This window comes from Alligator mississippiensis, chromosome 15 (genome assembly GCF_030867095.1).
Source record: "Alligator mississippiensis isolate rAllMis1 chromosome 15, rAllMis1, whole genome shotgun sequence".
Lineage (NCBI taxonomy): Eukaryota > Metazoa > Chordata > Crocodylia > Alligatoridae > Alligator > Alligator mississippiensis.
The window spans coordinates 25,418,462-25,478,567 of NC_081838.1; the positions used below are offsets into that span (position 1 = coordinate 25,418,462).

Genomic DNA, 60,106 nt, shown 5'->3' on the forward strand with positions numbered 1-60,106 from the left:
TATACAATGTCTGTTCAAAAAGTATCAAGACTAAATGTGTTTTGTTTCCTACAGCATCAATCTTGATACTTTCTGAACAGCCCTCGTGTGTGTGTGTGTGTGTGTGTGCACGTGTACACACATGCACACTAGGCATGTGTGAAGCAGCTGGTATTCACTTCGGGTTTGGATTCGGCTGATTCGGGGGGCAGTGATTTGATTCAGTGATTTGAATTACTGCCCCGAATCGATTCAGCTGAATCTCCAAATCACCCAGGTCCATCCCCCGCCCACTCTCCCAGCATGGCAATGGCCACCCTGCCCGCCCCAGCTCCCGGCACTTTGAAAAAACCCCACAACTCACTGGGTGCTGCCCCACACTGCCCAACACCATGTGGAGGGCTCTGCAGGAGCCCCCGAAGCTCTGAGGCTGCTGCAGGAATGGTGAGTCTAGGGTTTTTCTTGGGTTTTTTTCTTAAAGGGCTGGAGCTGGGGTGGGCAGAGCAGCCATGGGGGGAGCTGGGGGAGCGAGGGGGGGTCAAGAGGCTCATGCAGAGTCCCCCATGCAGTGTGGTAGCAGTGGGGAGCGGTGAGGATCACCCCCAACCCCCGCCCGACAGTACCTGGTGAGTGGGGACTTTTTTTTTAAAGCACTGGGAGCTGGGGCAGGCGGAGTAGCCATGGGGGGGAGGGGGGCTGGGAGAGTGGGTGGGGGTCGGGAGGGGCTGGGGCAGTGGGCAGGGGCTGGGGGCTGGCAGGGGTCCCCCCATGGTCCCCTCCCCCAGCCCCCCCTTCTCCGCCCCTAGTACTTACCTCCCTGCAGAAGCCACCAGGGACTGCCTGAATCATCAAAGCTCTCCAAATCTTTTTCTGAAGATTCGGAGAGCTTGGAGTTGATTCGGATTTTTTAACTGGTCCCCTGATTTGATTGAGATTCAGAGATTTGGCCATCAAATCGGGCCAAATCTCCTCCAAATCAAATCACCACCTGAAGCTTTGCACCGCCCTAATGCACACAGACACACACACACAAGTTAAATAAATTTCACTTCTATAGTTTTTCATTTATTTTTGTGGTGACTTACTTGGAAATCTAGATCACTGTCCTTTCCAAAAGTACATACATTTTCAGCTGAGTTTCTGATATTTACTTGCAATCTGATCTCACTCACACATGTGCTAATCTGGTCTTAATTCACGGCCATCACCAGAGTTTCTGTGAATTTCTCTGTGGTCAGAATTGAATGGCTGTGGTGGTACAATGCTATAATGGTGGTGTGAATGGCTAAGGATTCAGGAGATAAGATGAATGCTGAAAGGGTTTGCAATGGAATCTGCAAAGTGAAAATAGTTCAACAGACTTGTTCTAGGAAGATCTACTGAAGATTTAGAAATGGTGGCCATGGGGGTCTTGCTACTTTCACCATTTTTATACCACACTCCTTTTGGCACTCCATTTTACACAGTGGAGACACTTTAGCCTCACTCCAGATGGTGGGAGATCATATTCAGTAGAGGCCATATAGCGGCATTAAGAGGAAAGGACTGTGAAGATAATGAGGAGAGAGACAATAATATCTGTACTAGACAAGGGTGTATTCAAATAAACCTGAAATTCCTTCTATGTATGAAAATACAGAAGCACCAACTTGTATACCATCTTAATCAACAAACAAACAAAATAAGAATCAAATTATGTGGCGTCTTCTCTCCTGTCATTTAAAAGATTCACATGAATACAGCTTTAATGAAGGGCGCATTTGGCTATGTCATTTCAGAAGAATGATTCCTGGTTTACAGGAAAGTAGAGACATTTCTTTGTATGTCCTGTTTCCCCCTAAATATAGATACTGTTACAGTATGTATAGCTGCTCAGCTGGAAGAGCTCAGACATTTTAAACTACTATAGATGGTGGAGTGCATATTTTGACTGAGCTGTGATTGTATGAACAACGTTCCAGATTGTATGGTATGCCTAGCTCAGGTGGATGAGCCCATACTCCTGTAACTCATCTGCTATAACACGGTTTCAGCTGAGACTATCCAGATTTTTATTACCCTCCTCATCACTGAACATTTGGAGGAAAGTGGCTTCAGAAAGTGACATAGAGGATTTTCTTTTTTCTTAATCCTACATGTTTTTATATTGTTCAGTCTTGGTATAGACTGTAGAACATCTTAGAAGGGTGGACTGTCACCACCTCCAGCCACCAATCACCTCCTCAGTGCCTTACCCCTCCCTGCTCTGTACTTAGGACTCCTCTTGCACCTCCCCACTGCAGTCTTTGATTACTCTCTCTAAGTTCCACCACTTCGTCTCATCAGAGGTGATGGGACATATTGAATTTGATGGTGAGAGACCAGCCCTGGGCACAAAGCACAGATGGCTGGAGTGGCAGTAGAGAAGATGGGCAATATAGAAGCGTTTGACAGTTTGTAGCACAAAACGGGATGATGTAGGGTGGATGAGGTGCCCCTGTCATTGTGTGCCTCCATTCCTCACAATGTATGGTGCCGCAGGCTGTACCAGTCTCCTTGTGGGCTAGATCTGGGTTGTGAGGTATTGGTTTCTAACTCTGGATCTTAAATGTCCTAAGACAGGGGTATCAAAGTCATCTGGGCCTCTGGGCCAGATGAGAAGTAAAGGAATGGTCCATGAGTTACATTCACAGAACTCAACCTCCTGCATGTAGATGCAATGCTTGGGATCCCCTTTCTGGCCAGTCACGGATGCAAGTTAAATGCAGAACCTGCTCCAGCCAATCTGGAACAGGTGCTGTCTGCAGGTCTGCTCCCAGAGTGCATGTACCAGGTACTGGATGTGATGCAGCCCCAGACCAGCCAGAGTGGATGTTAGATCTGGCATATGGGTGGGGGCAATCCATGGGTCCCCCACATTCTGGATCCAAATCCAGCTGGGCAGTCCAGGATTGTGCCTCATGCAGTGCCTACTCCAATACCTAGGATGGTGTGGGGGCGTCTCGTCCCCACAGGCTCCCAAAGGGGAGAGGGTAATCCCCGTGGGCCCCAAACCCTGGAAACAGACCCTCCACAGGGATAACTTACCTCCTGCCAGACAGCTAGAGCAGGAGCCAGGACTGCGGCCACAGCCGCGCAAGCTGGCATTATACCAGCATTACGCTGGCTGTTTAATCAGCTGTTTCCCATGTGGGGAACAGCTGGACCAATCACGGCAGCCGTACCAGCCACAGCAGGAAAGTTTAAAAGCCCTGCCAGAACCCAGGAGGGAGAGAAGCCAGAGAGAGAGAGAGCGCTGGTGGGCAGCATGCCAGACATGCTGAGGCTCCTGCACTGGAGAGGAGTGGCACAGCCGGCACAGCACCAGCAGGCAGAGCAGGGGAAACCTTTGAACCCCCTGCTGGAGGCAGAGCAGGGGAAGCAGGTCGGCCCCCTGTAGCAGGCAGAGCAGGGGAAGCCCTTCAGCTCCCTGTGGAAGGCAGACAGGGAGAAGTGTTTAAGCTCCCTGTAGGAGGCAGAGCAGGGGAGGCATTTGAGCCCCCTGTAGGAGGCTGCAGGAAAGGAGGCAGATCCACATCTCTCTCCTCCCCGGGAGAATATTTCTTTTGAAAAAAAAAAAAAGGAAAAAAAATCAAAGAGATAGAGAGGGAAGGCATCGAGGCCGGAGGGACAAGAGCCAACTGAGCCCACGCAGATGTGGGACCCCACCCAGATCAAGTTGTGGGCAAGCCCGCAGGGCTGAAACCACCATTGTACAGACACCATTCTGGTTGGTGAGTGGATGGGGTGCAGGGGAGGCGGACCCCCGTGGAACATTGCGTCGGAAAAAATCATGAGTACTGCTGTTTGCCGGGAGGCCCTCCTAAGAAGATCTTCATTAAGCCCCCTCTCTTGATATCATAACATCAAAGTTGTGGCAGGTGAGTTGAGGGGAGGGGCTACTCACCTGGCAGGCAGTACAACACACAAGGCCCCAACGATCACAGTGGTGCATTGGCTGGGAAGGTTTTCAGCATCAGCGCGACAGAAATCCTGACCTGGGGGTAAGCAGAGATGCAACAGCCAGTGATAGCTCATCCTGAGTTACTCACACAGGCTATTCAGGCCATAGGGCAAGTGCTGGAGGTGCAACAGTTGCAAGGAGCACACCGGCAAGAATGGATGCAGTGTAATGCTGCTCTATTCAAGATGCCCCGAATGACAAGGGAAGATGATCCCGAAGCTTACTTAGAAGCCTTTGAGAGGACCGCTATCCAGACGGGGCTAGACCGTAGTCAGTGGGGCCACCAGCTAGGTGCATTGGTGATTGACCAGGCCTAAGCCACCTACCGGGCCCTGTCAAGGGAGGAAGCCCGAGATTATGAGGCTGTCAAGGCAGCAATCCTCTATAAACTGGAAATCTCCCCGGAAAGTTACAGGTGGGCATTTCAGGCCCAAAAACCAAGAGAAGCTAAGCAACCCCGTGGCTTGTTGCAACCTTTACAGGACTCGCTTAATAAATGGTTACCGGCTGGCAAGTTTGACTGGGAGGGGGTGATGGACCAGATCCTATTAGAGCAGTTTTCTCTGGGACTTGGAAGAAGACACCCAGAGATGGGTACAGAGGCACCAACCGTGGACCAGTAAGGAGGCCCTCTGCTTGGCTGAGGCCTTCGCTAACTCAGAAACTGAAAGAGGATATGGGCGAGGCTCACAGGCCTCGAAGGAGAGCCTGATGAATGAAGGGGAGAGGGGGACTGGCCCGAGAAGAGGACCATCGAGAAGTGTGGTGTGTTATCACTGTGGATGAATAGGACACATCTCCCACGAATGCGGTATGGGCCTAAGCGAGTTGAGCCATGGGCCAGCGGGATATACTCTGCCTCATGAGAAAGGCAAGGAGATGGAGAAGGGAGAGCCCATGGATTGCAGTTTTGGGTTTGCCGCTCAAGAAGGAGGGTGGAACCACCCTATAGTGACCGCCTGGATCAGGGGCAAGGCAGTCAGGGCAACTCTGGATATGGGGTATTCCCAGTCCCTACTCCGCACAGACCTTGCCCTGCAGATGGGGGGTAAGGACGCCAGAGCCATAACAATGACCTATATACTAGATGGAGAAATGCGGTTTCGGAGTTGTTATCTGCCATTCAGGGTGATGGAGTTCTGTGGTGAGCTGAGGGTCAGACTGGCACTGGCTTTAGCCTGTGAGATGATCCACGGGAGAGAATGGGGGCCATTCTACACAGTGCTTGAATGGGTACGAGCTACAGAAGAAGAAAGGAAGCAGCTCCGGAGGGGAGAAGGCTGGGCGGGAGAAAGCCCATCTCACCCAAGCAAAGTGGCATTGGGCAGTATTAACCTGAAGCAGCTAGTAAGTGCAACCCAGTTCTGTCGGGCCCAGCAAGAAGACCCAGAACTCCAGTGGCTACGGGCCGAAAACTCCGGGGAAGGAACGTCACGGAGTCATTCTGGTTTCAAGATAATCGGGGGGTTATTGTATTGGGTCCAACAGGGTGAGGAAGGCACCTCAAAAGGGAGACAGTTAATGGTCCCATCCTCACTCCACCTCACCATGTGGAGATTGGCTCATGACTCCCCAATGGGAGGTCATTTGGGACGCACCAAGACCCGGGCTAGGCTGGTCTAAGAATTCTTTTGGCCACGTCTGCAAGAGGATGTGGAAAGTTGGGAGGCTGCTTGCCCTGAGTGCCAAAGGGCTCAAGAGTGGAGGCCACCCAGGGCACCGTTGCACCCCATGCCGATAATAGAGACACCGTTCTCCCGAATCGCGCTGGACATAGTGGGCCCCCTCCCAAAGTCACATAATGGTTATCAATATATTTTGGTTTTGGTGGATTATGCCACCCGGTTCCCGAAGGATGTTCCTCTGAGGTCTATTATAGCAACGTGAGTAGCAGAAGAATTACTCAAATGGATAGCACGGGTGGGCATGCTGCGGGAAATACTCACGGACCAGGGGACGAATTTTATGTCTGGTGTGGTGAAAACCCTGTGTAAAACCCTCAGCATCGCCCAGTTGAAGACATCGGTGTACCATCCCCAGATGAACAGTCTAGTGGAGAGATTAAATGGGACGATAAAGCAGTTGCTCAGACACTGCTTGCAGGAAGACCCCTGGAGGTGGGATACCATCTTAACGCCCTTGTTGTTTGCCCTGAGGGATGCCCCCCCAAGAATTGACGCAGTACTCACCATTCCAGTTGGTGTATAGCCACAGCACCAGGGGGCTGCTACAGGTCATCAGGGAAGAATGGGAACGGCTCATAGGGTTAGGAGTATCTGCGGAGAGATATCGCCAAGAATTGCAGGACCAGATCACCAAGGCCCAACGGATCGCCGGCCAAAATTTGAGGATCGCCTAAGAGCAACAGGAAACCCACTATAAAGAAGACAAGAACCTGAACCTTCCAGCCCGGAGACATGGTTTTGGTGTCATTTCTGACCTCCTCAAGCAAACAGCTTGCAATGTGGCAAGGCCCGTTTACAGTAGTTCGACAAGTGGGGCCGGTCGATTATGAATTGCTCAAGTTGGGCCACCGGTGGGAATGCCAAATTTACCATGTGAACCTTCTTAAGGAGTGGAAAACCTCACAGGGCTGGATGGCACAAGAAGAGGAGACAGGGGAGGACCTGGGACCACTCTGCCCTGGGTTAAGCAAATCCACAGGGGAAGAATCAGTGCAAATGGGCAAAGAACTGGATAGCCAGCAACGACAGGAGCTGTTGGCCTTGATAGAGGATTTCCAGGCAGTGTTCCAAGAAGCCCCAGGACGAGTGACAGGAATCGAACATGAGATCAGAACACCTCCTGGTGCACTGGTTAGGGAAAGATGGAGGCCGATACCCCAGCATTGGCAGCAGGAAATACGTCAGGAGATAAAGAAGATGCAGGGGCAGGGAATCATACGACCATCCTGTAGCCCTTGGTGTAGCCCCATTCTGCCAGTGGCCAAACACAACCGGTCACTGCATCTGTGTATAGATTTTAGGAAGCTAAAGGCCCTGATGACCTTCGACGCATTCCCTATGCCACATATTACCCACCTCATCGAGAGGATCGTTGAAGTGCAGTACATATCTTCTCTCAACCTGGCCAAAGGGTACTGGCAGATCCCTATGCGCCCTGCAGATTGTGCCAAGTCCACTTTTGGAACCCCTTGGGGCTTATTTGAGCTCATATGGATGCCCTTTGGCCTCAACGGCGCAGCCGCCACCTTCCAGAGGCTGATGGATACCTTGCTGGCACCGCACGTGTCATATGCGGCAGCATACATTGATAATATCATTATATTTACTCCCAGTTGGCACCAACACCTTGAAGCCCTGAGAGCCATCCTGGGAGAACTCCAAGCAGTGTGTCTGACCACCAACCCCAAGAAATGCAAGTTAGCGGGATGAGTAACGGCATACCTAGGGTTTCATACGTCCCCTGACCGACAAGATCGAAGCCATAAGATGATTTCAGGAACCGCGTACCTGCAAACAGCTACGTTCCTTCTTGGGGCCCATTAATTATTATCGACGGTTTATACCGTATTTTACAAGTCACTCCCCACCCCTCATGGATGCGTTGGCCAGAGGGCCTGCAGCACCGTTGAAATGGACACCAGACATGAGAAGGAGCTTCAAAGACTTGAAGGAGGCAATGCACCATGATGTCATTGTGCACACCCCTAATTTTGATGCCCCTTTTATTTTGCAGACAGATGCGTCAGGCCATGTCCTGGGGGTGGTATTAGTTCAGAGATGTGGGGAAGAAGAGCTCCCGATCGCCTTTGCCAGTAGGAAGCTCAGCTGTACTGAGACCAGATATGCCACGGTCGAGAGGGAGTGCCTGGCAATACTCTGAGCAATAGAGTACTTTAAGTATTACCTAATGGGGAAAGAACTTGTGGTCGTGATGGATCACACTCCATTGCAATGGTTGACTTGAAAACAAAGCGCAAACACCCGAATCACTTGCTGGGCCTCGGTGTTGCAGCCTTTCAAGTTTACAGTTATACACCGCCCTGGCAAAGATAATTTTGTGGCTGATTTTCTGTCCAGATGGGGAAGCCCAGACAAGTCAGAAGAGGGATCGGGCCACATTCATGAAGAGGAACATCAGCCTGTAGAAGACGCCGCAGGCGGAGTCCAGACACCACAAGGCAACTTAAGGGGGGAGGTCTGTGACGGCGAGATGCCCCCAAAGGCTCCCGAAGGGGAGAAGGTAATTCCTACAGGCCCCAAACCCCGGAAACAGACCCTCCGCAGGGATAACTTACCTCCTGCCGGGCAGCCAGAGCAGGAGCTGGGACCACGGCCACAGCCACACGAGCCAGCATTACGCCGGCTGTTTAATCAGTTGTTTCCTGTGCGGGGAACAGCTGGACCAATTGCGGTGGCCGTACCAGCCACCGTGGGAAAGTTTAAAGGCCCCGCCAGAGCCCAGGAGGGAGAGAAGCCAGAGAGAGAGAGAGTGCTGGTGGGCAGCACGCCAGACGTGCTGAGGCTCCTGCATGGGAGAGGAGTGGCACAGCCAGCACAGCACCAGCAGGCAGAGCAGGGGAAACCTTTGAGCCTCCTGCCAGAGGCAGAGCAGGGGAAGCACGTTGGCTCCCTGTAGCAGGCAGAGCAGGGGAAGCCCTTCAGCTCCCTGCGGAAGGCAGAAAGGGAGAAGCTTTAAGCTCCCTGTAGGAGGTAGAGCAGGGGAGGCATTTGAGCCCCCTGTAGGAGTCTGGGGGAAAGGAGGCAGCTCCACATCCCTCTCCTCCCCAGGAGAATATTTCTTTTGAGAAAAAAAAAAAGGAAAAAAAATAAAAAAGATAGAGAGGGAAGGCTGTGCATCGAGGCCGGAGGGACAAGAGCCAACTGAGCCCATGCAGATGTGGGACCCCACCCAGATCAAGCTGTGGGCAAGCCCGGAGGGCCGAAATCACCATTGTACAGACACCATTACGGTTGGTGAGTTGACGGGGTGTAGGGGAGGCGGAGCCCCGTGGAACATCATGCCAAAAAAATCATGAGTACTGCCGTTTGCCAGGAGGCCCTCCCAGGAAGATCTCCATTGAACCCCCTCTCTTGAGAGCATAACATCAAAGTCGTGGCAGGCGAGTTGAGGGGAGGGGCTACTTACCCGGCAGGCAGTGCAACACATAAGGCCACAGTGATCGCAGATAGACTTAGTGCCTACGCTGGCATGGCTGAAGCAGGAACTGTGGCCCTGTATTTGGCATGCAAGGGGATCCCAGACTGGCCCTCCATGGGGGGTGCATGCAGTGCAGATCCGGGACTGGATGTTGCCTTTGTTTTGTTTCCTGTACCTCGTACATGGGGTCACTCCTACGTGCACAGCATGTGGCATGTGAGTCAATTTGAGTCGCAGAGGCAACACTGACGCCTGAATGATGTGGTTTTACAGACTGGATCCAGCTTATGAGCCATATCATAGACACCACCGTCTGAGAGAGTGGGCTGAATAGCTAGATATTTGGAAATATTTCCATCCACTGTTCTCTATTTATCCAACAATCCAAACATTCATTCATAGCTCTTGGCCTGCCCATAATTTTGATGGACTGCATAGCTGTTTTTCTTCTCAGTTGGCTGCAATCATTTACATATCCATTTTCATTCTTTCAGAAGAAATGCCCAAGTAAATGGAAGCCAGGAACCACACAAGGGTGTCTGAATTCATCATGGAGAGGCTCTTTGAATTTCCCAACCTACTGGGTCTGTTCTTTGGAATCATCCTGTGCTCTTCATGGCTTTGATTATGGGCAACTCCATGATCATCCTGACAATTGCCCTCCATCCACATCTGCACAAACCCATGTACTTCTTCATTGCTAACCTGGCTCTAGTAGACATTTTCTGTACCTCTTGTGTTCTGCCCAAAATGATGCATAACCTGATACTTGGGAAGAAAATCATTTCATTTCATGGCTGCATGGCTCAGCTCTTTACCTTCTTGCTCTCAACAGCAACAGCGCTTGTGCTCATCACTGCCATGACCTTTGGCCAGTACATGGTCATCTGTCATCCCTTATACTATGTAACCATCATGACCAAGAGAGTCTGTATCACATTAGCAGGCTGCATCTGGTCAATGGCAGCTATCAATACCTTAGGGAACACATTGTTCATTGTTCATCTAGATTTCTGTGGATCTAACCTCATCAAGCACTTCTTCTGTGAGATCTCACCTCTGCTGGCATTGTCCTGCAGCTCAACTTACCTCAACCAATTCATGGACTTTGTGGCTGATATTTGCCTAGCCATGGGAAACTTCTTGCTGATCACTGTATCTTATGGCTTCATCATCAGAAGCATCCTGAACATTCAGGGCTCAGAAGGGCAGCAAAGAGCATTCTCCACATGTTCCTCACATCTTGTTGTGGTTGGCCTCTACTACTCCACTATCATCTACACCTACATCCAGCCACCCTCTAGCTATTCCCTGGATAAGGACAAGATGGTGGCTATGCTCCATACACTGGTGATTCATGGTGAGTCCTCTAATCTACAGCCTGTGCAACAAGGAAGTCAAAGTGGCCTTCAGTAAAATCTTTCCAGTGTGCAAGAGAGAATGAATATCCATGAATATCTTGGCAATAATGGACCTGATTCCTTGTAACCTTGTGATGCCTATTGTGGGTCCACATCTGATTTGGCAAATTACGACATCCTGGTTTTCAGTGCACAACAGTTGATACACATCTTAAAAACAGTTGAGTTTCTAGTCTTTCACTACAATTTAACAACAGCAACTTTTGTCTCCTGCTCACAATGAAGGAAGAGTTTTTGTACGTATCAGCCAACACTTTTTGCACTCCTATTTACTTTAATAATTCATGATGACTCACACTACATAAAGGAAGGCACATAGAAGCATCATTTTTTTTCAATGAATATGAAGAAAAACACACTAACTAGAGCAAGTCAAAGGAAACCAAACCAAATCAAACCAAATCTGCCCCCAGCACTCTTTTTTGCCTAGGCACGGGGTCAGACTCGATGATCTGTTGAGGTCCCTTCCGACCCTAGCATTTATGAATCTATGAATCAAATCAAGTCAAAGCAACTGATCCCACTCTCCCTTGTTTCCCTTTTATCTCTATTTTCTGTAAAAGATGATGTGTCAAAGTTTTATATCCATATGTGTGCCTTTTTTATGACTTACTTTCATTAGTATATTTTAACCCCTTCACTTAAGGCTCAGGAAAGGAAGGAATGAGGGACAAATGGAAGCAAGCCAGAAAGAGAGCATTTGAATTAGCAAGTAACAAGAAAGGATTTTTTATATATAATTTTCCTTTGTTCCAGTCTATTGGATTGTACATAGTTCTTAAATGGTAAATGCCAATAATATTTTAAGAGGATAAAAGTTAGTGTTAGGTTCCTTTAATTAGAAGAAGAGTAAGGAACAGAGGAAATAATAGCTTAAATCCTTTAGAGTTGTTGTTCTTTGGGTGAGTCCACACATGCAGGCAGCAGCTTAGATATGAGAGGCACAAATTTGTGCCAGGGATTTTTACCTGAGCACACATGCCTGAACATGCACTTTGGTGTGGGGCAAGTTGTGCCACTTGGAGCTACCCAACTCCTCCCGGACCTGCAGCCAGGGGGAGCTGGAGGCTGCAGCCAGCCCCTGTATAAAAAGTTGCAACAAGCTCGGGAGCTTCTGGGGCCCAGCCAATTAGTATCTGTGGACACTACCCCTTGTACCAGCTGGACTGCTGAAGCAGCCCTAATCTAGAGTTCCCAGCACCTTCTATGCACTGCAGCTGTCTGGCAGTGGGGGCTGCTGCCTGGCTATGACCTGCTGCCACCTGCGACAACATATGGACCCAAGGCTGCACACCTGCCAAACATGGATGGGGACCGCATGACCACAGCAGAGGCATCTGCACTTCTGGGCCAGCTGCCAGTGGGCTGTGGCTGCACAGTTGATCTTTGTGTGGCACTGCTGCCATTTGAGCAGCTATCACCTGGAAGATATTCTCAGTGTTGTGGCCTGCTTTGAACTCTCAAAGCATGTCCTCCTGGCCCCAAAAGGCCAGGAGGACAGTCACCACACTTGCCATCCAGTTGAGTACTGGGTGCCAGCCCTGAGCAGGCTCCTCTGCCTGGGTCCCACCACTTGCCTCATTAACAGGAATCCAGGTGTTCCCTGTTTAAAACTGCAAATTTTCTGCTAAAAACAATCCCAAATTCACTCTTTAAAATACCCCAAAATACCCCATGTTCTTCCACAATTGAAACAAAAGACTACCAGAGAGCAAGCGAGCAAGAGAGAGAGAGATCAGTTGGGTAATGTTTTATTGATATATTTACAATTTGAAAGCAATTTGGAAGCCTACCAGTGTCTCTATCATCATAACAAAATTAATTCTAAATATATGCTTTGATGTTTGCTTTTGGTTTTCTTATCATAGAAAAATTAGAGCTCCCCCTTACCCCTTCACTAACCAGGATGTGGGGACAGCTGCCCCTGCAGCCATAGCTCCTGCCATCAGGTCTCATCCTGTGTGGCAGCTGGGCACACTGGGTGTGTGATGAGGGGATTTGAGGTTTGCAGGAACGGGGTGGGAAGGGGGTGGTGTGGGGGAACATGGGGTGTGTGGGTGGGTGGGTGTGGGGGGGGTTGTGGGATTTGAGGGGGGAGCTGCCAAGCCCCTACCCACTCTGCCTCCTGTGGTGCATAGCCCCTGGTGCTGGCAGGAGCAGCCAGCTGTGCCATGCCTGCTCTAGTGCTGCCTGACCCACTATCTATGTGGGGAGAATGGGCCTAGCACAGACTGCTAGCGTGCCTTTGTGACCTCACTGAATTATAGTTAGGTCTGAAGGTTCACCACACCCTCATTTTTCTGGGCAGTCACCCCAAGGACTCAGCGGCACCTCTTATGTAACAGGGTCAAGGACCCTTTGAAGTATGGTAGAAGTGGCCTGCCTCCAGAATGCAAGCACCACCATCCTCAAGGCAGTCAAGCTAACCAGCAGTGGAAAGAGACAATGACCACCTTGCAGTCAGGGGATGAAGTACACCCAATGCTCCCTGAGGATGAGCCACTGCTCACACAACAGTGCTTGACAAGAATACTGAGCTGAGGCTAAGGTACTGAATGCGTGCGACGGGGTGCAGACAATTTTTGCCCAATCTGGCTACAGAAAGCAGTTTATAGCTGTGACCAAACACAAATGCATAGCTGTAGACAGCTTCAAAAATGGCCAACCAGTTGAAAATCTCACCCCTTATTGCATGAGGTATCAGATGATGTTTCAAAATGTAGTGTCTTCTGTAACTTGTGTCTGCAGAGCTCCGAGCCTGTCCCTGTTTTCAGAATAGGAAGGGGAAAGGGAGCAGATGAAGTTTAGTCTGGTGTTTTATCAGCCCCTCCCCAGATGATTGGGTGAGGTGTATTGTAGCCCCACAGCCTCCAAGCTAACTTTCTTCTTCACAGAACCCAGAACTGTGCCCTGAAGAAATACAAACAACACCCAACCACCTGGTAGGTGTCAGTGCCCCAACATGGTCTCAGTGAGGGTGTTCTTTCACCATATCCTCACACAGAGGGGAGCAAGATTGCCCTACATTGTCACTTAATGAGTACATCTGCAATCCTAAATGCCTATAGTTCTAGGGAGACATGTTTTCAAGGTGTGTGAGCTGGGTAGGAGAAATGTTTGCTTTGAATCACTCGGGGTTCCAGGACAAAGCTCCAGTTTCTACCTGCTGATGGTGGACCCGAGTACAAGCTGGGATGGGGGAGATATCCCAGCAATGAGAGGGGGTAGCAATAGACAACATTATGTTCCTCTTTGTTGGGGCTTGACACATCTGCATAGGGTTGTTACCAGGGTGATTGGCATACCAATCTCCCACTTTCCCCCATGATAATTGCATTAACAAAATGTGATATAATAAGGAATGATTATATCAGGCTTTTAGGACAATGGGCAACTTTGTGAAAGTTATACTGCTCATTCCAGAGCATTGTTTGTGGATTTAAATGGCAGTTGTCCAATAAATCACCATTAGGCTGCTGAGTCCTATACTGTTGGTCCATGAAGTAGGGCTGTGCAAAGCTTCAGGTGCTGATTCAGTTTGGAGGACATTCAGCCCAATTTGGTGGCCAAATCTCCAAATCCAAATTGAATCAGGGGACCAATAATCATAGAATCATAGAAGTTGGGTTGGAAGGGACCTTGTAGATCTTCAAGTCCGACCCCCTGCCTGGGCAGGATGGAAACTGGGCTCAAGTGACCCCAGCCAGGTAGGCAATGAGCCGCTTCTTAAAGACCCCCAGGGTAGGAGCCAGCACCACTTCCCTTGGAAGTTGGTTCCAGATCCTAGCCGCCCTGACTGTGAAGTAGTTCCTACAGATGTCTAATCTAAACCTACTCTCCAACAACTTGTGGCAGTTATTCTTTGTTATCCCAGGGGGTGCTAGGGGAAACAAGGTCTCCCCCAAACCCTTCTGGTCCCCCCTAGTGAGTTTATAGACGGTCACAAGGTCCTCCCTCGTCCTTCTCTTGTGAAGTCTGAACAGGTTCAGGTCCCGTAGCCTCTCATTGTAGGGTCTGCCCTGCAGTCCCCGGATCATGCGGGTGGCCCTCCTCTGGACCCTCTCAATGTTGTCCACATCCCTCTTGAAGTGGGGCGCCCAGAACTGGACACAGTGCTCCAGCTGTGGCCTGACCAGTGTTGCATAGAGGGGGAGGATCACCTCCTTTGCCGTACTTGAGATGCACCTGTGGATGCACGATAGGGTCCGGTTAGGCCTGCCGACCGTGACCTCGCATTGTCGGCCCATGTTCATCTTGGAGTTAATGATGACTCCGAGATCCCTTTCTGCCCCCGTGCTCTCAAGAAGGGAGTTTCCCATCTTACAAGTGTGCTGCTGGTTACTACTGCCCGAGTGCAGCACCCTGTTTTTGTTAGCCCACCCCTGCAACCTATCCAGGTCTTTCTGCAGTCTTTCCCTTCCTACTAGCGTGCCCACCTCACCCCAAATTTTGGTATCATCAGCAAATTTGAACAGGTTGCTTTTCACCCCGTCATCCAAATTCACTGATAAAGAAATTGAACAGTGCGGGCCCAAGGACCGAGCCCTGGGGGACTCTGCTGCCCACTTCCCCAGGTCGAATATGACCCATCTACCACCACCCTCTGAGTACGACCCTTCAGCCAATTCGCAATCCATCTGACTGTGTAGGCATTGATGCCACAGTCACCTAGTTTTTTAATGAGGATGGCATGGGAGACAGTGTCAAAGGCCTTGCTGAAGTCCAGAAAGACTACATCCACGGCGACACCTGCATCCAATGCTTTTGTGACCTGATTGTAAAAGGCAATCAGGTTGGTCTGACATGACCTGCCCTTAATGAAACCGTGCTGGTTGCCCTTGAGCATCATCCCCGATGCCGGCACATCACAGATGTGCTCCTTGATGATCTTCTCAAAGAGTTTCCCCAGGATTGAGGTAAGACTGACGGGCCTATACTTGCCCAGGTCCTCCCTCCTCCCTTTCTTAAAGATGGGGACCACATTGGCTATCTTCCAATCATCTGGCACCTGGCCCGAGCACCACGAGTGCTCGTAAAGCTGTGCCAAAGGCCAAGCAATAACCCCTGCTAACTCTCTCAACACCCTGGGGTGGAGAGCATCTGGACCTGCTCATTTGAACATGTCCAGTCCCTCCAGAAGCACTCTAACCCGGTCCTCCTCAATCTTAGGACTTGAGGTGTTCCCCTCGAGTCTGTCTTGAAACACGGTGGGGGAGTCCCGGTCCCTGCCCAAGAAAACGGAGGTGAAGAATTTGTTAAAGATGTCTGCCTTCTCCTCTGGCTCAACCACTAGATTACCCAGCGCATCTTGCAGGGCCCCCACATTTCCCAATAAAAAGGTCTGAATCAATTCAAAGCTCTCCAAATCTTTGGAAAAGATTTGGAGAGCATTGATGATTTGGGCAGTCCCCAGTTGCTGCAGCCGGGAGCTGGAACCAGACTTGGAGCTGGTAAGTAGAGGGCGGGGGAGGGGTGGCTGGAGGAGGGGGGAGGGTACCTCTGCCAGACTCCATCCCCTGCCTGCTCCCCCAACCCCCTCGACCCCCACCTGCTCCTCCAGCCCCTCCCATGGCTGCCCCACATGCCCCAGCTCCTGGTGCTTTAAAAAAAAGCCCCCACTCACCAGGTGTTGCTGGGTGTGGGGGGGCAATCTCCGCTGCTCCCCACTGCCACAGACTGCATGGGGGGTTCTGTATGAACCCCCTGACCCCACCCTCCTGCTGTCCCAGCCCCCCCCATGGCTGCCCCACCTGCCCCAGCTCCGGCCCTTTAAGAAAAAAAACAAAAAAACCCTGGGACTCACCGGCTCCTGCAGTGGCCTCAGGGCTTTGTGGGGCTCACAAAACAGCTCCCCATGTGCTGCGGGGCAGTGGGGGGCAGCGGGGATCTCCCACCCATTGGGCAGGAACCGGTGAGCATGGGGGGGATTGTTTTTTTTTCCTTAAAGGGCTGGAGCTGGGGTGGGTGGGGCAGCCATGGGGGGGGCTGGGACAGCAGGGGTGGTTGTGGGGCTCATGCAGAGCCCTCCACACAGTGTGTGGCAGTGGGGGGAGCTGGGGATTGCCACCCTGACTAGCAATTCCCAGTGAGTCAGGGTTTTTTTTATCCAAAGTGCCGGGAGCTGGGGTGGGTGGGGCAGCCATTGCCGGGCTGGGGGAGTGGGCAGGGGATGGGCCTGGGTGATTTGGAGATTCAGAGATTTGGCAGCAGCTGAATGTCCAAATCAAATTTAGCTGAATCAATTTGGGACAGTGTTTGAATCACTGAATCGAATCACTGTCCCCTGAATTGGCCGATCCAAAGCAAATTCTAGCTGCTTTACACAGGCCTACCATGAAAGGGCTATCCTTGGCTATTTCTCACTCCCAAAAATCTGGTGGAAGGAAAATTGCATTTCTTCTCCTCCTCCTCCCTTTCCCCACCTGCCCTCAGTTTTGGTTTACAGAGGGCTACCATGGACACTGACATCACTTTATTCCCCAAACCCATCCTCTCATCATTGCCACTGGGTTGGGAAGGGCCCTTAGGAGTGGTCACTCTTAGATCAGTTTATTGTTATTATAATGACCTAAAGAATTTCAGAGCTGAAATGACAGATTCAGACAAGCACACTCAATACCATCGGCAAAACCAACATTGGTTTGTTTGGATACAGAGCTAATTATAGTTATGCAAAGCAGTACCATGACATTTTTAATTACTACAAAATGCTCACAAAAAATCATGAAATATGGACAGCTCCTGTATCCTGAGGAGGGGTGGCCTGGCTTTTTGCAATACAGGATGGAGCTGGTTGAGATGTAAGTCAGCCCTAAGGTTTGATTCTGATGGTGCCTATTTCTCTTTCTCTGATGGCATTTACAAACAACTCGTATATCTGTCCATAAAAAGCAGTCATTCACAAGCAGCATTTGGGTACGGTAATAATCATTAACAATTCAGAAAGTTTACAACTAACCTATAAGAAAAGACAATGCTCACCTAGAAAGGGTAAATAGTGATTATCTGGAAAGGTTGCATATCACTTAGAGGAGTAAATATCCAGAAACGAACGTGGGTGTTACAGTGGACAATATACTGAATGAGCCAAAAATGTGCCCTTGATAGGGAGAAGTATAACGGTGTACTGAGCTGCATCAGTAGGAGTGTTGACAGCAGATCAAGGATCAAGGGAAGTGATTATTCCCCTGTTTTTAGCACTAGTGAGGCCACGTGTAGACTACTTTGTCCAGCTTTAAGCCACCCACTACAGAAAGGATATGGGCAAATTGGAGACTGTCCAACAGAAATGGTTAGGGGGATAGGGCACATGACTTATGTTCAGAGGCTGAGCAAACTGGGCTTATTTAGGCAAGAGAAGACTGAGAAGGGCTTTAATAGCAGCCTTCAACTACCTGAAGGATGGTTCCAAAGAGGATGGAGCTGAACTGTTCTCCGTCTTGGCATATAAGAGAACAAGGAGCAATGGTTTCAAGTTGCGGCAAGGGAAGTTTAGATTAGATTTTAGGAAAAACTCACTGTGACATCCGTGGGCCTCCCATCCAGTACCGCCCTTCGTCTGGTAGCCCCTCCCCCTCATCCCGCCTGCCACGACTTGGATGTTAAGTGATTCGAAGGAGGGGTTCAGTGGAGATCTTATGCCAGAGGGGCTTGCCTGACGTAAAGGGGGGTACTCACAGTTGGGTCCTCAGATGTTCCACGAGGCTCCGCCACCCCTACACCCTGTCCACTCGCCAACCGGTCACTTGTTGATGAGATGGCCATCCGCTGCTACTTGCAGCACTTCTTTCTGGCAGGCCTTCCCGAGGCCAACGGTCGTCCTCAGGCAGTCTGGCTCCGTCTCCGCCTGACCCGGCCGCTAGCTCGGGTCCTTTCCTTTCTTCTCTCCCCTGCTCTCAAAAATACTGCTCCTCGGGAATGGGAGAACTTCCCGAGTTGCCACTCTGCTCCCAGCAAATGCTGGGAGTCACGCCTCTTGCCCCGACCGGGGCTTCCGGCTCTCGCCTCAGCCGCTGGACTGATGCCCAGTTGCCTGCCTGAGGCTCTGGCTTTGGGGAAGCTGCAGCGGCAGCGACGTGCTGCACGCCTCCTCTCTCCTCCTCTGGCTTCCCCTTTACTGAGGGGTTTGTCGGGGCTTTTAAACTTCCTGCGGCAGCCGCTGAGGCTGCCATGATTGGCTCAGCTGCTCCCCTTGTTGCGAACAGCTGTTTAAACAGCCAGCGTAGTGCCGGCTCGCGCGGCTGTAATGGCGGCTGCGTCTGCTGCTGCGGTCCCAGCTCCAACGCCGCCGTCCCTCCCGGGGGTGAGTAGCCCGGCCTGTGGCTTTCTTGAGGGGGTGTTGTTGCCCCCCTGTCCTGCCTATCCTCCACCTGTACCCATGACAGTGGCCCGTCGCCGTCACACTCACTAATCAGGCAGTTAGTAAAACACTGGAACAGGTTACCCAGGGAGACTGTGGAATCTCCATCCATGGATTTTTTAATACCCAGCTAGAATAAGCCTTGGCAGGGATGATCTAGTTGAGGATGGTACTGCTTTGTGCAGCTTGTAGACCTAGATGGCCCCCTGAGGTCCCTTCCAACCCTACTTTTCTATGATTTTTATAACACACTGCTATTTAGAGGTCTTGTGAGAGGAAAGGCTTTCATAGATTCATAGATGTTTGGGTCAGAAGGGACCTTAGCACATCATCGAGTCCAAGACCCTTCCCAGGGCTGGAAATAGCCTTGGGATCAGATGACCCTAACCAGGTGCATGTCTAGCCTCCTCTTAAAGACCCCCAGGGTAGGGGAGAGCACCACCTCCCTTGGAAGCCCATTCCAGATTTTGGCCACCCTTACCATGAAGAAGTACTTCCTAAAGTCTATCCTAAATCTGCTCTCCAACAGTTTGTGGCCATTGTACCTAGTTACTCCAAGGGGTGCCCTGGTAAACAGAGCATCTCCTATTCCTTGCTGCACTCCCCTCCCCGCCCCCTCCCCCCAATTAATTTGTAGTAAGCCACAAGATTCCCCTCTCAGCCTTCTCTTTAAGAGGCTGAAGAGATCCAGGGCCCTCAATCTCTCCTTAAAGGGCTTTGTCTGCAGCCCTTAACCATATGAGTGGCCCTCCTCTGAACCCTCTTGAGGTTGTCCGCATCCCTCTTCAAGTGTGGTACCCAAAACTGGATGCAGTACTCCAACTGCAGCCTGACCAATGCCGTATAGAGGGGAAGCATCACCTCCTTGGACCTGTTCGTCATGCATCTGCTAGTGCATGATAAAGTACAGTTAGCTTTACTGATCTCCCATCACATTAACTACTCATGTTCATCTTGGAGTCAATGATGACTCCAAGATCCCTTTCTACTGCTGTGCTGATAAGAAGGTCCTCTCCCAGTCTGTAAGTGTGTTGGTGATTCCTTTGCCCAGGTGCAGCACTTTGTACTTGTCTTTGTTGAACTACATCCTATTCTGTTCTGGCCACTTTTCCAACCTGTGCAGATCTGTCTGGATCCATTCCCTACCCTCTAGTATGTTAACTTTACCACATAATTTGGTATTATCTGTGAATTTGGACAGAGTGCTTTCCACGCCCTCATCCAAGTCACTGATTGTGGCAAAGTGGGAACTCCTCAACCAGCCACAATGCTAGTCTCCCACCTGCCTCTGGGCATGCTGCCCACCTCTTTTACCTGCCACGCAGGTAAAATCAATGATTAGAGACTTAATTAGGTGGGAGGCTGCCCTTTGAATGCCCTGTTCTCTTGGGCCTATGTATGCAGCTCCAACCACCCCTGTACTGCATCCCAAGCCTCACAGATGTTCCTAACAGCAGTGCTCTGCTCCAACCTGAGGCTGGGCCCAGGTCAACATAGTGTTAGGCCTCTCATGTTCTGCCCTATTACGGGCCACACTCATACCACCTCCCTCTCACTGAGGCCTCTCTCACTCCACCATCTCTCATGTGGTCTCTCTCATACTGCTCTTTGTGGGACCACACTTGTGCCACCCCTCCTTTTCCATGGGGCCTCACTCACCCTGCCCTCACCCAGAGGGTCCTTGGGCTTGTTTCCCTGCACTCCCTGGCCAGCAAATGTGTGGCTTCTTGGGCCTCTCCTGTGACCCTCATCCAAGTGAGCGCTGGGCAGTTTGCAGAACACTGGACTGACTCTGACTCTGGTCTCTCGCTGGATCACTTACCCAGCTGCTCTGAATCAGGGGTCCACTTCACACCCCTTCCTCACAGGGCCTCATCTCAGGCCCCCCTGATTACAGGGCCTCACCACTCTTGTGCAGGCTAATAGGTGCCCATCTGCACCCTGCTCTGCACCTCCGCCTCCTCCGAGGCACACACTCTGCCTCCTATGCAGGGGTCAAACACCCCTGCAGGCTCAGATGCCACTCACCGGTGTGCCTGGCCCACCACTCTCACTCTCTGGGGTCCTGTACCCAACACAAGCTCAGGTGGCCACAGCCATGCCTGGCCCCACTATCCACTCTCCAGGGTCTTGCAACCCACACAGGCTCAGGTGCCACACCAGGGTGTGCCTGGCCCTCAACTGCCTCCGATGATAAATAACACACCCAAAGGCAGGGGGTGGGGTTAAGGCACCCCTCCTCGCCCTTCACCAGGGAGGTAACTGGACTGGCATTTCCTGGGGGCTCCCACACCACTACGATTCCCACCAGACCACCCTTCCCCAGCTGGGCTCAGTTTTAGGTCATGACTGGGACCAGGAGCCTCCAACGCACCCCATTAGCTCCTGCCCTCACCTCCAAGTTGTTGCAGGAGCAGCCACTCCACCAGAAGATGTTACTTTGATGGCATCAGGCAGCAAACTGCTGCCTCCACCTCTGCTGGCCTGGATCTAAAATGGCTGCTCATCAGAGCTGGGGCAATACCTGTCACCAGCTCTTAAAGTGGCAGACACCTGATGTGTTCTACCACCCACCTTCCCCATTAAACTGCTTCCTGAGGGAGGCTTTCTCCCACTGCTCCACAAGCAAGCTCCCAAGGAGCTTGTAACAGCCCCAGGATGGCGAGCACCCCACTGTTACTCCACCACACTGATGAAGACATTGAACAGCACAGGTCCAAGGATCAAGCTTTGCCAGACACCACCGCCCACATCTTTCCAGGTTGATGCCGACCCATCCACCACCACCATCTCAGTGCGACCCCTAAACCAAATTGCTACCCATCTAACCATGTAATCATCTACATCATAGCTGCTCAGTTTATCTATGAAAATATAATGAGATACCGTATCAAAGACCTTCTTAAAATCCAAGTAGATGACATCTACCTCTGTTCCTGTGTCTAAGCATTTTGTGACCTGGTCATAAAAACAAACAAGGTTAGTCAGGCAGGATCTACCTGCTATGAATCCATGCTGGTTGCCCTTTAACATTGCTTTCCCCAGTGGACTCCCACAAATGTGATCTTTAATAATTTTTTTCAAAGGTTTTCCCAAAGATAGAGGTGAGACTAACCAGTCTATAGTTATCTGGATCCTCCTTCCTCCCCTTCTTGAAAATGGGGACCACATTGACCCTCTTCCAGTCCTCTGGGACCTGACCTGAGCACCCAGAGTGCTCAAACAGCCATGCCAGTGGCTCTGCTGCCGCCTCTTAGAGTCAGGCCCCTCTTATGCATCCTCCTGTGCAAACTCCCACATGCCCCTGAAGAGCATGCCTGTTTGCCTGGCTCAGGAGCGTGGCTCCCTCCCAGTGCCGCTATATGGGAATGGGAGGGTGGAAAAACCCTTCCCAATCCCCTAAAGCTGGCCCCGCTCTTCACTGATCCCCCACTCACTCCCACTTACCCCACTTATCTGATGCTGTTTCCTCTTCGTTCACTGGAGATCCGTTGCTCAGGTGTGCTGTGGTTGGGGGAAGCCGAGGCCTCATGCACACTGCTACACACTTGTGCCTCCTTTGGCGTCTGGGCCCAACTGATGCGGGTTTGAATTTCCCACACCTACCAACAGCTGCTCAGCTGTTCTTCACAGGTGTGGCTTGCCCTGTGTCTGTGCAGAAAAGTCTGCTGGCCACCCCTCCCCCTGAGGATGATCTTATTTTTTTAATCTTATTTTCTTAGGTTGATCTTATTTTTTTGGATGAACAATGTACTTGAGATAAAGTTAGACTACAGGTGTAACCACTTTGTATAACTTTAATTAGCTCTGTATCCAAACAATTGGGTACAGGAATAATGATTAACAATTCAGAAAACATAGTGCTAATCTACAAGAAAAGACAGTGTTCATCTAGAAAGGGTCAATAATGCTTATCTGCAACATAGCACTTACCATATACAGGTAAACATTGGAATAATAAACTGCTACTTATATACACTTATGTATCTTGGTAGACAGAGGATTACTTAGGCTGATATCTTTTACAGGCAGGCCTCAGACTTACAACGCCATTGGTTCCTGAAAACCGTGTCTACAGTTGAAATGTCATAACTCAGAACCAATTTTCCCATAGGAACAATGTTATAAATGGGGGATTGGTTCCCTTACAACACTGGATACAGCTGTGTCCAGCTGGTAAGTCTGGTGTTGGGGAGGGGGAAGGGAAGGGAAGGGAAGGGAAGGGTTGTGGGGTGACAGATCAAAGCCCTCCGTGGTGAGGGGCGGGGCTGAGGCAAGTTGCTCATCTGATGGTTCCAGCAATTGTCCAGGAGGGGATGGGGTGGGGTATGCCCCTGGATCTGTGTGGGGCGGGGGGGTGCAGTAGGCTGATTGGGGCTGGGGCTGGGGCTGGGGCTGCACCAGGAGTTGGGGCTATGCTGTGCTGCCGCTTGCCTTGCCACGGCGGGGCGGGGTGGGGCGGGCACAGGACGGGGCCACTGTGCTATCTCCAGACGAGCAGTGTGCAGCAGCGGGAGCCTCCCCACCCAGACAACCTGTGACTCCATCCTGCACCCGCCCTGCCTCAGCTGTGCAAGCAGCAGGAGGGCATGGCGGGGCATGTGCCCCCAGATTGGGGCAGGCAGCGGAGCAGAGGCTATGAGGGGACTGTAGCCCCCCCATAGGCCTTGCCACCTGCCTGGAGCACAGCCTGGTGCAGCCACAGCCCCGCTCACCTGTCCTGACCTGATCTGGGGGCATGTGCCCCCCCTCCCCCATGCCCTGCCACCACTTTCCTGTAACTGTGGTTCCCCTGCTGGGTGGGTTGCCTTGGTGTGGCCAGAGCTAGGGCCAGGGAAAGGCTGAGTGGGTGTGCTGGGTGGTGCAGCATACCCGGTCCCCTCAGGCGCTGGTCGTTTAGGTTTTTAAGATGACTGGCTTGTATTAACAAGTAGCAAACTTACAATGACAGCAAATTACTGCACAGTAAGCATCTGCACATGTACATGTGGATGCTTACTGTGTAGTAATTTGCTCTACTGTGCAGTAAAGCATCTGATGTAGATGTATCCACTGATTACTAGCAATGGGAGTCCAGCAAAATGGGCAGTGATTTTGTCAGGTAGAAATATGGCAAGGTAAATCACTCATGTCAGATCAATACAATCATTCTAAAGATATTGAAATAAGAGGCGGCTCAGCTCATACGTTTCAGGGCCAGATCAGGTGTGTGCAGCACTGCACCAAGGTGATTACAGAGCCTTTGGTCCAAAAGGTATCATGCTTGGACCAGGTGCAGAATGACTCACCACAGCATTGCCTGGTGCTATAACACATGCACATTTCCAGGCTAAACATGTTAAGATGAGGTAATATCCCAATTCTAGATATTCCCTTGAGATGCTGGGGTAGGTTTTTTTTTTCTGCCTGGCCAAGCCTGGCTGTATGCTAGTTTTACATTCACAACTTTTTGGAACAATTCCTTTTCTTTTAGTAACTAATAGACTGGGAAAGGAATCATCTCAAGACCAGCCCCAAAGGGACTAAACATTCTTTCTTAAGAACTAATTGGTCATCTGGGCATCAGAAAAAAACCCCCAGCTGGTGATACAGAACTGATGTAAGTACATCAGATTCATTTCTGCTCTGGATGTCTCCCACCCATAAGATAACAAGATTCCCTCATTCAGGAAAGCATCAGTCAGTTATCCTCTCTTAAATTAGTCAAATGTGGAATGGATGTGAGCACTCTCTCTTTCTCTCTCTCTCTCTCTCATTCTTACAGGAGGAAAGAATGAAGTATCAAGTGTTAACATCTCATATGTCCTGGAATCTTTTTTCTGCTGTTAGGTGAGTTTCTCCTGTTGTATTTTGATGTAATATGTGATTCTCATTTTGAAATCATATGGTAAATGCAGTCGTGGGAAGTTCAGTATGTCCAGCCTCACCCACAGTAGCTTTAAAAACTGTGATTTTCTGAGGGAGATAAAAAGAACGGGATGCTTATTGAGGGGATTTTGGACTTGCCATGAGATTTCACAGTGTAGGGCATTACCATCTTTGAGAAGAATGGTTTACGTTCTTTTTTTTAAATACTTCCCCACATTCCTCCACTCAGAAAGGGCCCTGTACTTCCTCCGGGTTGTTTGAATTATTGTTAGCTGAAAGCTATGCTCATCAATCTACCCACTATGATTTTGATTTATCTGCTGGCCAAAGAGTGAACTATTCCTCCTTAATGGGCACATCTACATGTTCATTAATGCTCCTTAGTTACTGTGCATTTAGTTTAGTACTTGCTTAATGAAGTACTAACTAAATGTGCAGTAACTAGAGTTACTGCACTTCAGCACTGGCACATGGTTATTCTGTGATGCTTACTGTGCATTAACCTAATAACACTGTGCAGTAGGCTATTAGACCACTTTTTAACCACCATGCTATTGCACAGTGTTATTAGGCTAATGTGCAGTAAGCATCTCATGTAGATGCATCCTCTGAGAGCTTTTTGGTCCAGCAAACCCTTCTTTACTTCACCAGGTTTAGCAGATTTAGATTAGACATCAGGAAGAACTTTATGGTAAGGGTTGCCACAATCTGGACTTGGCTTCCAAGCGAGGTGGTGCTCTCCTCTACCTTGGGGGCCTCTAAGAGGAGGCTGGACGTGCACGTGGTTAGGGTTATCTGACCCCAGCATGTTTTCCTGCCCAGGGCAGGGGGTCGGACTCAATGATCTGCTAAGGTCCCTTCTGACCCAAACATCTATGAATCTATGTACTATTTTCCCTCATGTCACACACTATATCTCCTCAATTTTGATTCCTGGAACTTCCCATTTCATCTATAGCCAGGCTTTATTTATTTATAGGATGTTAAGGTGTCTCATATCTATTCTGATGTGCAGTGAGTACCAACACAGTGCTTTTGCCTATTCCTGTGTAAAAAGAAACCCTTTTCTGTGGCCACTAGTGGTAGAGGTGGACTTTAGCTGAGCTTCGAAATAAAGATCTTCAGCCGTCAGGAGGATAATGTAGTAGGAGAGGAGTGTTTTGTTGCTGTGATGATCCAGCCAGTGTCTGAGGGGCAAGGCTTTTCTGTGATATTTTTTATTGGACCAAGTCTATGATTGGGAGAGCATTTGGACCAGCTTTCAGGCATCAAGTGGCCTTCCTCAGGTCACCTGATGACCAAAATGTTGTCCAACACCACTCCAGACTTTACATTTGGTTCAATAAAATATATTTCAAAATAGCCTGGCTGCTAGGAAAATCATAGCAATTCCAGAAAGCAGCACAGATTGGTCAAGGAGTGATTCACATTGTTTTCAGTTAAAAAGAAAAAAAATCACTGAAGTCTTGGATACAATGGGTACTGCTTCCACAGAAGGCAGCACTTTGTACTCTTTCAGACTTAAAAATAAAGGGCTCAATAGGGTGCAACAAACCTAACCTTCTCATTTGGAAAAGAAGGAAGAGAGGAAAGACAAGCAGGGAAGGTGACTAGTCTCTGGCTCTGAAAAATCAGTCAGAGAAATGCATTTCAGAGTCAAATGTCTGTTACTAAAAATGTGTCCATACCTCTCAGCTTTTGCCCCCCTGGGTGGTGGGAATAGGGATGAAACTCAGGGCCTTCTCTCTTTTGAAGCTATGTTCTCCTTAGTAAGCCATCCTTTTTCTGGCTCCCTTCCATCCTGGCACCACATAATTTTCCTTGTTGGCTGCCAGCTTCAAGAGAAGGGTGCTTCATTGGAATCCTGACTGCATGTCAGGGACAAGCAATTGATCCTTCAGCCTGTTAGATGACTGCCCTAATAATCAACTATTGGGATGCTAGGTGAGAGAACCCTTCTTCTCCAGTATCAAACCATTTTCTTGATGTCTGTTTTGGTCTGAAATTGTTGGCAAAGGTCTGTAGTGGCATACCTACCTGAGTCAGCAAGGGGAACTTAGAAAATGCCACGTATAAAGCTACATTTATACGTGTAAGCAATTCTCCATTAAGTTTAGATGAAATGGAATTTGATTCTCAGACTCAGAATTTGTTGGCCACTCATCCTGCAGAGGTTGTAGTGCGGCATACAGGCAGTCCTTGACTTACAATGTTTCGCGTTACATTTCGCACTTACAATGTTTATCAATTGACACCCTGTTTCAACTTTCTGACGTCATTTTCAACTTTACAACATTTGATCCAATGGCACGCCATGCCAGTGAACAAGTTTGCTGCATCGCCGATCTCCCTAGAGAACATCTGTCCAAACTTCCTTGGATACTTTCTTTAAGAAAGCAGACAAGACTCCAGACAAACCTGCAGCCAGGACTCCTCAGAAGACTCCAGCCAAGAGCCCTTCAAAAAGTCCAGCAAAGTCACCTCAAAGAAGTCCTTCCAAATCAATATGATTGCTATTTACAGTATAAATACATTGTATTACTCATCAATAATTAAGTACAAAATTCTGGGTTATTTTTGGTGAAAATAGGGTATCGGGCCTTGGTTTGGGAACCAATCCCCCATTTATAACATTGTTTGCTATGGAAAAATTGGTTCTGAGTTACAGCGTTTCGACTTCAGACATGGTTTTCAGGAACCAGTTGTGTCGTAAATCTGAGGACTGCCCGTATCCAGATAGTCTAAGGGGAAATGAAGTCCTTCAAGAGGCAGCTCTGTGAGAAAATGTGCTTGAGGGAAGGTGAAAATGCTTGGAAGTTGTGTAAATATAAGAAGAGTTTGCGAACAACTGGACTGAGGTTTTCTGAATGCTCTAAATAGAGATATCCTCTTACCCATGAATAGAGAAGTACGCTTTATTCATGGTAATTGCTTTGTTTATTTACATATTCATTTATTAATTTCTTCTTCTAGGTTAAAAGTTTGGTGAACAAGTGGCCATGGGGAACCAGACAACTGTCAGCTATTTTGTTCTGTCAGGTGTTTCCAGTGACCCACAGCTCCAGCCTTTCCTTTTTGTGCTGTTTCTACTTATATACCTACTAACTGTGGTGGGGAATGGGGCAATTATGGTGGTGATAAGAGCTGATCCTCACCTTCACACTCCTATGTATTTTTTCCTCTTCCATTTATCCTTCCTGGACATCTGCTATTCTTCAGTTACAGCCCCAAAGATGCTGCAGAATTTCTTGGCAGATGAGACACCCATTTCTTATCATGGCTGCATTGCCCAGATGAGCTTAATTCTTCTGGGGGCCAGTGCAGAAGTTTTCATTCTATCAGCAATGGCCTATGATCGATATGCTGCCATCTGTGACCCACTGCATTATCAGGGGACCATGAATAAGCAAGTCCGCATAAGACTGGTGGGTGGTGCATGGCTGATTGGTATATTTTATGCACTTACAAATACTGTTCCTGTGTTACATTTGCACTTCTGTGGCCCCAATGAACTGGACAATTTCAGTTGTGAGCTCCCATCTCTTCTAGAAGTGGCCTGCACAGAGACTTTCACCAGTACAATGACCTTTCTCACTTCAGCTTTGTTTGTAACTTTGGCCTCATTCTCCATTAGCCTTGTCTCTTACATCTGCATCATCTCCACCATCCTGAGGATACGCTCTGCTGAGGGTCGGAGTAAAGCCTTCTCTACCTGCAGCTCCCACCTCACTGTGGTCATTCTGTGTTATGGGTCTGCTTTGTTTCGATATCTGAGACCCAGTTCAGCCTCTTCAGTGGCTCTTGACAGAATCTTCTCAATCCAGTACAGTGTCTTAACTCCCATGTTGAACCCTATCATCTATAGCCTGAGAAACAAGGACGTGAAGGCAGCTCTGGGGAATATACTGGGGAAGATTCGAAGCTTGTGAATGTATTTCAACATTTTGCAGACAAGGTTCTTTGGGTGAATCTGATGTCTTTTATTAGACCGACTTAAATATTTAAGTTGGTCCAATAAAAGACGACAGATTCACCCAAAGAACCTTGTCTGCCTATGTCCTTAGACCAACACAGCTATAGCCCACACCCCTTTCAACGTTTTGGAAATACTAATAGGATAATGGGAATTGAGTGTTAAAATATTCTGATGTCATGTATTTGGTTGAAATGGGCTTCTAGTCTATAAAAAAATAAATACTCCTAAACCATAAGAATGTCTACACTGTCATGGCCATCATCAGTCTAACCTTTTGTAAAGACACTGTAGGAAGAGAGATGCCTGAAAGGCATCAGTGCCAATGAAGTAATCTGTTGCCAAGAATGTATGAACAGTTCACCTTTTCTTTTCAAGTTTTTGTTCTGGAGAGTGACAATGAGTGTACAGTGTTGTGGTTAGAGCACTGACTTGAGAAAGACCTATTCCAATGTATGTGTTAGTATGCTGAAAAAGCATATTCAACAAGAGAGACAGAGAGATTCAGCCTAAAATACTCAGAAGTCTAGAGCATAGGTCTGTCAACAATGGCGGTATCTACATGAGACACTAATGCACAGTGGTTATTGTGCATTTATTTAGTACTTGTATAAGCAAGTACTAAATAAACATGCAGTAACCAGAGTTACTGTGTAGTAGCACCGGCAAACATCTTTTAAAGTGATGCTAATGCTCAGGAGCCTAAAAATACTGCACAGTAGTGTATACTACTAATACTACTAAAAATACTGCACTGTTAGTGCTGTGATGCATTACAGTGCAGTATTATTCAGCTATTTGGCAGTCAGTGTCTCGTGTAGATGTGCCTACTGAGGTAGGAAATGTGTGCTTTGGACCCAGCTCCAAACTTGATGGAGAGACAGGGTTCTTGCTATGGGACCTTCCATCCCTACTCAAGGGAGTTCTCTAACACCAAAACTGTTGGTATGGAAGGGGCATCACCATCACTTCCTGCTTGGATTTTTTTGGAAAGTTATTGACCTAGCTACAATAAGAGTTCACAGCTGTGAATCACATATTATGGAAGGTAGAACTTGGTGCTGTTCTTAAATAATAGCATTTTTAAAAATCAACTTGACCAAGAAAACTTCCAGAGACTGCATTGTGTTAAATATGGTCCCATTATATCAATTTACATCTCTGATTCAGTTTATAAGGTCTACTGGTACCTCTGTCTGACTTCAAATTAAACATGACAGATTGCCCTCTCTTGGAGAATTGGGAGGTTCAAGTTTTGATGACCTTTTTGGAAGTTTCTACTGGGTAGCTAATGTGACTTCTGCCTTAACACAATGGCTATTGTGATATTATGATTAGCAGGGATCCGGGTTTTCCATTTCTCATGGAAAAATGGAGTAAAATGCGGATTTTCCCCCTTACTGGAGTAAAACATGGATTTTAGCAGAGAAACCGACAGATTTTGCAGTTTTGCCCTGAGTCCTCGGCAGGCTGGCAGAGTTCCAGCCTGTTTGTGTGGGGAAGGATTGAGGCCCCCAGAGGGAGGAAGGGAGCTGGGCAGGGCTGGGGATGCTACCCAGCTGGGCGGTGTGTGGGGCTTGAGGCTCAGGGCTGCAATGCACAGCCACAGGGCCCCAGTGGGGAGCAATACAGGGCTGCAGGAGGGTCATCCAGGGGGGAGCTCCCTATCACAGTGGGGACCTGTGCCCCCCAAATCTGTTTGTGGGGTGGGGGTGAGGTGAGGTGGACTGCCTGCTGCAGGCTGGGGCTTCTGCCCTGGTGCCCTCCCACAGGGGGCCTCTGCAGCCTGGTGTGTCTGACCCAGTACTTTAGGGCAGAGCGAGGCCGCACAGGAAAGCTGCTTGCCACTGCGAGCTCTGCACTGCCCTGGTGATGCATCCCCTGCCACTCCAGAACTCTTGTGTTGAGGCCAATTTAGTGTTTGACTAAAACATTTCTTCCAGCAATCCATCTCATCTTGATATGAAAGACATCAACTCATGACTGATTTTTCCATTGGAAGTTTGCCCCAGTGGTCAATAACTCTGAGTGTTAAAAGTCAAGGCTTTTTAAAGTGAAATCATAGGTCCTCTATGCCTGACACTCATAGATGATAGAGCCATGTAGGCCTGCAAATTATTGATTTTAGTGGCTAAACTGGTGTTGTAGGTTCTATTCCTATGCATCACCCCTATAGCCAGCATCACCCCAATGCTCCCCCCCAACTCTCAAGAGGACCTAAAAGTAATGTCCTGTAAATTGTTGAAATTGTCATCGTGTGTGCAAATCACATGACAATTGCTTACAGAAGAGGTGAAATCAGACTTTAAAGAAGCTGTTAGGGCAGTTTCTGGTAGCAGAAACCTTCAACTGGGATATACTGGGCACATCTACATGAGACACTTTACTGCGCAGTAGAGATAATTACTGCAAAGTAAACATCCACATCTACATATGCAGATGCTTACTGTGTAGTAATTGTCTCTAGTCATGAGTATATTTGCTACCTGCAAATATAAGCAGCAAATTTACTCATGATTATTAGCTGTGCAGTAGCACACATGTAGATGCCTGATCAGGAGAAAATGTGCTCCTGGTCAGCTGGGATACAGGGGGTGGGAAATTGCTCCCTAACAGTGGGAGCTGCCTGCTGCTGAGGTGGGCTCTGCCACCAGAGCCAGGGTGCAAACAATGTCCCCCAGCCCTGGCAGTAAGGAGCTCCCCACCCCGACTCTGCAATTGAAGGGCTGGGCTGAGAGATCTCTGTCTGCCTGTACCAGCTTCAAAGTCACAGGGCCATGGCCACAGGAGTTGAGCTGGGAGAGAAGGATCTCCCAGAGCCAGCCTCATGCCCACAGGGCAGGGCTTCCAGGGCAGGGGGACATTGTTGCCACCTGGGCTCCCGTGATGGAGTGCTCAGCTCCCCTGCAGCAGGCAGCTTCTGGAGCAGAGAGCAATGTCCCAAGCCCTGCCAGGAGACAGCTGTCTCGTGGCCCTTGGGCTAGTACCCAGAGGGAACTTAGAGCTCCCCCTGGCTGCTGCAGGGGCTGATTTTGTGGCTGCAGGGAGGGGGAGCAGTCTGCTGCTAGGAGCAGCAAATCTTCTCCCACATCCCCGCATGTGCAGACACATGTCCTGGAGCATTTATTCTCTAGTAGTTTACTCAAGAGTAAACTGCTTCCAGATCTTTTGCACAGGTAGACACACCCACTGTTGCCTTATTGGTTGTTTGGAATATGAGAAATTCCTCAATCCTCAACAGATTTCTACCCTTTTGAACTTTTCTATGGTAAATACGCCTGGGGTATATCAGACCTCCTTCAGGAGGCCTGGCAGATACAGGGCCAGAGAAGTAAAAAAATATTCCAGTAGGTTCCCAAACTTTGGGAATGGTGGGATCTAGTAAGAACATTCACCCGGAAGAATCTCCACACCATGCAGACTCAGAAGCAACAGTGTAATAAGAATGCCCAACTTTAGGCATATCCAAAGGACTGGGTCCTGTTGCTAATCTCCTCAGTGGGAAGTAAACTGCTAGACAAATGACAGGTGCTCTTTGAGGTTATGAGACATTTCAGGGAGGTGGATTATGAAGTTTGCTAGTGGGGAGGTGCCATGGGACCTAGATTTTTCATGTAAACCTCCTAAAATTGTTGAGGGCTTGAGAAGCCTTCAGTGCCTCTATCTGTTTTACAGTTGAAAAGGTTCCCCAACTTTATTATTACATGTGTGCACCCCATGACAGTAAGCATTACTTTCTTTTAAAAGTAAATAAGGTCAGAAGTCAGAGATGCATAATCATCAAAATGTTCCTAAATGCCCAGAGATATATCATCCCTAATGTCCCCAAAATGTCCCGTCATCAAAATCTCCTCACTAATCCTCAAATTCTATTTTACCTCTAAGCGACCTCCTAAGCTTGAATTGATCAACTTTTACATCACACCTTCTTCTTATTTTTAAGATTAAGTTACATAAAGCTGCAGGGAGGAGAAACACTCACTTATCTTTTGAATAACCCTACCTTTTACAATTTTTGGGAGGCTGCAAATGGGCTAGAACGTGTAACCATAGATGCCATACATACAGGAAACCCTTGGTATACACAGGTTCAGCATTTGCGGTTTCAAATATTTGCGAATGCCAAACCCACTTTTTAAATACACTTTAAACACTTACTAGAGCTCCTCGGGAGCTCCATGCTTGCTGCCACTGGACTCCCACTGCCGCACTCTCACTGTTGCTGCCAGAGCCGTGCCCCCCCGGCAGCTGGGGGCACTGCATTCATGAGCGCAGTACCCTATTCGCAGATTTTGCCATTTGCGGGGATCACAGGAATGTATCCCCCACAAATGGTGAGGGTCACCTGTGCAACCTAGGTGATTCAGAGGAGAAATACAATTTGGCTTTAGAGTTATATTGTTCCACTGGGCATATCTACACATGCATTTAAATGCTACTACATTTAATGTGCATTGAGGCAATGCACATCAAGTGATTTTTTGCAGGTTTCTACACATTCACTTGGCACTAAAGTTAGTGGCAAGTCCTTCCAGCCCTACCATATGCACCTGTGGCTGCCAGGGGGGCTCCAGCCTCCGCGGCTATGGCTGCCAGCACTTTGCAGCCATATTGAAGGCAGAGTCAGCTGCCAGAACGTGACAGCCATCTTGGAAACAGCTCCGTCCTCTGACCCATGGCCAGACTCTTCCCTGACCAGAAGCTGTGTACCCAGTGCAGGGGCAGCACATGCCAGCTCCCTCCTTACCCATCCTGCCTCCCCATGGCAGGGCTGCTACAGCCCCTGCTCCTGCCAGCAATGTCTAGCACCCTGCTGCTCCACCTCTGCCCTTGCTAGCAATGACCAGAGACACATGCTTTTGCTGGCCATGGTACTGGCCCTGCTGGCCCAGCAGCTCCCCCCCACCCCCCACCCTGCCCCGCCCCACCCCACCCCACTCCATGGACCCACCAGCAGGGGCCAGGACATTTGCTGCAGGAGGCCCTGTCCAGCCCCCTCCTCCTGCACTCCCCACTCCAACTTGCCTGCCCGGCCACTTACACCCCTTGCCCACCCCCAGCACCACTCTCAGGACATGCACACAGGTGAGACAAAAAAGCTTTATTTCCCTCACAAAACTCACAACTATCCCTTCCCCCTCAACAAATAGCGCTCCCTCCCCCACCCCTGAGCCCCATGTTTCTGTGCACTGCCCCGGGGCCAGTGACCCACTGGGTGCCGGCTGAAGCCTGCAGCCTGCTGCTGCCCCTCCCCAGCCCCGACATCTCCCCAGGGCTGCTGCCTGACCATCTCTGGGAGCAGGGCCAGCACCTGGCTCTTGCTTCTGCTCACCCCCAACAATACTCACCTGTGGCCAAGCAGGACCTCTGGCTAGGGAACAGGGCTAGCAGTGGCATCCTGGGGGCTGGGGGCACACAGGGCCTTCAGTCCTCAAAGGTCCTGGTATGTGTGCCTCAGGGCACAAAATGGCTGCTGGCTTTTTTAGCCTGCAGGAAGGGGCTACTACAGAACAAAGGTGTCTAAGAGGTTACTAAAAAAGACCCTGTCAACCCATTCCAGTGACCAGCTAGGCTCATCAGACAGAGTCGTCAGGGTCTCCTACAAGAATACCACAGGGCACCCCCACTCCCGAAGGAAGGAGAGTACCCAGAATCTCTGGAGACCCTTCCTGCAGCCATGGACGTCGAGGGTCACAATCTTAAACAACCTCATGGCTGGGCGGGTGAATCAGATGGTTCAGCAGGGGTCTCATGCATCTCAACACCCAACATGGGGTACACCGGCTCATGCAGTGCCCTCTCATAGGCATAGAGGTCATCTATGAAACTGCAGGCCTGCCTATAGATCTGGGTGTTGCAGCTCTTGGGCCTCTTGATTTCTCCCGCCAGCACCCTTGCAGTGTTAAGGATGCTGTCAAAATCTCCCCAGCAGTCCAAGGTGAGCTGCACCTTACTGGTGGACTGCTGGATGAACTCACAGTCAAGGAATGCAAGTAACTCACCCCTGGGTACCACTGGGGCTGAGAGGTCCCGCAGCTTCCATGGAGCCTGATGGTTCCGCGGCATCGTCTTCCTGGTTCTGGGACTCAGCAGGCTCCTTGGGCACCATCTGAATTCCCCAGTCTGCCAAGACCCCAGACTCGGGTTGGGATTGGGAGAGCTCTGCAGCCCCTTGAGAGACAGGCGGGGGTGGCACTCTGTCACAAGATGGTAGGGTAGAACTGGAGCCCTGGGGGGATTGTGCAGGGTCCCGAACAAGATCAGCCTGTTGATCAACACAGGTGCTGGCCCCAGCCTTCAACTCCCCTTGGCTGCAGATCCAGGAGGAACTGGGCAGGGTCAGTTTGCCCCAAGTGGCACAACCTGCCCCGCACCAAAGTGCACGTTCAGGCACATGTGCTGAGGCAAAAATCTCTGGCATAAATTTGTGCCACTCCTATTTGAGCTGCTGCAAACATATGTGCCTGTATGTGTGGATGCACCCTATGGGTCCGATTCCAAGGAGGCAGGACCTGGCCCAGCCCAATGCGCAGCCTCTGTGAGTGGTGCCGGGCTTCTGGGTGACAGCACAAGTGGCTCAGTGCTGCCCGAAAGCACATTGCTGCAGGGCAGACCGGGTCAGACCTATGACGTGGCAGAGGTGGTGCTGGGTCTGAGGCGTATGTGCCCTCAGAAGCAGTTTGAGATGCCACAAGAGGCATAACGTGAATGGAAAAATGTTCCCTGCACTGAATGTTAGCAACACGGGCTCTAAACTTGATACCTGAAAATCTGAGGGGGCTGCTCATGGGGCGCGGGTCACCCTCAGGGTGCACAGACCCCCACAGGAGCAGCAGCTGAGGAGCACTCAGGGTGCTTTGCCGGCAGACCCGCACCCCACAGCATGGCCTGAGCCACAGCATGGTCCCGGTCACATGTCATGGGCCCAGCCCAGCCTGGGGCCATGCTCTTTCCGGCAGTACTGGGCCACTCAGGCTGTCACTCAGGGCTCAGCACTGCAGGGGCCATGCATTAGGCTGGGCCAGGTCCTGTCTCCAGGGAACCGGCCTGGCCCAGCCCAACAGTGTGCAGGGCACTTGGAGACAGGACCTGGCCCAGCCTGATGTGTGGACCCTGTGAGCAGTGCCAGCCTGCTGGGTGACAGCCAGAGTGGCCTGGTTCTGCCCAAAGGTGCCCGAAGGGCCAGGCCAGGCCTGTGACATGGAGCACAGGTGGCGCCAGATGCCAGGCAGCCAGGGCCACATTGCTCCATGGGGAGGTTCTGCCAGCAGTGAGCCCTGAGCACCCCACAGCTGCTACTGCTGTGGTGGGGCAGTGCACCCTGTGGGGGGGGGGGAGACTGTGCCCTGCTGGGGCCAGGGTACCCACCCCTCCTAAGTAGTCCCACTGAGTCAACCTACAATCCACCCACAACCCCCCCAAAACAACCCCCACAAACCCCTCACCAACATAACCAGCTCCATACCCCCCACAACCTCACCCACACAAAACTTACACCCACCCTCAATCCACCTACAAGCCCCTCCCCTCAAACATCACATCACCCCCACAAATCACATAACCTTCATGCACAGCTGAGCACTTGGGATGGGAGGGACCTGCTGGTGGGACCTGTGGCTGCAGGGGCAACTGCCACATTGCAGCCCTGCCCTGTGCCCACACTGGTGCTGGGACATGTGCCCCGTCTTGGGGGTGCTTCTGATCCCAGAAACCCTTTGGGGAGTGTAATGGGCTGGCAGGAGGGCTGTAGATGGCAGCAGGTGTGTGTGTGTGTGTGTGTGTGTGCGTGTGTGTGTGTGTGAGAGCAAAAACGAGAGGTTAGGGTGGGGGGAGCGCTTTGGGTAAGAGAGGCCTAGAGCCAGGGTTAGAGCCCCTCTGCTCCCCTAGAGCACCCTGTGCAGGGGGAGGCAAGCCTGGAAGGGAAGGGCCTTGGCCAGCCCTGTCCCTGAGCCCCAGTCGAGGGCTTCCCAGGAATGGCATGGGGATCGCTGGGGCCTGGGCACAGGTGCTGGGTGCAGAACAGCAAGCACTGGCACTGATAAGAGCCACAAAGCAGTGGGTGGGACAGCTGCAGCTGGACCCATGTCCTAGTGCTAGGATGGAGCTAGTGGGGGCAGGCAGGGGCTGCAAGTCAGGAGTGAAGGGTTTGGGGAGGGCTGTGGGTTGAGAGTGAGGGGCAAAGGCAGGGACAGAGCATGAGCATATTCCAGGATGTGCTGCTCAGTGCTGCACATCCTGGTGAGCAAAGGAGGTAGGGGCAGCTCTGATTTTTCTGTGACAAAAAACCCAAAAGCAAATGCCAAAGTGTATAGATACTTAGAATTTTTATTCTGACAGAGGTACTGGTAGGCTTCCAAATTGCTTTAAAATTGTAAATATATCAATAAAATATTGCCCAACTGGTCAATGAAATCTCAATATATGTAGTGGCATTTCGTTTTAATTGTGGAAGAGCACGGACTTTGGGGTATTTTAAAGAGTGAATTTGGGTTAGAATACAAGGAAGTCGAGGGGAAAGGGACTTAACGGTGGGGGTCTACTACAGACCACCCGACCACGGGGAAGAGCTAGACCGGGAATTCTTAAGTCAGCTCACAACGATCATTAGGTCAAAGGACGTGGTCATCATGGGTGACCTGAACTTTCCAGACATCTGCTGGGAAGAGCAGTCAGCCAGGTCTGACCACTCACGAAGGTTCCTAGCTGAGATACATGACCTCTATCTAACCCAGTAGGTGCACATCCCCACCAGGGGAGATGCCTTGTTGGACCTGGTCCTGGCCATGGGTGATGACCTGGTGAGGGGGCTGTGGGTGCTCGACCACCTGGGCAACAGTGATCATTGCCTGCTGGGATTCACCATCCAGCGCAAGGTGGCAAAGGCCTGCAGCAAGGCAACAGCCCTGGACTTCAGGAGGGTGGACTTCATTGAGGTAAGGAGAATAGTCGGGGAGACACTGAGGTCCCAGAGGGGAGGAGTCGGGTGTCTAAGAGGAGTGGTCGTTCCTTAAGGAGATGATCCTCCAAGCCCAAAGGGAGGTAATCCCAACACAGATCAAAGGTGGCAAGAGGACGCAAAAGCCCCCATGGCTCACCAAAAGCATATGGAAACATGTCCTGGCTAAAAAGGAGGCATACACCCAATGGAAGGGAGGGGCCATCACCAGGGAGGACTATGCCTCGGTTGGTTGCTCCGGGCTGCAGGGGGGCAGTCAGGAAGGCCAAGGCGGAGATGGAACTGGGACTAGCGACCCGGATCAAGGACAACAGGAAGTCCTTTTTTAAATACATAGTGGGTAAAAAGGAGGTACCGGGTAACATGGGGCCTCTGCAAGACATGCTAGGAAATCTGGTCGTTGCACCAGATGACAAAGCTAACCTATTTAACAATTTATTTGCCTCCATTTTTCTGAGCAGGGACCAGGTCACCCCCCCACTGAGCCCCCCTAACCCCCACAGGAGGTGCACCTAGGCCCAGGGTCAGTGAGGATCTAGTCAGGGAACTTCTGGAGGGACTGGATGTATTTAAATCAGCTGGTCCTGATGATCTCCACCCCAGAGTGCTGAGAGAATTAGCAAAGGTCATTGCGGGACCCCTGGCATGGCTTTACGAGCACTCATGGTGCTCCGGCATGGTGCCAGATGACTGAAAAAGGGCCAATGTGGTTCCCATTTTCAAAAAAGGGAGGAAGGAGGACCCGGGAAACTATAAGCCAGCTAGTCTTACCTCAATCCTGGGTAAGCTTTTTGAGAGAGTTATCCTGGTGCATGTCCGTGAGGAGCCAGCGGGGGAGATTATTCTTGGAAGCAACCAACACGGGTTCATTAGAGGCAAGTCCTGTCAGACCAACCTGGTGGCCTTCTATGACGAGGTCTCAAAATCCTTAGACTAAGGTGTAGCAGTGGATGTAGTCTTTCTGGACTTAAGGAAGGCCTTTGACACTGTCTCTCACCCCATTCTCATTAAAAAAAACTAGGGGACTGTGGTGTCAATACCTACACAGTCAAATGGGTCACTAAGTGGCTAGAGGGCCACACCCAGAGAGTGGTGGTGGATGGGTTTTATTCGACCTGGAGGGATGTGGGCAGTGGAGTCCCCCAGGGCTCAGTCCTCGGACCCACGCTGTTCAATATCTTCATCAGCGACTTGAACGGGGGGGGTAAAAAGCACCCTGTTCAAATTCGCAGATGACACTAAGATGTGGGGGGATGTGGGCATGCTAGAAGGGAGGAATAGGCTGCAATTGGACCTAGACAGGTTGCAGGGGTGGGTAGATGAGAACAGGATGGGTTTCAACACTGACAAGTGCACGGTGCTGCACCTGAGAAGGAAGAACCAGCGGTAGACCTACAGGCTGGGGAACTCCCTTCTCGTCAGTGCAGAGGCAGAAAAGGATCTTGGAGTCATTATTGATGCCAAAATGAACATGAACATGGGCCGACAGTGTGGGGACACGGTTAGGAAGGCCAACTGCACCTTGTCATGCATCCACAGATGCATCTCAAGCAGGTCCAAGGAGGTGATCCTCCCCCTCTATGCAACACTGGTCAAGCTGCAGTTGGACTACTGCATCCAGTTCTGGGCGCCGCACTTCAGGAGGGATGTGGACAACATGGAGAGGGTGCAGAGTAGGGAAGATCCTACGAGGAGAGGCTAAGGGACCTGAACCTGTTCAGCCTCCACAAGTGAAGGCTGTGAGGGGATCTGGTGGCCATTTACAAACTAGTCAGAGGGGGCATTGGGGGAGTCCCTGTTCCCCCGAGCACTACCAGGAGTGACTAGAAATAACGGTCACAAGCTGGCAGAGGGTAGATTCAGGCTAGACATCAGGAGGCGCTACTTCACTGTCAGGGAGGCTAGGATCTGGAACCAACTTCTGAGAGAAGTGGTGCTGGCTCCTACCCTGGGGGTCTTCAAGAGGAGGCTGGATGAACACCTGGCCGGGGTCATTTGACCCCAGTACTCTTTCCTGCCATGGCAGGGGGTCAGACTCGATGATCTGCTCAGGTCCCTTCCAACCCTACCCTACCCTACCAACTAGGGCCACTGCAGCAGTCCAGGTGGCACAGGGCCCTGGTGTCCCCAGATACTAGCTGGGCCTCAGAAGCTCCCGAGAACAAGTAGCCCTGAGCTATCATTATTGTTTTAGAAAGCAGGACTCCACCTATCCACAATTCAGTTTCTAGCAATAGACAGATTCTGCCCTTCATTAGCACTGCATAGAGCTGTGGTATATATTGCTAAATAATAGGGCTGAGCAAAGCTTCAGTCCCTGATTTGATCTGGTAGAGATTCAGCCCGATTCGGTGGCCAACTCTCGAAATCCGAATTGAATCAGAGGACCCTTTAATCTCTTCAAATTGTATTGGAACCCTCCGAATCGATTCAGAGAGATTTGGAAAGATTTGGCGATTCGGACACAGACACAGCTCTAAATGTTTTTTCTACATACCTCTAGGTAGCAGGGGCTCATGAATGCTGTGATGCTGGGGCACACGGAGTGTCCCACAGAAGCAGAGGGTGCTCCCCAGCGCGCTCGGCAGCAGATCCAGAAGTGGACCAGAAGCACTTCCAGTCCACTTCTGGGTCCGTCGGGGAGCACACTGCCCCCTCCCTCCCACTCCCTCCGGCTCAGTGACTGGTGCCTCCTGGGTCTGGGGGGGCACCTGGGGTTCCCCTGTGGCCAAATGCTGAGCCAGGGAGGTGCAGGTGGGCCCCAGCGCACTCCCCGGCAGACCCAGAAGTGGACCAGAGGTATTCCACATGGAGGGCACCCCCCCACTCCTGTGAGATGCTCCATCCACCCCAGCATTGCAACAATCATGAGTCGCACCTGCTACCTGGAGGTATGTAGAAAAAACTTAAAGCTGGGTCTATGTCTGAATCACTGATTCTCTGAATCAACATCGAATCTTCAGATTCGGATTTGGCCAAATTGAATCAGGGACAGTGATCCAAATCACTGTCCCCGATTCGGGCCAAATCTGAATTGAATAGGGCCTGCTTTGCACACCCCTACTAAATACCCATCATGAGTTATTGCGGCTAGGAGATAATATTCAGTAGCTTCCAGGCAACCAAAGAAATACAGGTGTGCAATACAGCCCCTAACAGAAATAGTTCCATCCGCTGTCAGGGACTGGCCGGCATCCTGGGCAGGACAGCGGAGGTGTAGCAGGTCTCTAAGTATGACAGATTTCCCAGAAAGAGGTACATGGGAGTATGAAGGTGCTGATCACCAGTGACAACAAGTACCATGATAAGGATGTTCCCAACCACGATCAAAATGTAGATCACTAGAAATGACAGGAAGAGAAAAAAATCTGTAGCTTTGGGATGTTCCCAAATCTTAGGAGCAGGAATTTGGTGACAGACGCTTGCTTGCCTCCTCCTATTTCCTTCATGGCGGTGCAGCTGGGTTTTCCCTTTCACTCTTCTAGTGAGAGGCAAGGATTCTTGTGGGTGATATTTTATGGGACCAACTGCATGATCCAGATTAAGTTAGACAAGCTTTTTAATGCAAGCACTTTTCATCAGATCACTATGCTAGTGAGGTAATCTTGGAAAAATAAATAAATAAAATAAAGTCATTCTCTTTGAAAGTTTCCTGTGCTGTTGAAACAGGGAGATGTACATCAAATCAATACTATGAATGTTCAGACTCAGGGAAGGGTTTATATTCTCTGGGATACCAAGTACTTCACTCTCAGGCTTTGCTTAGGACTGTGGAATAGAGCTTCCCTACCTGCCTGCCTCAGGTAACAGCTTCACAGCTATTTACTGCTGTTCTGTCCCTGGCATCACATGCAGCTCTCATGGGCTCAGCAGCCGAGAATCATAAAATCATAGAGAATTAGGGTTAGAAGGGCCTCAGGAGGTCACTTACTCCAACCCTCTGCTCAAAGCTGGACCGCCCCCAACTAGCTCATCCCAGCCAAGGCTTTGTCTAGTCATTCTTACCCAACAGCTTTTCAGAGAAGTTCATCCAAAAAGGAAATGCCCCAAGAAGATACCTTCAGAGATTCCTCCATCCCTTTTCTGTAGTTATTAATTAATACTTCATCATTATCACCATAATCAACCTCAATATTAATGACCTTTCATGATTGCCATCATAACTTCAGGTGTGTGTAGACAAAACGGGGGCCCTAAATTGAAGCGGTGGGTTTTTAAAAACACCACTTCAATTTAGGGCCAAATAAACCCCAGAAAAGGAAGCATCCAGGCAGAAAGCCTCAACCTCATACCTAGGCTGCCGCACCCTTGACTTGTACCTCTACTGGCTCTGTGATGGAGTTTTCTGGCTCCCTGACCCATTTTGCCCATGGACCCCAAGTGTGGCCTGGCCCTCAGCTTCATAATGTGATGCTGGTTTCATCTCCTAGATACCTCACCCAGCTGGCCTCCTTTGCCGATTTCTCAGTTCCCCAGCCAGATCTTCTGGCTTCCTGCTTCCCTACACTTCAACTCAGTACTCAGACTCAAAGACTCCCGTAGGTCTTGATTGCTTCTTCTGACTCTGGGTGACCCCTCAGACCTGGCTGCCTACAACCTGGCATGACATAGTTCTCCATCACAGGTGCTGTTCATGGAGGTACAACTGCCTCCCATTCAGGATCAGTAATTAGGAACTGCAGGATAAATCTGACTCCTTCTGAGCCTAGTGTTTCCTCTGGCAAGCATCTCTTAATTGGACTTGAACTTGGGTTCCCAAGTCCTGACAATCCACAGCCCAGCTGAATGTCCCCTTGCCTCTGCCAATGTAGCCAAGGAATAGATTCATGACTGCATTAGGGACATGGACCCGTGTCCTTCTTCCATCTATTTAACCTTTCTTTCAGTATGTCACTGTGGGCTTCTGGTACTTGGAAATCCAGTCCTGCATTTTCCCTTACAGTGTTTGACTATTTGTCTACCTGTATGTCCCACCACCAAAATACCAGAAAATGGAGCAAGATTTTAAAAGATATTTCTGGCTTTCAAAACAGGAGAGACTGAAAGAAGTACTAAGGTTCTTGTGCCTCATTGTTGTAAAAGCTAATGACATTTTCAAAAGTGTTTTCAGGCTCAGATTTCTTAAAACAAGTAGGTGCCTGAAGAAGGACATTGACTCTCACTGAATGTTTTTAAGCATCTGGCCACCTAACTTCTATCAAAATGAATTTGGTCCTACATTTTTATCTGCATTAGTAGGAAAATACTTACCTAAATCTGACCATTAGGCAATTTTGAAAGTGAACATTTGATCTCTTAATATTTTATACTAAATTTTAAAAGGATTAGAGGGATTGTCAAAGAAGTCAGTGGGAGCTAGTCTCCCATCTCCCCATGAAAGCCAAAAGAATTTGAGCTACAACTTTCTTAGGCTCCTTTAAGTAGGATTGGAAGGGACCTGCTGAGATCATCTAGTCCAACCCCCTGCTCAAGGCAGGACTAAAATGTCCTGACTGAAATAGTCCAGCCCAGTGTTTGTTTAACTGGAGGTTGAAAAATTCTCTTTTCAATTTCTAGGTCAGTTCTATTTACTCTGACGTAACAGAATTATAAACCTTGGACAATGAGCATCATAGATAGGCAGCTCATCTCAAAGGCACAACAAAAATGTTTTTTTAAATGATCTGTATTTAAGCTATGTACTCGCTGCCTCACTACTGAGTGCTACTGAGTGCTGCTCAAATTAGTGGCATACCAAAAAGTTATTCAGATATGCCAGCACTAAAAAGCCAGTTACATCAGCATTATACATATGTAACAGGTATTCACTCTGGGGCTGATCTAAACGTGGTGGCCCACGTACCTGTTCCTGGGGCAACTGCCTGCCTTCTCTCCTGCCATGCCTTGATGTTACTTAGCGGGAGGCTGCCCTTGTACTGCCCCGAGGCCAGGAGGCGCTATCCCCTACACTGCAGTCCACACCTCGCCGATGGAATGGACATTGTGTCCCAGTCTTATTACAATCTGGCCCCTTTTTGTCCTCTCTGGGCCTTCCTTTCTTTGATAGGCGTCCTCTCCGGCTCTATCTCCCTATGTGCCTTCTTCCCTGGGGCTCCCCAACAGAGCTGCCCCTCTCTGGGGTCTCCTCAGTAATGCTGCCCCCTCTCTGGGGGCTCACTGTGCCCACACTGGGGCTTCTCAGTAAGGCTGCCCCCTCTCTGGGGCTCCTCAGTAATATTGCGCCCTCTCTGGACTCACCACGCCCGCACCGGGCTTCTCAGTAACGCCGCCCCCTCTCCGGGGCTCACCGTGCCCGCACTGGGGCTCCTCAGTAAAGCTGCCCCCACTTTGGGGCCTTCTCAGTAAAGCTGCCCCCTTCTCTGGGGCTGGGGTCTATACACCTCGAATGCTGCACCCTCACTGGTGCTGGGGTCCTCACATTCCACTGTGAGTCCCCTATGAGGCCTCCTCCAACCCCTGATAGCCTCACCCAAACCACCGGTTACAAACAAATAGCAACACAAACACAAGCCCTCCAGCTATAACTTAAATGGAAGCCGCTTGGCCATAACAACATTCAAGCCTATCCGGGGATTCTTTATCTCACAGCCATGTCAGACGCTGCTCGTGTTTCAGGCTTCTCCCCTCTTTCATGACTGGGAGCTCCTTCCTCCATGGCTGCTAGAAGAGAACTGTCTCTGGCCCCAGCCCCCAGGGTTTATAAGGGAGGCAGGCCCTTCCCCTTCTGGTCAGCTGACCTTCCCTGGTTGCCCCGACAGCCCACAGCTGGGCTCCTTATTCCCTGCTAGGGAGGAAGGCCTAGCAGTTTCCCCTCTTTGGGAGCAGGGCACCTCAGTGCTCTGTGACAACATAACAACCCTCCCCCAAAATAAACAAACAGACACCCATAATCTTGTTTCCTCATTGCCTATTTGGGGATTTTGTATATGCCTCTACACCATCTATTTCCTGCTAATGGACGGAAGAAGGGACAGTTGTCTGATTGTGCTTGCCAATTGCTACATCTTCTTTCTTGCAAAGCTTATATAAGGTAACACTTTAGATGGTTCTCAAAGAACAAATGCATCCTAATCACTGTTTGCCTTTTCAGATATTTAGGATTAAGTGACTGTATCTTTTCCCCTGGATTATTCATGTCTTTTGTTCTAATTCTCACAATTTCTTCTTGAAGTAGTCACACTGAATGGAGAAAAGGGAACAGAAAAATGAAACCTCTATCACAAAATTCATGAGTGACTGGTGCCACCTTAGTCAGAGGGGGCACATGCCCCCCCCAGCAACCAGTCGGCAACCGGGGGGTGTGCCCCCACAGCCAATCCCAATGACTGGGGTGGGGGGTCCCCCCGTGGCCAATCACAAGATGGCCAGTCACTGTGGCTGATCACTGTGGCTGCTTCTGGAAGTTGCTGCTGCCGCTTCTGGAAGCACCACGGCACTCCACTCCCCAGCTGGTGCTTGCGGTGGGGGCACCAGCACTCCTGCCTGCCCCCCCTCCCTGTCACCTAAGTGGCAAGTGTGGCCCACCAGGGGGTGCACCGGTGCTCTCAGGGGGTGCACGTGCACCCCCATGCACCCCCTACACATCACCACTGACAGAATTCATCCTGCAGAGACTGATGAATACCCCTGAACTGCACAACCCTCCCTTCCTGCTGTTCCTAGTGATCTACACTGTGCCCATGGCTGAACATCTTCATCACTGTTCTGATCGTGGCTGATCATCACCTTCCCACTCCCATGTACGTCTTCCTAGGGAACCTGTCCTCCTTGGAGATCTGCTACACCTCCACTATCCTGCCCAGGATGCTGGCCATCCTCCTGACTGGAGAGAGAACCATTTCTGTTACAGGCTGTATCATGCAACTGTCTGGTTTTGGTTTTCTGGGAGCTTCAGAGTGTTATTTCCTGGCTGCAATGTCTTATGACAGATATTTAGAGATATGCAAACCTCTGCATTATGCTACCCTCATGAATGGTAGGATCTGCCTTCAGCTAGTAGCTGGTAGCTAGTAGTTGGTCTTGGAGGGGTGGATTTGTGGGTAGTAGTATAATCACCAGGGATCCTGTTTTTTTCCAATTAAAAAAAATTCCCAGTTTTCAGTTTAAAAAAAGTAACTCCAAAGCCACATTTTTCCATGATTAAAATGAAACACTGCTATATTAGATATCTATGTATTAGTGGTGTTTCATTTTAATCATGGGAAAATGTGGATTTGAGGTTACTTCTTTTAAACTGAAAATTGGGGATTATTTTTAAATCAGAGAAAACCAGGATCCCTGATAATCACACATTTGGTGACCCTGTTAACTTTCTGTGGCCCAAATGAAAGCTATCATTTCTTTTGTGATTTCACTCCACTGATAAAAGTCTCCTACAGTGATATCAGCCTAATCACCCTGGGCTCCTATACACGTGCAGGGATCCTGCTCCAACATGTTGGAAATCCACAACAGCAGAGCAAATTTGATTAATCGAGTCGTTTGGAGCACGGAAACGGACATGCTCCGGCGGCCTTATGCATCACGTGCATCAGCCTTGCCGCACGTCTCCACACGAAGAAAATGGTGGTGGTGCACTTTGAAATAAAAGACGTCTGATGAGCTTTAGTTCAAAGCTCCCTGTCACCATTTTTTCAGTGTGGGGATGCATGGCGACGCTGATACACATGACACATGGGCATCTTAATTAGCGCAGCTCACTAATTAAAGCACCCAGCACCACATCCAGAAGCATGTGTAAAAATGCCCCCTGGTTACCTCTATATCTTCCCCCATGGAAACTCTGCACCCATTTGTATTCAGGGGTGGGGGCTGTGGGTGGGGAGTGACAGATGTTGTGGTTTGTAATGAGAAAATCTGCCTTTTTATAAGATAATTTGCAATTTTTAAACAGAAAAAACTAGGCTCCCTGGTGATGAACACTTGCTTAGACTTTAGCCATGAGGGCATGTATTTGTCTGGCTGAAGCGTATGCATCGTTGAGCCTCTGTACAAGAGGAACAGTTAGAACTAGGTATTCAACTGGTATGACTGAATACATTTCCAATGAAGCCAACTGGATAAAGCCTGTTTATATCAACCGAGGAATTTCTACAAGCACTTAAAAAAAACCAAATTTCTAACTTAGTGCTTTATGAATTGACACAACACTGGTTGACGAATGGCAGAAAGGCTTGTTTTAATACCTACCAACAAGTTACAAAACTAAATGATAGAAAAGACTCTTTCCCCCCAAAATAAACTATTAGTCCTTAGTATTATCTTAGCTGCACAGAGATCTTTACTCAATGCAGGCAGGAGTCCATTCTCGTACATGTGGGTTCTCAAAATGTGGGTCCTTCACTTCTCGGCTGGGTGGCAGGATGGCTTCTGTCTGGACTGAACACACTTTGTTGACAAATTTGCTTAGTTTTTATAGTTTCTTCAAAGCATTTTCCTTGATGGTTAGCCAATTAAAGTCTGAACAAAACAGGGAGGAAAAGGTTGATTATCATATCACAACTGTTAATTGCCTGGGTCCTGTTCTTGATTGTCAAGGTGTAAAGACCGTTTGTTTCTGCAGCCCCCGCAATAATAGGGCAATCACAGATGGGCTTTGAGTGTCAGACAGAATACCGAGAGGTGTCATCACCAAACTTGTTTTGAGGTATTTATTTATCAGTGGGGTACATTTGCAGTAGCTCATAACTTTAGACATACACTGAATGGCTCAGACATTTTTAACACCTTATAGTGACGTTGGATTCCTGGTTTGAGCAATGTGAGACTGTCGGGGACAGAACATCCTCCCTGTATTCAGTGTACCTTTTACAGGTTTCTTTTGAGATGCATATATAGCTTTTTGTTTTCTTTAGCTGCTAGGTCAATTGAAATGCATGTACAGGAAACCCATGCTATTTGCGGGTTCGGCATTCATGGTTTCAAATATTCATGAATGCTGAACCTGCATTTTAAATACACTTCATACACTTACAGGAGCTCCTCGGGAGCTCTGCTCTTGCTGCTGCTGGGCTCCCGCCCCTGCACTCCCTCCAAAACCGCCAGAGCTGTGCCCCCCTCCCCAGCTGCTGGGGTTGCTGCATTCATGAATGCAGACTGCGTTGCATTCATGAACACAGTGCCTTATTCATGGATTTCGCCATTCAAGAACGTACGCCCTGCGAATGGTGATGGTAGTTTCCTTGCCTTCACTGGCTCGGCCTTTCTTTAAAGGGCTTTCTTAGGTACACACATGTGATGAGCGCATCGGGTCTCTGCCAACAATTTTAACCACTTCTATTATTTTATCGCATAGGTCTAGACCTATGCCATTGGGTGCTTGTGGTATTGGGTACCGCAAGCACTCCACTGTCTCAATGCCTAATGGGTTGCAAGCCATTAGCAGAGCTTGATTTTCTTGTGGCAGTCTTGTTACCACAATCCAGACTTGCCCCAGCCACTGTCCTGCATTTTTATGCAAGAGACGCTGTTCAAGCTCTCACAGTTTTCATATGCAGCACTTCTACGTGATTCATATACTCAACTAACGATTTCTGGGCAGACTGATGCTCTTCAGGGCAGTCATTGTAGCTGACTGATGCAAATGCACTGTTGGCTGGGTAGGATAGCTGGAATCTGTAGATCACTGGTTCACAGTGGGATCCCTAACACACTGTAGAGGTGTCTGGAGCCTGAACTGAATTTCACAATCTGGTTCTATTCTTAGTTATTGGTGAACTGGCAGCCCCATGAAAACTTTAATGCTATATGTGATGCTGGCTGCTCTGTCCTCCCCATTCCACCCTGGGTGGGCTCAGAAGGGAAGCTGAGGGCAGACAGAGTGGGGTGTGGAGTGAATGCTGAGACAGCCCATCCAAAACTTCCTTTTTCATCAAATTTACTATTTTGGGAGGAGAAAGGGGATGGGGGAAAGTTTGGAGTGGATGTAGAAACATGCATGTACTCATAATCATAATAATCTCCAGAATCATCCATTTGTATAGTCCTCGGTTCAGCTGCTTCAACAGTCATTTTGATCTTTGTTTTGTCCATCCTTTCCTTCCTCTCTAAATAGCTTTTTGTTTAATTGCCCCACTAAACTTCTTCCCTGTTGCCTAGACTGTGGTGACTGATCAGAGAAATTGCAAGGAAGTGTTGCTTGGCTCTATGTATGTGGCTGCCTTGTGCAGGACTGGACTAGCTGGTCCCTGCCTAGGGTGGCCACCATAGAGGACATTCTGGTTTTCTGCTACTTCATCCTCCATTGATATGAAACCCAATGCCTTTATGTCCTCTATTTTTCCCTTCAAGAGGAAAATAGAGAACTTAAAGGCATCAGGTTCGTATCAATAGAGGATGGAGGACAACTGGACTGTCCTCTATGATGGCCACCCTATCCCCACTAGGAAAGAACCATTTAGTCTGATGCAGGTCAATTTTGCTTCTTACTTAGGATTAAAAAAATAATACAACTAAACTAATATGTTAAAGGCTCATTAAAATCCTACTCCTTAGCAACACACCTGCCAAAAATAAATCTCTTCAGTAATACATACAACTCCTGTAGCTCTACAGAGACTTACAAAAGGATGCACCACTCATTATAACTTCACATGCTGTAACAAGCACCCTGAGGAGTACCAGAATGAACTGTTGCGATCTCGACTCTATGGGGAGTCCTGACAAACCTCTCAAGGAATTAAGGGCAGCAACAGAAACAAAGTTACTTGTTATTTTAATGGACTCCACCGAGAGTCATGAGAGCAGAAACTTGGTAGTGAAATACAGGTCTGAGTGCAGTCCCACTGGGGTTGATTAGTATGTCAAGAAACAAAAAATACAGTGAGACAAAGGAAAGAAATGGATGGCTTGTATGTCAAAACATTCCTGATATGGGAAGTGAAGGGGTCAAGCGGTAATCCCCAGACCTGTGGAAGGATCCCTTCCTTCGTGAAGTCCTCCAGGTGGCTCCTACGTAAGGCAGGAAGGTGTGTAAGGGGGTGAGATGCAATGACATGGACCTACAAGCAAAGCCCTGGTTCCCACAACGCTGGAACCGATTGGCAAGCTGAGATGTTGCGATTTCCAGACATTTCCTAATTTCTGGCCTCGGTGACAGAGATCAGACAGTGCCCCTTCCTTATGACAAGCACTTCTGTCCTACCTGTGACCTTGCCTCCCTGCAATGCCGGTGTCATTAGTCTTCAACTCCAGGCCCTTTGCCATCTCCAGTTTCCCACACAGAGCTTCTCCCCACCGCCCCAGCCTCCAATCTCAGCACTGGCCCCACTACTCTGCAATTTTACCAGTGCTACTTAGTCCTGAGAAACAGCTCCCTGGTCTTTCAAACTATAGTCCCAGGTCTGTCAATATTCATTAATCCTGGCCTGGATCCTCTTGTTGTCCCATCCCATGGGACCCCATAGGCTGATACTTCTCAACCCCAAATCACGAACCACTATGATTATAACCTGGTTCCCATCGCAGCCTTCCTGATCCCTTCACTGCTGTCAATAGCTGCTTCCCAGATGTGCCAATATACTGTAGCAGTGAGTCACAGGGCCTTGCTATATGTTCAAATTAAAGCTGGAGAGAAAGCAGCTATAGAGCTGTTCCACATTTTCAAGCACCAACTGTATAGCTCGTTGGCTCTTTTTATTGCTGGATCGTCATTTTTATCATGTAATAATTACTTTGCATATGTGGCCAGTCTAAGTTTATTGCACAATTAACCAGTGAATTACATTATATTATATAATGTAAATATATATTATATATTAAGCATGATGAAAAAAACAGCTGTCACTAGCTGTGTGGCAGCAACTGCAAGTGTCCACTGCCCCTGTGCACTGGGCATCATCCAGGTCACAACTCAGCTGTCTTATCCCAAACAAAGAACCGTGATAGCTGTCTTCAGTATAGGCAGTGTGCTGCACTGCCCCACTCATGACCTCTCTTCCCTGTGCCCTCCTTGCCTCCACTATGACCACACTGACCACACAACAGTTTCAGTGCACTAATACAGGGGTCAACAATTCATAGCCTGTGGACTGGAAACTTTCTGTGGAGCCACTAGATTTGACCCAGGGAACCAGAGGGCTTTTCTGCTGCCCATTCCTGTGCTAGGGATGGGCCACAAAGAGCTGTGCTAGGGCTGGGCAGTTGGAAACTGTACTAGCATTACTACCACTTTCCCCCGCTCTCCTTTCCCCCAGCTGCAGCATGGACACAGCTGTGCTTGCACCCCAGCCAGGGAGTGGGCAGGGGGCAGGGGGCCTGGGTGAAATGGTGACAGTGCCTGGCCCTGGCATGGGTACAGGCAGCTCCCCATCTTCCCCCAATTGTTGCTAAACTGGCAAAGCTAACCAGACTGGTGCCAGAAGGTTCCAGTGAACAACTGACAAAGCTCCCAGCCCCTGCACTAATGCTGTACAGTTGTGGCCTGAACCCTCTGTGCTGTTCCAGGCCAGGGACTGTGGGTAGCCCTGGGAACAATTAGCAGCACTAGATTAAGCATGGACCTCACTAGCCCTCCTTCAGCTTCTGATAACTGTTGAATCCCAGCCCAGAGGAGGTGAACTGATAGATAAATGGTAGGATAAGGCAAGGGTTTCTCAGTTCATCATAGAGAAAGATTTATGTTTCATTACCCCCAAACACAAACTTAGAGCACGTGGGAAAGAAACATGGACACCCTGAAGTGAGTCATTTCATGGACAACTGGGATGTATTTGTGTGCTTGTACACACAAACCCCAATACTCAAGGAATAAAAGAAGCTAAATGTGTGATGGGATGTCAGTGAGAATGTAAATAGGTGGAAATTAGGAAAACAAAGGGTAAAAAGGTAACATGGAAAAATATTTTGCTTTCCTAATTTCCACCCATTTATATTATCACTGACTTCCTATCACACTTTTAGCTTCTTTCATTCCTTGGAGATCTCAGAACAGCAGAAACTCCCTGTGGTGAGTTGGCAACTCCCTGACCAGGCATAGTGCTAGTCTTCCACTTGCCTCTGGGCATGCCGCCCACCTCTCTCGCCTGCCATGCCTTGTTCTTAAATGATTCGCTTCTTAATTAGGCGGGAGGCTGCCCTTTGCATGCCCTGTTCTCCTGGGCCTATGTATGAAGCTCCAACCACCCCTGTATTGAATCCTAAGCCTCGCAGATGACATGCTGCTCAATCGCCGGCTCAAGGCTGGGCCCAACTACACACACAGTTGTGTTTCTCTCTTACTGCCATGTTACAGGCCACATTCATACTACCCCTCTCTCACTGGGGCCTCTTACTCTCCACCAGCTCTCACCCAGTCTCTAATATACTGCCACCTTGGGTCACACTCATCCCTTGCTACTCCATGAGATCCTCGGGCTTAGCTCTTCGGTCAGCCCCAGCACAGTCTCTTGGGCATCTGCCGCTGCCCCACTCTGTGTTGACTGAGTGATTACTAAACTGCGGGTGCCCCTCTGGGCATGCCTGGTCCCACCACCCATATTCCAGGTCTTATGCCCCAAAGGGCTCAGGTGCCCCCCTGGGTGTGCCTGGCTCTCTACTGCCTCCCATGTTAAATAACCCACCCAAAGGCAGGGGCTGGGGTTAAAGTGCCCCTCCTTGCCTTTCACTGGGGAGGTAACTAGTCTGGCATTTCCTGGGGGGCTCCCATGCCACTAGGAGCCCCAGTAGGCCACCCTTGCCCATCAGGGTGCAGTTTTAGGTCATGCCCAGGACCAGGATCTCCTAACCATCCCCATAAGCTCTAGCCCTTACCTCCTAGTGTTACCAGAGCAGCAGCTCTACCACGAGATGTTGTTTCCTCAGTATGAGGCAGCAGACTGCTGCCTCCTGCTCTGCTGGCCTGAATCTTAAAATGGCCATTCATCAGAGCTGGGGCCACTCCTGCTGGTTGCCTCTCCACAGTCTTAAAGTGGCAGACACCAAAGTTGCTCTGCCACACACCTTCCCCCTTAAAATATTTCTTGGGAAAGGTTTCCCCTGATGCTCTGCTGAAGCATGTTCCCCTCAGAACCTGTGAAAGCCCTCGAGTGGCAAGCACCCCCCACAGGTGCTCCGCCACACACTTTTTCCTTTAAAAAAAATGACATTCAGGTGCTTCACCCGGTTGCCTTTTCTAGTGGCTTTGTTCCAGTCTGCTGAAGTCCGTGACATGTGGTGAGCACCCCAACTGTGCTCTGCCACACTCCCTATGTCTGAAGAAGGGTGATTGCACCCCAAAGCTTGCAAATAACTTTTTTCCAACTATTCAGTTTGTCTAATAAAAGATATCACATCTACCTTTGACCAACATAGGTACAGCCAAAAACCCAACAGCTTCAACAGGAGAGTTGGGAATTCAGCTTTTGGTTGAATGTCACTGGAATTTGGTCCTTATTCCACCCAGATTCTCTGTTCTAGGGGAACTTGTAAGCATGGACTTAAAATAGTTGTCATGTTGCCAATTATATTATAGATTCATAGATGCTAGGGTAGGAAGGGACCTCAGTAGATCATCGAGTCCAACCCCCTGCATAAGCAGGAAAGAGTGCTGGGTCTAGATGACCCCAGCTAGATACTCATCTAACCTCCTCTTGAAGACCCCCAGGGTAGGGGACAGCACCACCTCCCTTGGGAGCCCGTTCCAGACCTTGGCCACTCGAACTGTGAAGAAGTTCTTCCTAATGTCCAGTCTAAATCTGCTCTCTGCTAGCTTGTGGCCATTATTTCTTGTAACCCCCGGGGGTGCCTTGGTGAATAAATACTCACCTATTCCCTTCTGTGCCCCCGTGATGAACTTATAGACAGCCACAAGGTCGCCTCTCAACCTTCTCTTGCGGAGGCTGAAAAGGTCCAGTGTCTCTAGTCTCTCCTCGTAGGGCTTGGTCTTCAAGCCCTTAACCATACGAGTGGCCCTTCTCTGGACCCTCTCCAGGTTATCCACATCCTTCTTGAAGTGTGGTGCCCAGAATTGCATGCAGTACTCCAACTGCAGTCTGACCAGCGCCCGATAGAGGGGAAGTATCACCTCCTTGGACCTATTCGTCATGCATCTGCTGATGCATGATAAAGTGCCATTGGCTTTTCTGATGGTTTCGTCACACTGCCGACTCATGTTCATCTTGGAGTCCACTAGGACTCCAAGATCCCTTTCCACTTCCATGCCACCCAGCAGGTCATTTCATAGGCTGTAGGTGTGCTGGACATTTTTCCTCCCTAGGTGCAGCACTTTGCATTTCTCCTTGCTGAACTGCATTCTGTTGTTTTCTAACCATTTGTCCAACCTATCCAGGTCTGCCTGCAGCTGTTCCCTGCCCTCCGGCGTGTCCACTTCTCCCCATAGCTTTGTGTCATCCGCAAACTTGGACAGAGTACATTTCACTCCCTCGTCCAAGTCGCAGATGAAGACATTAAAGAGTATCGGTCCAAGGACCGAGCCCTGCGGGACCCCACTGCCCACACCCTTTCAGGTCGAAACCGACCCATCTACCACAACTCTCTGGGTGCGACCCTCCAGCTAATTCACCACCCACTGGACCGTGTAGTCATCCAAGTCACAGCCTCTTAACTTGTTCACCAGTATGGGGTGGGATACTGTATCGAAGGCCTTCCTGAAGTCCAAGTATACAACATCCACCCCTCCTCCTGTGTCCAGGCGTTTCGTAACCTGGTCATAAAAAGAGACTAGATTGGTCAGGCAGAATCTGCCTGCCACGAACCCGTGCTGGTTTCCCCTCAGCATAATTTGTCCTGCCGGGCTCTCACAAATATGAGCCTTGATAATTTTTTCAAAGACTTTACCAAGGATGGAGGTGAGACTGACTGGCCTATAGTTGCCCGGGTCCTCCTTCCTCCCCTTCTTGAAAATGGGGACCACATTGGCCCTTTTCCAGTCCTCCGGGACTTGGCCCGTGCACCACGAGCGTTCAAATATTCCTGCCAGTGGCTCTGCAATGATGTTGGCCAGTGCCTTCAGCACCCTCGGGTGCAGCCCATCCGGGCCTGCTGACTTAAAGGCATCCAGTTCTTCCAAGTGACTCTGCACCATCTCAGGGTCTACGCATGGCAGTCTGGTGCCTTGCTGCTGCCTCTCTACAACCCCAGTGAGAGACTTGTCGTGCCCCTCGCTTAGGAACACTGAGGCAAAGAACTCATTGAGGAGTTCAGCCTTGTCCCCCCTGTCCATCACCAATTGTTTCTGCCCACTTAGCAGGGGTCTTAGTCCTCTCTGGGCCTTCCTTTTACTCCCTATATATCTAAAAAACAATTTCTTGTTGTCTTTTACTTGGGTTGCCATCCTCAGCTCCATGGTAGCTTTGGCCTGTCTAACTGCCTCCCTACAAGCACGAGCAGAGGAGGTATATTCGTCTTTGGTGATCTCTTCCTGTTTCCACTTTTTATGTGCTCCCCTTTTGGCCCTTAGGCTGCCCTGGATTTCTCTGGTCAGCCAGGGAAGCCTCCTGGCTCCTTTCCCTCTTTTACCTCGCTCGGGGATCGTCTTGCTTTGTACCCAAAGGATCGTTTCCTTAAGGCACAGCCACCCTTCTTGGGCTCCCATCCCTTCAAAACTCCTACTCTGCAGTGTGTCCTTGACTAATCCCCTGAGTTCATTGAGATCAGCTTTCCTAAAGTCTAGCACTTTCACCCTACTAGTTACCTTACCCACTCGCTGTCTTATGGTGAATTCTATTATTAGGTGATCACTGTCCCCCTGATGGCTACCGATCTGGAGGTCCCCTACCATGTCATCCCCCGTTGCCAATACCAGATCCAGTATGGCATTCCCCCTAGTGGGACCGTTTACCTCCTGTGTCAGGTGGAGGTCCTGTACACAGGTTAGAAACCTGCGTGAGCGGTGGGACTTTGCTGTCTGTGACTCCCAGCAGATGTCCGGGTAGTTTAGGTCCCCCATGACTACCGCCTGTTTAGCTTTTATGGTCTCCGAGAGTTGCCTCAGGAGCCCCGAATCTATTTCTTCCCCTTGATGTGGGGTCTGTAGTAGACCCCTACCACCAAATCCCTTTCTCCTTGCCCCCCATGTAGCCTAACCCACAATCCTTCTACTTCCTCATCTTTGGATTCCGTCTTGATGAGGGTTGATGTATATTGCTCATTGACATAGAGTGCAACCCCTCCCCCTTTTTTCCCCACCCTGTCCTTTCTGTACACTCTATAGCCCTCAATATGTACTGCCCAGTCATGGGATGAATCCCACCAGGTCTCTGTTAGCCCCACTAAGTCATAGGTGTTTAGTGCAAGCAGGGATTAGTAAACAGATAAGGTTGGCTAAAAATTCCACTTGTTTTTTAAAATGATTTGTAATTTTGGAGATTTTGCTCTTTCTTTCATTGTCCTCTTTGTTTCATTTTCTTGTAATTGGCCATGTTTTTAGATTGGATAAAAAGTTTTATTCAAATCTTGAAAAAATCTGATTTTTGAAAACTACTAAACTCTCACAGTATTTTTGAAGGTTTTTTTTTCTTGTTTTGAATGTGTTAGAGAACATAGAAAGATATGGGAATTTTAAATGATGTATGTGCTTGTTTAGTTTTAGCTTTTCATGGAGAATTTTGACAATTTGAATGAAAATAATTATTCCATTAAAAAAAATCCATTTACAGAGGCTGCTTCTCTGAGGTTCTCAGCATTTTCTCTTCCTTTTGATGGTCATTTGGAACTACTGGCTAGCATGTGTTTAAATCAAACAGTTCCCTACTAAATAATTTCATTGCCTAATTTTAGGTAAAAGCCAAGGGTTCAAGTTAAGAATTTAAGATACATTCATGCTATTTGTAATATTGTATTTTTAATGTATGTATTTGTATGTGTGTGTGTGCATGTGTGTATGTGCAAAATATGTATTTGTAATATATTCAACATGATGAGAAATTATTCTAAGGTAGTGGTGATGAGCAAGTATACATGCCAAATTAGGATATGATGAGAAGACATTTGGAATGAAAGGGAAAAGAAGGAAGAATGCATGGTTGATTTGATGAATAACTGGTCTTGGAAATGTAATAAACACATTTGGGAAATTTTCCTTTTTTTCAGTTAAGTGACCAAAGTAGATAATGTGGGCAATACAGCAGTATGCAGGCAATCTAGGAAGTTTTTGAAGAGTGTTGGGGACAACTTCCTGGTGCAATTCCTGGAGTGGCCAACTAGGGGCTGTGCCCTCTTGACCTCCTGCTTACAACCAGGGAAGAACTGGTGGAGAATGTAGATGGCAACCTGAGCAGCAGGGACCACAAGATGGGCAGCCAACAGTGGTGAAATAAAAGGTTAGGAACTATTTGGAAAAGCAGGACATATACAAGTCCATGGAGCCAGATGGCATACACCTGAGGGTGTTGAGGGAGTTGGCTGATGTGAATTCAGAGCCACTGACCATCATCTTTGAAAACTCATGGCTACCAGGAGAGGTCCTGGATGATTGGAAAAGGGCAAATATAGTGCCCATATTTAAGAAATGGAAAAAGGAAGATCCAGGGAACTATAGACCAGCATCACCTCTGTCCCTGGAAAATCATGGAGCAGATCCTTAAAGAATCAATTTAGAAAAACTTGGAGGAGAAGAAGGTGATTAGGAACAGTCAGCATGTATTCATCAAGAGCAAGTCATGCCAAGTCAACCTGATTGCCTTCTATGATGAGATAACTGGCTCTGTGGTTGCAGGGAGACCAGTGGATGCAGTATACCTTGATTTTAGCAAGGCTTTTGATATGGTCTCCCACAATATTCTCTCATGCAAGCTAAGGAAGTATGTGTTGGATGAATGGACTGCAAGGTGGATAGAAAACTGGCTGAAGCATAGGGCTCAGGGGGTAATAATCAATGGTTTGATGTCTAATTGGCAGCTGGTATCAAGTGGAGGGGTCCTGGGACCGGTGTTGTCCAAGATCTTCATAAGCAACCTGGAATGATGGCATAGAGTGGGCACTCAGCAAGTTTACAGATGACACCAAGCTGGGGGGAGTAGTAAAAAAGCTGGAGGGTAGGGCTAGGATTCAGTGATCTAGACAAATTGGAGGACTGGGCCAAAAGAAATCTCATGAGGTTCAACAAGGACAAGAACAACGTCCTGCACTTAGGACGGAACAATCCTGTCCACTGGTAGAGGCTCGGGGCTGACTGACTGGGCAGCAGCTCTGCAGAAAAGGCCCTGGAGGTTACAGTGGATAATAAACTGACCATAAGCCAACAGTTTGCCAAGAAAGCTAATGATATATGTTACCAGGAGGTCGAGGGAAGTGATTATGACCCTCAGCACTGGTGAGGCCACATCTGGAGTACTGTGTCCAGTTTTTGGCTGCCCACTACAGAAATGATGTGGATAAATTGGAGAGAGTCCAGCAGAGAGCAAGGAAAATAGTGAGAGGGCTGGAGACAAGACTTCTGAGGAAGGGAAGAGGAAACTGGGCTTATTTAGTCTAGAGAAGAGCAGACTGAGAGGGGATTTAATAGCAGCCTTCAACCAGCTGAAGGGGGATTTGAACAAAGATGGAACTAGACTTTTTCCAGTGGTGGCAGATGACAGAACAAGGAGCAACAGCTTCAAGTTGCAGCAAGGGAAGTTTAGGTTAGATATTAAGAAGAATTTTATCACTAGGAGGGTAGTAAAGCACTGAAACAGGTTACCCAGAGAGGTGGTGGAAGCTCTGTCCTTGGGGGTGTTCAAAACCTGGCTAGGTAAAGCTTTGGCTAGGATGATCGTTACAGCTGGTCCTTCTTTGACCAGGGGGTTGGACTAGATGACCTCCTGAGGTCCCTAACTTTTTATGATTCCTCATGACCAAGGACCCAGGAGATCTGTTGTGGACAGAGGCCAGCAAAGCCATATGTTCTGCAGCCTCCTTACCATGAGTAAACAGAGCCAACCTCTAAGGAGCTGACCATAATATGGGGTTACCAAAGTGGAAGGTAAGGTCAAGCCAGGTATGAGTCCAAGTCTGACACATCAAACCAAAGTTGGAGATGAGATTATGGTCAGTACAAACAGTTGATCCAGGCCAGGAAGTCCAAAAAAGGAGCAAGAACAATTAGGAAGAAGCATGGAGCCACAAGCTATGAGCTCTGAAAACGGAGTCAGTTTTAGGACTTCCAAGTGGGCCAGAGGCATGGGCTGTTGCCCAGACAGCTCTCTGATGTCTGGTCTGAGCTTATATAGTGAGTGTGGGCATAGCCTCACCCCAAAGATGCCTCAGCCTGATTACCTCCAGCTGCAACTTGAGACTAGCTCAGATCAGCTGGGTTTTAACTCATTGCACAAAAGCTCTGGCCTGAGGGTGGCATAAAGGTTGGCGGGTTCCCCTGCAACATCCATTGAAGTACAGCTTTGATTCTCCATTTTGGGGTTTACCTTTCCACCACCGTTGCTCCCTGCCACTGACACAGATGCACAGAGCTGGTATGCAAAGCACTGGGGGATCCTAAAAATGGCTAGGATTTTTGTGGTGACTTTAGTTTCATGGAAGGGTATTTCTTATCAACGAGTTACTCTTATCCATGCTCTGGTATTACCTCAGTCACTTTTATGTGTCTTCAGAGACCCTGGCTGATGTCAAGAGGCTGGTTCTGGAGTTCTACTAGCCAGACGTGCACTGATTTTTTTTTCAAGAGTTTTGAGACTCCCTCTAAGAGAAAGAGAGCAGAGATGAATCTACATGTGCAGTTATTTCCACACCTTTTATCCCGTGCCATGAACACCACATGCCCCTGGAGGCTGGGGCGGGGGCATGGCGAGCTCCCGCAAGTGGCAGCAGCACTGTTGGTGGTGGAAGCATGGCAGTGGCAAGTAGGGAATTCCCACAGGTGGCCACAGCACTGTCAGCAGCGTCAGCGGCGATTGTGGACTGCCCACAGATGCAACTGGTGGTGTCAGCAGTGGGGGGGGCAGCAGCAACTACTGTCAGGCACCACCAGCTGTGTTGGCGGTGCCTTTTCACAGGGGGTACACCACAATGCTCAGGGGGTGCACGTGCACCTGCGTGCACCCCCTACATGTCACCCATGTCCCAGGCCCTATAGAGGCTCTTCTACAGTGCCTGTGGTCTACCTGGAGTATCTGGGTGTAAACATTCTTCTACCAGAGCAGTTTTCAAACTGTTTTCATTTGCAGACCTCTAATAAAAATCAAATGGAGGCACAGATCCCTTTCAAAATTTTGAATGGATGTGCCAGACCCCTTTGAATTGTAAGGGTGTGTCATAGTCATAGTCATCTTTCATGGACCCCTAAGACATAGTCTGTGGACCTCAGGGGTCCATGGACCACAGCTTGAAAGCCACTGTTCTACCACATCTGTATGCTCTGATATGACTGGCAGCTGTTTTACAATGACCAGAGAGGCTTCTCCTGAGACCTCTCTAAGCTACTTGTCTTCTACAAGGATGGCTTTTGGACCTGGATCTCCATTGCAGCAACAAGATATCCCATAGCTACTGAAAGTGATGACCAGCTTGTGAAGTT

At 49.2% G+C, this 60,106-nt stretch overlaps 3 protein-coding genes across 3 annotated transcripts; all 3 read left to right on the forward strand.

Annotated features, from left to right (window-relative positions):
* The first annotated feature begins 6,963 nt into the window (after positions 1–6,963).
* On the forward strand, positions 6,964–7,356 carry LOC106737824 (uncharacterized). Its single transcript, XM_014603574.1, has one exon. It carries the CDS (start codon positions 6,964–6,966, stop codon positions 7,354–7,356), a length of 393 nt encoding a protein of 130 aa, XP_014459060.1.
* Positions 7,357–9,712: 2,356 nt separating this feature from the next.
* LOC102563853 (olfactory receptor 13G1-like) lies at positions 9,713–10,501 on the forward strand. The gene has a single exon (XM_059718119.1). The coding sequence runs from the start codon at positions 9,713–9,715 to the stop codon at positions 10,499–10,501; it is 789 nt and encodes a 262-aa protein (XP_059574102.1).
* A 12,492-nt stretch (positions 10,502–22,993) lies between these two features.
* On the forward strand, positions 22,994–28,662 carry LOC106739616 (olfactory receptor 5G9-like). The gene is made up of 2 exons (XM_014603585.1): positions 22,994–23,041; positions 27,715–28,662. Exons 1-2 carry the CDS (start codon positions 22,994–22,996, stop codon positions 28,660–28,662), a joined length of 996 nt encoding a protein of 331 aa, XP_014459071.1.
* Positions 28,663–60,106: the final 31,444 nt, after the last annotated feature.

Coding starts and splice junctions, on each gene's coding strand:
- LOC106737824 (XM_014603574.1), top strand. CDS start 6,964: ATGACCTTCGACGCATTCCCTATGCCACATATTACCCACCTCATCGAG.
- LOC102563853 (XM_059718119.1), top strand. CDS start 9,713: ATGGGCAACTCCATGATCATCCTGACAATTGCCCTCCATCCACATCTG.
- LOC106739616 (XM_014603585.1), top strand. CDS start 22,994: ATGGGGGATTGGTTCCCTTACAACACTGGATACAGCTGTGTCCAGCTG. Junction 23,042..27,714: donor GATACAGCTGTGTCCAGCTG/GTAAGTCTGGTG, acceptor CTAGGTTAAAAG/TTTGGTGAACAAGTGGCCAT.